General features: G+C 45.3%; 1 protein-coding gene across 4 annotated transcripts; it reads right to left on the bottom strand.

Annotated features, from left to right (window-relative positions):
* Nucleotides 1-28,198: 28,198 nt before the first annotated feature.
* KIF9 (kinesin family member 9) lies at nt 28,199-70,963 on the bottom strand. Of its 4 annotated transcripts, XM_044921746.1 has the most exons (20): nt 70,871-70,963; nt 69,275-69,440; nt 67,208-67,314; nt 64,966-65,190; nt 58,813-58,896; nt 58,610-58,702; nt 57,047-57,194; nt 55,910-55,974; nt 53,456-53,533; nt 47,343-47,411; nt 46,525-46,629; nt 44,673-44,728; nt 43,819-43,909; nt 43,205-43,338; nt 41,744-41,935; nt 39,934-40,148; nt 36,749-36,925; nt 36,339-36,454; nt 35,829-35,933; nt 28,199-28,675 (listed from the first exon to the last, which is right to left on the bottom strand). In XM_044921746.1, exons 1-20 carry the CDS (start codon nt 70,961-70,963, stop codon nt 28,625-28,627), a joined length of 2,370 nt encoding a protein of 789 aa, XP_044777681.1. In that variant the 3' UTR covers nt 28,199-28,624. The 4 variants fall into 4 exon arrangements, with proteins under 4 accessions (XP_044777681.1, XP_044777685.1, XP_044777687.1 ...); XM_044921750.1 differs by lacking the exon at nt 41,744-41,935; XM_044921752.1 differs by lacking the exon at nt 64,966-65,190.
* Nucleotides 70,964-71,799: the final 836 nt, after the last annotated feature.

Here is a 71,799-nt window from a genome sequence, read left to right as displayed (position 1 = left end):
ACTCTTTTTAAAAAGTGATTCTGGGGGCACCGGGGTGGCTCAGTCGTTAAGCGTCTGCCTTCGGCTCGGGTCATGATCCCAGGGTGCTGGGATCGAGCCCCGCATCGGGCTCCCTGCTCCACGAGAAGCCTGCTTCTCCCTCTCCCTCTCCCCCTGCTTGTGTTCTCTCTCTCGCTATGTCTCTCTCTGTCAAATAAATAAATTTTAAAAATCTTAAAAAAAAAAGTGATTCTGGTTTGAACATATTAAGTTAGAGAATGCTGCTAAACATTCAAATGGAGATATGAAGTGACCAGTTCAAAATACCAGAGAGGAATTTAGAGGAATGCTGTAGATATAGAGACATAGGTTTTGGAGTCACCAGGATACAAGTCTGCATGAGATCTCCTAGGGAGAAAATACAGCTAGAGAAAAGGGCAGATAAAAGGACAGGGCCCAGGATTAAGCATTTGGGAACATTAATATTTACAGGTCATAAAGAATGATAAGCCAGCAAAGAGACAAAGGTGAAGTTGAAAACAAACAGGACAGTGTGGTCTCGTGGAAGCCATGAGAAGAAAGCTTTTAAATGAATGGACAGAAATTCAGAAGCAGTATGCTTCCCACTCTCAACTACTTTTTGGATTTATCTTTATATCAGTTATCAATTGCTGCATAACAAAACAGTGATTTAAAACAAAAATAGTGGGGGCGCCTGGGTGGCTCAGTCAATTAAGGGGCTCCCTTTGGCTCAGGTCATGATCCCAGGGTCCTGTGTTTGAGCCCTGCATCAGGCTCCTTGCTCAGTGGGGAGTCTGCTTCTGCCTCTCCCTCTGCCCTTCCCCCACCCCTGCTCATGCTCACTGTCTCTCCTCTCAAATAAATAATATCTTAAAAAAAATAAAAACAAAACAAAAATAGTCATTGATTGTGCTCACAAATTTTCAATCTGATCAGGACTCAGGCAGGGAGGGTTCGTCTCTGTTTCACATGGGATCAGCTGGGACAGCTCTACTGAGAGCTAGCAGATCAGTTTCCAAGGTGGCTCACGTATGTTGCTGGCAAGTCGGTACAGACTGTTGGCTGGCAGCTCAGCCAGGGCTGAGGACTAAGGTCCTTAGTTCTTCCTGTTAGACCTCTTCGTGTGGCCTTAGCTTTTTCATTAGCATAGTGGCTGTTTCTAACAGTGAGCCTCCTAAGAAGAGCCAAGTGAAAACTGCCTTGCCTTTTATGACCTAGCCTTAGAAGTCACATAGCATTTACTTCCACTGTACTCTATTAGTTGAAGCAATCACAAGGCCCACCCAAGTTCAAGGGGAAGGAACATAACTCCACCTCTTAATGGGGGAGTGGCAAGGTTTTGGAAGAGCACTTTGGATGGGAAATACTGTTGTTACCATTTGGGCAAAATATCTACCCAAACCGCGTCAGACATGATAGCTAAAAAGCAAAGCCTAGAGATATCTGCACAGATGGGTACCAAATTTATTTACAGAGTATGTTAGAAAGAAATACTGCAACCAAGTGTCTAAGAATCACATTTAATGCAGTACCTCAAAGAGTTCTGTGCAATATATATTTCATAATCAAAGAGGGAAAACCTGAGTGTAAGAGGAGGCATAGATAAAGCAGATACTTGTTTAATGTTAAGTGACAATGACCACAACATTATTAATATTAACAATTATTATTTAAATTTAGTATGTCCATATAAAAGAATCTTTTTTGAAAAATCATGCTTAGTATTACCAGTTCTTGGTTATTTCATTTAAAAAAATTTTTAACGAAATAAAAAGTAGACAATGGATGATATTCTTGGAAAAATGAAAATTCCCAAACTTGAATCAAGAAAAATCAGAAAGCAAGAATAACCACAGAAGAAGTAAAGGGCTGGGGCAGTTGGGTGGCTCAGTCAGTTTAGCATCCGACTCTTGATTTCAGCTCAGGTCATGATCTCAAGGTTGTGAGATCAAGCCCCACACTGGGCTCCATACTGAGCTAGGAGTATGCTTGAGATTCTCTCTCTCCCTCTCCTTCTGCCCCTCCCCCTGCTCTCTCACACACACACAACACACACAAACACTCTTTCTCTCTCTCTCTCAAATATATAAATAAATCTTAAAAAAAAAAAAAAAAAGAAGAAGAAAAAATTATATGATTATCTCAATAAATGAAAAAATATTAATGAAGTTTAACATTCATTACTGATAAGTACTCTCAGTCAACTAGAAGGAGAAGAAAATTTAATATTAAAATGTTTACTGGAAAAGTATAAAAACATCATAGTTAATGTAGAACATTGAGAACTTTCCCATTAAAACTAGAAACATAGAGCACCTGGGTGGCTCAGTTGGTTGAGTGACTGCCTTCGGCTCGGGTCATGATCACGGAGTCCCGGGATGGAGTCCCGCGTCGGGCTCCCGGCTCGGCGGGGGGTCTGCTTCTCCCTCTGACCTTCTCCCCTTTCATGCTCTCTTTCACTGTTTCTCTTTCAAATAAATAAAATCTTAAAAAAAAAAAAAAAGAAACATAATGGATGCCTCAGTTGGTTAAGCATCCACCTCTTGATTTCAGCTCAGGTCATGATCTCAGGGTTGTGAGATCGAGCCCTGTGTCAGATTCCCCACTCAGCAGGGAGTCTGCTTGAGGTTCTCTCTCTCTCCCTCTCCCTCTGCCCCTCCCCGCCCAAATAAATATTTTTTAAAAAACTAGAAACAGGGCGCCTGGGTGGCTCAGTTGGTTAAGCGACTGCCTTCGGCTCAGATCATGATCCTGGAGTCCCGGGATCGAGTCCCGCATCGGGCTCCCTGCTCAGCAGGGAGTCTGCTTCTCCCTCTCCCACTCCCCCCTCTTGTGCTCTTTCTCTCTCTCACTCTCTCTCTCAAATAAATAAATAAAATCTTGAAAAAAAACAAAACAAAACTAGAAACATAAGGGGCTAGATGGCTCAGTCGGTTAAGCATCTACCTTTGGCTCAGGTCATGTTCCCGGGGTCCTGGAATCAGGCCCCGTGTCAGGTGCTCTGCTCAGTGTGAAGCCTGCTTCTCCCTCTCCCTCTGACCCTACCCCCTGCTCGTGCTCTTACTCGCTCTATCTCTCTCAAATGAATAAATTTAAAATCTTAAAAAAAAAAGACTAGAAACATAAGTATACTGATAGACTCATATAGAGGGCCTAACATTAATTAAAGCCTATAAATAAAGAGGAAGAGAAAAATATTACACATTTTCTGCAGACAATGTGATCTAGAACACTTAAGAAAATCAACTGGTAAACTAGTAGCTCTCATAAAAATTTACTATCAATGTGGTTGGATATGAAATTAGCCTAATTTTTTAAGGTTTAGGAGTCCCATGATCATTCTCAAGTTAGGTGGTTTACTAAGATGATTCACAAGACTTACTAGCAGGTTTGGGGCGCCTGGGTGGCTCAGTCGTTAAGCGTCTGCCTTCAGCTCAGGTCATGATCCCAGGGTCCCGGGATCGAGCCCCACATCAGTCTCCCTGCTCCTCGGGAAACCTGCTTCTCCCACTCCCCCTGCTTCTCCCACTCCCCCTGCTTGTGTTCCCTCTCTCACTGTGTCTCTCTCTGTCAAATAAATAAATCTATAAAAAAATAAAATAAAATAAAAGACTTACTAGCCATTTATACTCACAGCCAAGGCTTATTACAGCAAAAGATACAGAGTAAGAGCAACAGAACAAAAATATACATTGGGTGAAGTCCAGAGAGATCACACATAGGCTTCCAAGTCATTCCCCTCCTGGGACCACACAAGATACACTCTTTCTAGCAGCAAACTGGAAGGACAATGTTAAATGTCTGCCAAAAGAAGTTCACTCTGGTCCAAGGGTTTGAAGCTTTTATCAAAGGTTGGGGGCATGTAGGCAACTGTTCTGGCTACATGACCATCCATGGTAACTGAAACTCAGGACCCAAACAGCGAAATGAAGCACATCATCAATTGTGATGCTTGTGCAAAACAATCCTAATAAACTGGTACAGCATCATCCATTGCCCTGGGCATACAGAATGTCATCAGAAACATAAAGAGCATTCTGAAGGCCATATTCTCAGGCGTTGGCCAAGGGCTAACAGGGTTCTAGGGTTCCCAAAGACAGGCAACCATTAACTCTTGTCTTCACAAGAGTATTAACTGTATTAACTCTTTTCTTCACAAAAATTAACAGTATTAGCCAATTTTAAGATGTAAGAAAGAAAAAGAGAATCCCATCCATAATGGCAACAGAAGTTATAAACAATGAGAAATAAGTGCACCCTATATTAAGAAAACTTGAAAAGTAAAGTTTTAAGAAACAGGGAAATATATGTTGTACCTAGACAGAAAGACAACATTGACTTCTGATTCTGGATAAAGAGGGACTAAACACACATCCTATTCCTCTACAAACAGTAGCTAAAAAAAATAAATAAACAAAAAAACCCTGCACATTATACATAAACCAAAATGACTCTGGAATCTTACTGGCTTGGGACCTTGGGATCACAAAATGACACAGTGATGAGATACCTGGGTTTTCTCTTTTTGTCTCCTATACCCAGACTGGGTGCTAGAGTAGCTGGCAACTGAGAAAGGCCAACAGGAATACATAAAAATGCTCCCCAAGCTGTCTCTAGCTAATGGCCCAAGAAATGTGCAACCTACCAAGAGAGAAATAGACAATACTTCCCTACCCTACCAAACATGGAACAAAGCCATGGTCTCTCTTTACTCCTGTCAGCAATACCTTGGGAATGGGGAGCCTAGAGTTCTGCTCTGTCCCAGCTGTAATGTGGGTGGTATCAGAGAAGACTGAGTGGGAACTTGGGATTTTTCATCCCTGCTTGGTAGTATTGAGGCCCCTTTATATTATCAATGGAGGCTACATGGGGATTCTGGACTTCTCCCCACCAACTGTTTAAAGGTACCCTTCCCTTTACCCTTCAGTATCAGAGGAGGCTGAGTGTGAAGATGGAACTTTCACCAACACCCAGCAATAATGAGGCCTCCCCTATTACAATATTGCAGGACCTAACAAGTCACCCCCACCTTCCCAACCAAGATGGTGTCAGGCATAGTGGGAGGCAAGATATCCAATTTCCATACAAAGGAACAAGGCACCAAGGTATCACTTCCCTCTGAGATGCCAAGAAGGTCAAATGGGAAGTCCAGAATTTCACCCTCATCTGGCAGAAAGGAGGTGGGTAACCCATTCCTCTCTAGGATGGTGTCAGAAAGAACCTGCTAAAATAGATTTATATAAGATCCAGAGTCTCATGTCTCTAAATGTCCAGGATACAATTTATTTTTTTAAGGATTTTATTTATTTGAGAGAGAGAGCACGAAAGCAAGCAGGGGGAGGAAGAAGGACAAGCAGACTCTGCACTGAGCATGGAGCCTGATGCGGCACTTTGATCTCAGGACCCCGAGATCATGACCTGAGCTGAAATCAAGAGTCAGACACTTAACTGACTCGGCCACCCAGGCGCCCCTGTCCAGGATACAATTAAAAAAAAAAAAAAGTCACTCATCATACCAAGAACCGGAAAATTTCAACTTGAATGACAAAATATAATTTTAAAAATACTGACACCAAAATGAATCAGATGTCTGCATTATCTGACAAGGATTTTAAAACAACCATCATAAAACTGCTTCATCAAACATTTATGAACCCATTTGAAACAAATACATTTGAAAAGTCTCAGCAAAGAGGGGCACCTGGGTGGCTCAGTTAGTTGAGCGGCTGCCTTCGCCTCAAGTCATGATCCCAGAGTCCTGGGATTGAGCCCCATATCGGGCTCCCTGCTCGGCAGGAAGCCTGCATCTCCCTCTCCCTCTGCTACTGCCCCTGCTTTGTGATCTCTCTCTCTCAAATAAGTAAGTAAAATCTTAAAAAAAGTCTCAGGGGCACCTGGGTGACTCGGTTGGTAAGGCTCAGTCTGCCTTCAGCTCAGATCATGATCACAGGGTCCTGGGATCAAGCCCTGCACCAGGCTCCCTACTCCACGGGAAGCCTGCTTCTCCCTCTCCCACTCCCCCTGCTTGTGTTCCCTCTCTTGCTGTGTCTCTCTCTGTCAAATAAACAAAATCTTAAAAAAAAAAAAAAAAAGTCTCAGCAAAGAAATAGAATATAAAGTAGAACTAAATGGAAATGTTCAGTTCAGTGGGTGAGCTCAACATCTGAATGGAGAAGACAGAGGAAAGGAACTTGAAGATAAGACAAAGCTACCCAATCTAAACCACAAAGAGAAAATAAACTGAAAAAAAAAAAAAAATGAACTGGTCCTCAGGAACCAGTGGAACTATAACAAAAGATAAACATTTGTGAAATCAGAGTCCCAAAAGAAGAAAAAGAGGGTGGGGCAGAAAAAGTATTCAAAGAAATGATGACTGAAATTTTCCAAATTTGTCAAAATACATAAACCTATAGCTTCAAGAAGCTGGACAAATCATCAACAGGTCAGATCCAAAGATATCACCCCAAGGTACATCATACTTAAACTTCTTAAATCTGAGGTGCCTGGGTGGCTCAGTCAGTTAAGCATCTGCCTTCGGCTCAGGTTGTGATCCTGGGGTCCTGGGATTGAGCCCCAAATCAGGTTCCCTGCTCAGCGGGGAGTCTGTTTCTCCCTCTCCCTTTGCCCCTCCCCCCCACTCATGCTCACTCGCGCTCTCTCTCCCCCAGATAAATAAATAAAATCTTTTTAAAAATAAACTTCTTAAAACTAAAGACAAAATATCTTGAAAGCATTGACAGAGAAATAACACTTATATAGGGGAACTTTTTTTTTTTGAATGACATCAGATTTCTCATGAGAAACCATGGAGGTCAAAAGAAAGTGGCCTATTTTCCAAGTACTCAAGGAAAAGAACTGTCAACCCCAAATTCTACATCTAGTGAAATCATCCTTCAAGAATGAAGGGAAGCTACAGAAAACTTAGAAGAATTAAGAATTTGTCACCACAATGGGGCGCCTGGGTGGCTCAGATGGTTAGGCGTCTGCCTTCGGCTCAGGTCATGATCCCAGCGTCCTGGGATCGAGCCCCGCATCAGGCTCCCTGCTCAGCGGGGAGCCTGCTTCTCCCTCTCCCTCTGCCTCTCTCCCTCCTCATGCTCTCTCTCTCTCTGTATCCCTGTGTCTCAAATGAATAAATAAAATCTTTAAAAAAAAAAAAAAAAGAATTTGTCACCACTAAACCTACTCTAAAAATTGCTAAAGAATGTTCTTAAAATATAAGGAAGATGATAAAAGATGAAAACAGAATATCAAGAAGAATTAAAGCACAATTGCAATCGTGGAAATGTTGGCAAATACCTTCCTTCTCTCAAGTTTTTAAAATTATGTTTGACAGTTGAAGCAAAAAATATAACATTGTCTGATGTGGTTCTCAGTGTATGTGGGAGAAACATTTAAGACAATTATAAATAGGGGAGGGTAAAATGACTTAAAGGGAGGTAAGGTTTTTATACTTCATTTGAACTAGTAAAATATTAAAACCAGTAGACTGTGATAAATAATGTATGTATAATGCAATATCTAGAGCAACTACCAAAAAAATCTACACGAAGAGACACCAAAAACACTATAGTTAAATCAAAATGGAATTCTTTTTTATTTATTTATTTTTTAATGCAGGGCTTGAACTCACAACCCTGAGATCAAGACCTGAGCTGAGATCAAGAGTCGAATGCTTTTTAAAAAAAATTTTTTAAGATTGTATTTATTTCTTTGTCAGAGAGACAGAAAGAGCACAAGTAGGCAGAGCGGCAGGCAGAGGCAGAGGGAGAAGCAGGCTCCCCGCTGAGCAAGGAGCCCAATGCCTGAGCTGAAGACAGACCTCAACCAACTGAGCCACCCAGGTGCCCCACCAAAATGGAATTCTTAAAAAAAATCAATTAACTCACAGAAAGGCAAGAAAAAGAAAAAGAGAAATGGAAAAGAGAAGGAATAAGCAAAAAAGAAAATGGCAGATTTAAGCTCCAGCATTTCAGTGATTACATTAAATATAAATTCTCTAAATATAGTAATTAAAAGACAGATTAGGAGAGTAAATTAATAATAAGAAGAAAAAGATCAGTAACCCAGTTTTTAAAAATGTGCAAAGAAGTTGTATGGTGACAGATGGTAGCTACATTTGTGGTGAGCATAACATAACATACAGAGTTGTCAAATCGCTGTGTTGCATACCTGAAACTCATGTAACATTGTGTGTCGCTTATACATCAATAAAAAAATTGCTAAGAGAATAATAAAATTTATATGCAGAATTAAAAAGCACAGGAAGAACCATGGTTTTAACTTTGTAACTGTAATGTATCAAATATTAATTTTAGAAACTAAATAAACTTTTTTTAAAGATTTTATTTTTAAGTAATCACCACACCCAACATGGGACTTGAACTCACAACGACAAGATCAAGAGTGATATGCTCCACTGACTGAGCCAGCCAGGCGCCCCTGGAAACTAAATAAACTTCCGAGTAATCTCTTCTGTGCAAAAATTAATTAATTAATTAATTAATTATTAAAAATAAAATGGGCAAAGGATCTGAGTAGACATTTCCCCAAAGAAGATATACAAATCCCTAATAGGCATATGAAGAAAATGCTCAACATCATTAGTCATTAGGGAAATGCAATAATGAAATAACTGATTTACATCTGCTAGGATGGCTAGAATTAAAAAGGCAGACTACAATAAGTGTTGACAAGGATGTGGAGAAATTGGAACTCTTATACATTGCCAGGAGGACTGTAAAATTGTGAAGCCACTTTGGAAAATAGTCTGGGCAGTTCCTCAAAATATTAAACATAGAGTTAATATATTACCCAGCAATTTCACTCGAGTATTAAAAACATGCATCTACACAAAACTTGCACATGAATATTCATAGAAGCATTACTTATAATAACTAAAGCTAGAAACATCTCAAATAAGTACATTAATTGATGAACGGATAAACAAAATATGTGATATCCATACAATGGGAATAGTATTTGGAATTAAAAAAGAATGAATCTGATAATATGCCACAACATAGATGAGCCTTAAAATCATTGTTTTAGGGGCGCCTGGGTGGCTCAGTCGTTAAGCGTCTGCCTTCGGCTCAGGTCATGATCCCAGGGTCCTGGGATCGAGCCCCGCATCGGGCTCCCTGCTCTGCGGGAGGCCTGCTTCTCCCTCTCCCACTCCCCCTGCTTGTGTTCCCTCTCTCACTGTGTCTCTCTCTGTCAAATAAATAAATAAAATCTTTAAAAAAAAAAAAAAAAAAATCATTGTTTTAAGTGAGGGAATCCCACCGCAAAAGATTACATATTATATGATCATATTCATGTGAAATGTGCAAATAGGCAAATCCTTAGAGACAGAACATAGAGTAGTGGTTGCCTATGGCTGACAGAGGTGGAGTGAAGAAATGGGGAGTGACTGGTAATAGACATGAGGCTTTTGGGGGGTGACAAATAAATGTTCTCAGATTGCGATGGTCTGTGGATATACTAAAGTCCATTGAATTACATTCTTTAAATGGGTGATTTTTGTGTGTGAATTATATTGTAATAAATCTTTTTATAGAAGAAGCCACAGGGAAAAAAGTCAATTGTATTTTTATATACTAGCAATGAACAATTGAATATTGAAATTTAAAACAACAATATCATTAATAATAGGAACTACTTAGGGATAAACTTACAAAGGATATGAAAGATCTGTATACTGAAAACTATAAAATACTGCTGAGAAAAATTAAAACCTTATAAATGGAAAGATGGACCTCCTTTATGGTTAAAAGACTCAATATTGTTAAGGTGTCAATTCTCCCCAAACTTATCTATAGATTCAGTGCAATACCAATCAAAATCCCAGCAAGCTTTTTTGAAAACGTTGACTTACTGATTCTAAAATTCACGTGGAAATTCAAAGAAACAGAACAGCCAAAACAACTCAGAAAAAGAAAAAAACAATGTTGGAAGGCTAATACTATGTAATCATAATAGTTATTATAAAGGTACAGTCATCAAAACAGTTTGGTTTTAACATAAAGCTAGGAACATATATATCAAAGGAATAGAAGAGAGTCCCAAAACAAACCTACACATGTATGGACAACTATTTTTAACGAAGGCATAAAGGCAATTTAGTGGAGAGAGGATACACTTTTCAACAAGTGGTACTTGAACAACTGGGCTTCCATATGCAAAAAAATAAACAAGCTTGGATCCATATCTCACACCACATACAGCAATTAACTCTAAGTGAATCATAGACCTAAATGTGAAACCTTAATTATAAAACTTTTAAAAGAAAATGGAAGAAACCCTTGTGACCTTCACTTAGGCAATAAAAGCACAACCCAGGGACGCCTGGGTGGCTCAGTTGGTTAAGCGTCTGCCTTCAGCTCAGGTCGTGATTTCAGGGTACTGGGATTGAGCCCCACATCAGGCTCCCTGCTCAGCGGGGAGTCTGCTTCTCCCTCTCCCTCTGCTCCTCCCCCTCTCCCCCTCATGCTCTCTCTTTCTCTCTCTCTCAAATAAATCTTTTTTTTTTTTTCAAGATTTTATTTATTTACTTGACAGAGAGAAAGACAGTGAGAGAGGGAACATAAGCAGGGGGAGTGGGAGAGGGAGAAGCAGGCCTCCCGCCGAGCAGGGAGCCCGATGCGGGGCTCGATCCCAGGATCCTGGGATCATGACTTCAGCCGAAGGCAGACGCTTAACGACTGAGCCACCCAGGCGCCCCACAAATAAATAAATCTTTTTTTTTTTTTTTAAAGATTTTTATTTATTTATTTGAGAGAGAGAGAATGAGAGAGAGCACATGAGAGTGGGGAGGGTCAGAGGGAGAAGCAGACTCCCCGCCGAGCAGGGAGCCTGATGCGGGACTCGATCCAGGGACTCCAGGATCATGACCTGAGCCGAAGGCAGTCGCTCAACCAACTGAGCCACCCAGGCGCCCTAAATCTTTAAAAAATAAGGAAATCGGAGTGCCTGGGTGGCTCAGCCAGTTAAGCGTCTGCCTTCGGCTCAGGTCATGATCCCAGGGTCCTGGGATCGAGCCCCGCATCGGGCTCCCTGCTCTGCGGGAAGCCTGCTTCTCCCTCTCCTACTCCCTCTGCTTGTGTTCCCTCTCTTGCTGTGTCTCTCTCTGTCAAATAAATAAATAAAATCTTTAAAAAATAAGGAAATGGAAAGACAAAGCATAAACTAGGAGAAAATCTTTGCAAGGCGTATATATGATAGACTTGAATCCAGAATATGTAAAGAACTCTCAAAAATCAACAGTAAGAAAACAACACAATTTTTTTTTTTAAAGATTTTCACAACTATTTGTGTCTCAGAAAGAAAAATGATATGTATACTCCAAGGAAGTACAGTAATGTCCTACACTTTTTTTTTAATTGAGAAATTGGTCTGTCTGATAAATCGTGCTCAGATCTTACTGAAAAAGTAATTTTTATTGAGTTACACAAATGTTACCTTTTTTGTTTGTTTGTTTTATCTAATCCAAGCTATTTCGCCCCTACCATGAGAAACCCAAGCAAATCAAAATTAATCCCAAGCTTGGAGCAATAAATTAGTAGATTTCTGCTTCTCTCTGTGAACATCTTTTATTTTTATTTTTTGGTTTGCCAGGTATAGTACCTGCCAGTAGAACTTTTCCAAAAAAGTGTTCTCTCACAGCAATCTATTGAATGCTTTCTATCTGCCAACTCCTGTGGGTAGAAATAGACGATATGGAGATAAATGAGATCATCTCTGCCTTTGGGAAGCTCTCAAACTAACCAGGAAACACTTGTAAACAGTTAACATTTCCAGGCAGTGAACATTAGCCCCAGTGAGTTTGTTAATAACTTTAGACCATACTTGAAGCCAAGAGGGTTCTCTCATTTCCTACAGAGAACCAAAGCAGTAGTCAGCTTTATGTGCTAAGTTAGGAGCATCTGAATGTCTTAACATGGACTTTCAACAGTGGGGCAGCAGGTAGCCCAGGCAGGGGCTGAGATGCAGTATTGCCTAAAATCATTCTTAAACACATGCTCATGTGAGAATGTCTGGCTTACCTGGCATGTCTGGCCCCCTAGGGTTTGTACTATGATGTAATATTACAGCCATTGGGAAAGAGCCTCCCACTCCCTTGGAATACGTTTTTCACAGCTTTTTCATTTAATTTTTTACAAATCCATGAAGAATGAGGACTCCATTGGCAATTTAGAGTTGAGCTCCTTGTTGCAGTGAGGGCTGATTTTTTTTTTTCCTCAGAGGACACTTAACAACTCTTGGTCAGTGGGTCATCACAGCTGAATCCTGGCAAAGGATTTCAAAAACCTGAAAACAGCAGGATGCCTGGGTGGCTCAGTCAGTTAAGCAACTGCCTTTGGCTCAGGTCATGATCCCAGGGTCCTGGGATCCAGCCCCGCATCGGTCTCCCTGCTCAGCGGGGAGTCTGCCTCTCCCTCTGCCTGCCACCCCCCCTGCTTGTGCTCTCTCTCTTGCTGTGTCTCTCTCTCTCAAATAAATAAATAAAATATTTAAAATAAAATAAAATAAAATGTTGGGTAAGATGTAAAAATGGTTCGTGTCAAGCAGAGCAATCGAACTGTAACCTTTGGGATTATCTTTTCCACTGGATAATATTTAGCATATAACTTTAGAGTAATTGATAGTAAATAACAAAGGCACATTCGTTTAAGATAGGTAATTGAATAACTCTTGGATGAAACCATCATCCCCCTTAATTCCCTAGTGACATTGAAAGTACATGTCAACTATCTTTTTGCCCTTTTCCCAAGTAATTTTTCTTAACAACATCTTCATATATCTTCAGCCAGGGATCTGAGCCCTCTCTCAGCCACCCATCCATCCCAGCATGCCTTTATAAGTCCATCTTCCCTCTACACCTTTCCCATAGTCACCTACGTCAGAACTACCTCCCACCCTCCTATCAACCAAAGACCCTGTTGTTCATTGTCAGAGGTCAAGGTACCACTCCTCCCTGCCCCCCCTCAGAATCAGTGCGGTAATGAATTGAATCCCCCTTGACACTATTCCAAATTACTTAGTATTGATCTTCCTTGGCTGGTATAAAATAAAGAAAAAAGGTTTCATGGGATTTCACTATTTTATTTGCTTGGAACCTCTCTAGAGACAGCCTGATGAAAAACTAAGTCTTCAACTATTAGGCATTTGGTCCTATTAAATTGGATTTGACAGCTTGGGCACACCTACACAAAAGCTTTCAAATGAAATGTGCGTTTTGTTGCATGAGCCTAATTTAGAACTGACCCAAGGGGATATTTTGTATGATTGGTGGGAAATTTATGATATGTTGAAACTTAGCTTGACTAAATTTAGCTTTAACAATTTTGATGAAAAAAAATCACAAAACCTTGTTAACTAGACCAACAAAAAAAAAGGATATAAACTGTTAACTCTGGCAGTTGATAATGGGACAATCACATATCTACATGCAAAAGAATGAATCTGGTCTACCTCCTCACAAAATCAACTCAAAAGAACAAAAACTGTAAAACTCTTAGAAGAAAACATAGGGGTAAATCTTCATGACTATGGATGTGGCAATGGTTTCTTAGATATGATACCAAAAGCACAAGTAACAAAAGAAAAAGCAGGTGAATTGGACTTCATCAAAATCAAAAACTTTTGTACTTTAAAGGACACCATGAAGAAAGGGAGCCCACATATGGGAGAAAACATTTGCAAATTATATATCTGACAAGGAACATGTATCAGACTGTAAAAAGAACTCTTAAACTCAATAATAAAAAATTAAATTAGCCATTAAAAATGGAAAAGGATGAGATAGATATTTCTCCAAATACATACAAACAGCAATAAGCCCGTGAAAAGATGCTCAACATCATTAGTCATTGAGATGTAAATCAAAACCACAGTGAGATAGCACTTCACACCCACTGGGATGGCTATAATAAAAAAGATAATAACGAGTGTTATTTAACATGTGGAGAAATTGGAACCCTTCAACACTGTTGGAGGAAGATAAAATGGTACAGCCACTTTGAAAAACAGTTTACTCAAAAGTTAAACACAGAGCTACAGTATGACCCAGCAATTCCACTCCTAGGTATATACCTAAAAGAAATGAAAACATATGTCTACACAAAAACTTGTACTTGGTTCATAACAGCACTATTCATAATAGCCCCAAAATGTAAACAACCCAGATATCCATCAGCTAATGAGTGGATTAAACAATTATGGTATGTCCATACAATGTACTATATAATTCAGCTATAAAAAGGAATGAAATGCTGACAAATGCTACAACATAGATTAACCTTGAAGACATAATGCTAAGTGAAAGAAGCCAGTCATATATTGTGTGATTCCATTTATTTGAAATGTCCCAAACAGGCAAATCTGTAGACGGAATACAGATTGGTGGTTGTCTATGGCTGGGAAGGTGGCATGAGGAAATGAAGAGTGACTGCTAATAGGTACAAGGTTTTTTAAGGGGTGACAAAATGTTCTAAAATTAGATTGTGGGGATGATTGCACAACACTGAATATACTAAAAATTGAGTTGATAGTTGTGACAGAGAGTTAAAATCCACAAAGCCTAACATACTTACTGTCTAGCCCTTTACAGAAAAGTTTGCCAATCACTCCCTTATACTAAGTTTTAGATTGGGAAGTGTGGGTCCTCCAGCTTTGTTCTTTTTGCAGATTGTTTTGGCTATCCTGGCTTCTTTGCATTTCCATATAAATTTTAGGATCAGCTTGTCAATTTTTGCAGAAAAACAAAAGCAAAATCCTACTGGATTTTGATAGTAATTGTGTTAAATGTGCAGGTCACATTAGGAGATCATTTTTAAAAATTAATCTCAAATTGTCTCAGATTTAACTAGTGAGAGCCTCTCTGACTGTCTTCTATGTCCTTTTGATAAAAACCATATCATTCTTTCAGCACTTCCTTGTTGTCTGGCATAAATTATTCCAAGCTCATCTCATAACTTTTCTTGTCACAGCCAAGGAATTCTGGTTCTTTTCATGGAGAATGGTATTTAGAAGCCAAGATCTTGGTACTTGGTATTAGATCTGGTACATTGCTGTTGGAGGTGTTACTGCTCCAAGGCCCTCTCTGTGCCCAGAGCTAGGGAATATTTGCATGTGAATACATACATCTATACATACTGTATTAGTCTATATTATGTATATGTATGTATGGTAGGATTGGATTTTCCACCACCTCCATGACTAGCAGAGCCAGCCTGTCTTCTTTCCTCATGTACTAATTGGGAACCCAAGAGGTCAAGGAACACTCCCAAGATCACGCTATTAGTGATGGACACAGGCCGGGCTGAACACAGACCTCTCTACCCTCTGATGGGTTTGCTTGTTTCCTGTGATTCTACAGCAAACACGGGCCTGACTCCCAGTGGGAGGCTATCTTAGCTTGGCTTCCCTTGACAGACTCTGAGCTGCAGAGCATTTGTTCAGCAAACTTGTACAGCCAGTTTGTTAGAGACTGTACTCAGTAGACAAAACTGTAAGAGGATGAGGGAGGCAGAACTGGGCAAAGGGAGAAGCTGACCCCCAGTGAGGTTACAGATGGGGCCTCAGCTAATCCTACAAGCAGATCTGGAGCTGGGGAAGTCCCTCAGAGTTGACTCAAATTGTGAGCTGAGGAGCAGGCTTTTAAATTCTCCACATCTACCAGCCGTTGGCCACGAGCCTGGAAGGGGGAATAGCCTGCACAGGCAGTTCCCTATAGCTGGGGGCAATTACTGGTGAGGACTGTAGCTGTGAACCGTCAGCTAATATTATGTCCAGCAGTGGAGGGGTGTGTGCATCAGCTCTGAAGAGGGAATGGAATAGAGCCCCCCAGAATCCACCCACTAGAGAGAAAGAGGTCCAGCCTGCAGGCAGTGGGTCAGACAAGCGTCCAGCAGTGCACAGCGGATAGAGCTCAAAGAGCAGAATTGGAACAGGCCAGAGCAGCTGACATTCTGGCTCTGGAGACAGACTGGGCACAAAGAGGCCACGTGGTGCAAGGAGGCTCTAAGCTAGAACTTTCACCTCTGGCCTGTGTGTTCAGGGGCTGGATGGTCTAAGTAAAAAAAAAAAAAAAAAAAATCACAGGGTCTCTGAGTTGCTTCCTAGTCCATCAACTTCAAGTGGCAGTTGTGATTTAGTGTTGAGCGTTCCTTCCTCCTTTCACAATTGATGCATTGACCTCATAAAAAAACATAAGAATCATCAGAAAAATTCTGATTCTTACAATGGAGTCTTAGTCTGAGACTGGTTATGACCCTTGGATACTCCTACTAGCCATGTAATGATAGCCTAAAATTGTCCTGATGCTGCCCTGTGGTAGGCTCAGCCCCCAGGGAAAGCCTAGGAGGAGGTACTTTTCTGCTCCACTACAGAGACTTTGGTGTTTGGGCCTGTGGGATTTGTGCCTGTTCTCCCCCTCCTACTGTTAGGCCCTGCCTGCAAAGGCCAGTCACCACCAGGCTTCCAGCATGATTACTGGGTGCTGCTCAGGCTTTCTAAATAGCTGCTCTAGAGAACCCAGGACCAGCTGCCCACTCTGGGATTTCTCACCCAAACCCAGAACTCTTGGGTCCTTAATGCATGTTGTCCTCTCAAGTTCAATCCTGAGAAAAGTGTAGAAGTAGAGTCTTACCTCGGACTTCTTTTCTTCTTTTCCCTCTCTTCCAAAAAATCATAAGAAAGTAAAAGTCACCCATTACCCGACCATACAGAAATAGCTACTGATGATATTTGCATAATATTTTTATTTGTATGTGCATGTGTATTTGAAATGAAACACATTATATGTTTTATAATATTTTCATTCAATAGCATATTTGTTTACCTTATTTTTATTTTTTTAAAGATTTTATTTATTTATTTGACAGAGAGAGAGACAGCAAGAGAGGGAACACAAGCAGGGGGAGTGGAAGAGGGAGAAGCAGGCCTCCCGCCGAGCAGGGAGCCCGATATGGGGCTCAACCCAGGACACTGGGATCATGACCTGAGCCAAAGGCAGACGCCCAACGACTGAGCCACTCAGGCGCCCCTGTTTACCTTATTTTTAATGTGTACTCTTCCAGAGTATAAACGTACAACTCATTTAATCAATTCCCTCTTCATTTTGGGTGCTAACGGTTGTTCACTCTTAAACAATGGTACATATCTTTGCAGATAAATCTCTGTTCATCGCCATGATGTTTTCCTTAGTAAATTCCTAGAATTAGAATTTCTGAGTCAAGGGATAAATGAAAGTGATGCATGCTCATCATAAAAATCTAGACAACACAGTAGTTTATATTGCTAACAGGTGTATATCCTTCCAGGCCTTTTCCTCTGCATGTTCATTCACATTTGTGCACATACGGACACACTTTTATAAAAAGTAAAATGGTTTCATACTATGCCTTTTGTTCCACAGCTTGCTCTTTTAAAAAAACGACAACACATCATGAACATCCTCTTAGTGGGCAACTGTAATTTTACCTCATTTTATGTAAGTTGCAAAGTATTCCAGAATAAAAGTGTACTATTTTTCATGAACCTTTCCCTTATGGACAGACACTTAGTTGTCTAAAGCTTCTCTCTCATGGAAATCATGTGGCAGCAAATATTCTTGTTTGTATAAATTTGCACAGTTGTATGAGTAACCTGGTAGGATAAATTTCTGGAAGTGAATTGCTGGGTCAAAGGGTGTTAGGAATGTACTGAAGTTCAGCCTCAGCCTTGGCATCCTACCAAAATCTGATATTTGAGTTTGGCTTTACCCAAATAGCAAAATGCCTACCTCATAATCACTGCTGACTTCCCTGACCTTGTTGCCAGTGATCACGTAATAGCCCTGGACATCAGCAAGTCCATCTAGTCAGCCGAGCTCCTCCTTCACGTGATAACCATGGTAGGTAGAATAATGCCCCTCTCCCCAAAGATGTCTGCGTCCTAAATCCTAATCCGTGGAACCTGTGTAGATGTTAGATTACATGACAAAGGTGAATTAAGGTTGCAGACAGAACCAAGTTTGCTAATTGGCTGGTTTTATTTATTTTTTTTTTAAAGATTTTATTTATTTATTTGACAGTGAGACAGTGAGAGAGGGAACACAAGCAGGGGGAGTGGGAGAGGGAGAAGCAGGCTTCCTGCTGAGCAGGGAGCCCAATGCAGGGCTTGATCCCAGGACTCCGGGATCATGACCTGAGCAGAAGGCAGACACTTAACGACTGAGCCACCCAGGCACCCCTCGGCTGGTTTTATTTTATTTATTTTTTATTTTTAAGATTTTACTTATTTGTTTGACAGAGAGAGACACAGCGAGAGAGGGAACACAAGTAGGGGGAGAGGGAGAGCAGGCTTCCCGCGGAGCAGGGAGCCCGATGCGGGACTCGATGCTAGCTAGGACCCTGGGTCATGACCTGAGCGGAAGACAGACGTTTAACCAACTGAGCCACCCAGGCGCCCCCCGCCCCCCCCCGCTGGTTTTAAATAAAAAAATTATCCTAGATTATCCAGATGGGGACAATGTAATAACAAGTCCTTAAAAGTGGAAGATGAAAAGGATAGTTAGAGGGAGACATGACAATGGAAGAATTTTCAGAGATGGCTTTGGAGATGGAAGGACGTGGGGGCTGTGAGAATGCATGAAGTGTAAACTTCCTTTAGAATGGAGTCGGGAGGCCAGCAGGGGGAGCTTTCATGCGGAGTCACTCGTCAATTGCAGACCCAACAGGGAGAGATGCACTTTGCAAGTACCTACTACTAGAGTTGCTGCTTTACTACCCCAGCAGGGGAAGAAAGGCTTTCCTCCTCGGCTGGCAACAGCCCAGCCAATGAGAGAGTGGCACAGCCCAGCCAATGAGAGAGTGGCACAGTCCAGCCAATGAGAGAGTGGCACAGCCCAGCCAATGAGAGTGGCACAGCCCAGCCAATGAGAGAGTGGCACAGTCCAGCCAATGAGAAGCCACTTTACTTTGGACTCCTACTTTAGTCCAGTGGGCTTTGTTTCTAACAGCTTTCCGAACTTCCCTCTTTCCTCTATGGAGAAAAGAGGGTTCCCCTCCTTTGTTCTGCAGGACGTGCTTAGGGTTTTGCTGGCAGCCTCCTTGTGCCAGATTGAAATTTTCTGCTCTTCTTAAACTCATTTTTGCTAGTAAAATAACTGGCAGTTTCATTTTTAAGGTTAATAGGGCCATAAGCCAAGGAATGTAGGCACCCTGTAGAATCTGGAAAAGGCAAGGAAATGGATTCTTACCTGTCATCTTGATTTTAGCCCCGTGTCAGGCTCCAAACTGTAAAATAATAAATTTGTATTGTTTCAAGCTACTAAATTTGTGGTAATTTATAACAGCAGCAATAGAAAACGAATACAGTCACAAGAGATTTCTGGGTCTAACAACAGAGTGAATCTGGCTAAGTAAGTATTTTGGGGATGGAAAATCATGGTAAAGACGATGAGTGTTTTTAGAGTTATACAAAGTTTTGTTCACGTCCTTCAGATATTTGTTCAGACAGTCCCTTCAGTGCAGCAGACTGTAACAGAATTACTGGTCAAGGGCAGAGAGTGGGCTGCTTTCACCGTTTTTCTTCAGGCAAAGACATTACCTGACCTGTCACAGATTTGGGAACTGCCTTGTCATGCTTATGGCAAGTTGCTCAAGCAAGATGAAATGGTGGCCATTAGGTGCTAAGTACAAGAAGACTTGTCACTATTTTTTAATAACAATACCAACATAGGACTTACTAGCAACCAGTGGTTGCATACAACAAAAGTAGTTTGCAGGAACCTGATAAAGAGAACTAAAACCAACTTAATTCCCTGTCTCTGGGTTAAAAAATACCAGGCATACTTTCCTGTCCTTATATTAAATAATATTGGGAACAAGCAAAAATAGCTTAGCTATTTGCTCCAAGAAATACTGGATCCCAGAAAACTATAAACTAACAAAAAGAGATTACTTACTGAAACTAGCATTTTACTCATCAAGGCTTGCTTAAAGATTGTTGCCCTACGGGGTGTCATATGGAAGTGCTGAATCACTAAATTCTACACCTAAAACTAATATATTACACTGTATGTTAATTAACTGGAATTTAAATTAAAAAAAAAGATCGTTGCCTCGCTGTGCCTACCAATCGAAATTGTTATAAACTCTGCCTAATCTCAATCAGTTTCCTGCCTTGCAAGACCCTCCTTAAAATCACCCACTTTAGGCCCTAACACCCTATAAATAGCCTCCTCTGAATTTCCCCTTCTGAGAAATTATTATGACTTTCTCACGTTGGCATTCTTAATGCAACAAGTTTAATAAGTTTAGCTCTACTTGATAAGTAGCTTTTCAGGCAATCTTTTGGAGAGTCTACACTCAATAGAAGTAACCTTGAGAGCGCTAGTATGTCTCCTCTGAAACCTGCTGTAGAGATTCTCCAAATGCCCACTCCAAGGAAGATGCTAAAATTGGTGTGTATGCAATGGAAGCTGACCACCACATGGATACTCAAGGACAATTTTGTTGCTTAAAAACAACTTACACAGCTCCACAGCCACAGTTTGAGGTCCAAGGTCAAAGGATGGTATAATGGGCAACTATTAGAAATAAAAAAACGTAAGCGGAAGTAGCAATGTTGCACGTAATATTCAGTATGGGACTTCTCCAAGTAAAGCAGAACTCTGAAGTTTCTGTGTTTGCTTCAAGGACATTGTATCCTCACCCTAACCTCGAGTACAGGAATTATAGAGGAGATAAATCTTTACCCAAATACTATTGGAGAGGAAGGAAACTTTAGTAACTTTGTGACATCACTGTCAACTGAACGCTTTACTGCACAACCTATGGAAATAAATCTGGCTCCTCCACTCACCTTTGCTGAAAGCTGTGAAAAAAACAAAATTCGGGGGCGCCTGGGTGGCTCAGTCGTTAAGCATCTCTTTGGCTCCGGTCATGGTCCCAGGGTCCTGGGATCAAGTCCCACACCGGGCTCTCTGCTCAGCGGGAAGCCTGCTTCTCCCTCTCCCACTCCCCCTGCTTGTGTTCCCTCTCTCACTGTGTCTCTCTCTGTCAAATAAATAAATAAAATCTTTAAAAAAAAATTCTGCTGAGTAAATTTGAATATCTCATTGGCTTTATTCATTGATTCATGAATCAGGCAGCAGCGCATTCAGCTAGTAGAAAGGAACTCCAAGGAGCTATGCAAAATGGAAGGCTTTTGTTGACAGAGGGGCTGGAAAGGAAGTTTATAACAAAGAGTGGATTGTCTCAGACAAGGTTTCTTTGGCGGGGTTGGTCCTCTCATGCAGATGGCCTCACTGGTGCTGACCAGGTAATCCCAGATGGACTGGTTAAAGGTCACATTCTGGGAGTGGCTGAAACTGCAATTCGGTCTTGGTTTGCTGTTGGGGGCAAGTGACTCCGTCTGTGTCTTTTGTTCCTTTTTGAACAACGTGCATGTCTTTTTAGTATCTCGGAAGTACACATAGCAGTTGAGCAGCCAAAGGTGCTTGGAAATTATGGTGCCCATAAGTATGAAAATGTTAAATTTTTAAAACGTGGCTACTAAAATAAAATAGTTATCATTATTATATATTATAATTAAAATAATTATACAATTAATTAAATTATATAATATATAATTACATGTTATGTATTATAATTATATCTTATATAATATGCATTATAATATACAATTGTATATTATATAATATGTAATTATAATGATAAATTATATAATTATTTTAAAATAAAATAACATTTGCATTTGAGAAAAATGTGTTTGTGGTATAACTCTGGTAGACACAATTAAGTTTTAGGGTATTGCCAAATTTTTATACAAAATGTAGGTACTAATGTATACAGGCAATATGTACCAATATGTATATTTTAAGGCTCTGGAGATACACTGCCTAATAGTCCTCCAGAAAACATGAGCCAGTTGATTCTCTCTCCAACCCTGAAGAAGAATGCCCATTTATCTGTTGTTAGAGGAGAATTTTTCAAAGAAGTTATAATCATCATTATCATACAGATATAAAATGAACATGTGCCAAAGATTTTTTTAATTCATTAATGAGGACACCACTAACATGATACAGCTAGTTCAAAGGAGAATATAATCCATCCTCCTATCCAACCATCTATCCACCCATCCATCCATTCACCTACCCATCCATTAATCTACTCCAGTGTTTCTTAACCCAGGGTGATTCTGTCCCCAGAGAACATTTGGAAATGTCTGGAGACATTTTTGGCTGTATAACTGGGGGGTGTCTATGATCATAGACATTATCTTCTGCAATCCTTTTAGCATCCCTGCGGCGGGAGAGGGCAGTCGTATCTGCTGTGTCCATTTTACAGATGCAGAGATTGAGACTCAGAGAAGGAAGAGCACCCAAGGTCCTGGATTCTGGGAGTTCCCAGATCCTGTGTTCCTTTCTCATATACCTGACCACATATGTGGTTGTGTTCTCCACCCTCTCAGCCTCTCTGGGAGCCTTCCAGGTCCCTCCTTCAGCCTTTGCACCTTCTGCAGAAGGCCAGGGCACAGCCCCATAACACATCATCCCCAAGTTTAAGAATAGCAGTTGTCTACTCCACACACGCAAAACCCCAGGCTCATAATGCTTTTTACAACTCTTCTGGACAGAGCAGATTCTTCTTCAAGGGACTTGTAACAGAAAAATCCCACCTGCGTTCAGAAATCCATTTCTTTCTTTTTTTTCTTTATTGTTTAGAAGTCCATTTCTTAACAAGCCACTTAGTCATCAAATCACACAATCATGGCCAGCCTCGAGGTAAACCCCTTCCCTACATGTAAGACCCCCGTTTTCCTTCCAGGGTTTGTGGATACATTTCTGCAAATGGAGTGCCTCTCCCTTTATTGTTGTAAAGCTGAGCTGCTCATTAGAAAGACTGTTTTTCTTATTAAAATATTTTCTAAATTTGGTATTTTTGTTAATAAAAACAATTAATATTCAATAAATTAAAAATTCCAGAGGGGAAAAAAATCCTCATTTCATCCAGAAACCACCATTGACCTTTTGACATTTTAGTCTTTATTCAAATATAAATGTGCCTACGTATATGATGTGATTTTCAATTGATACATTAAATAACTCCATAGCAGCTTTTATAGAATCACAGAATTTAGCCTTAGAAGGAACCTAGAGGCCTCCAAGTCCTCACTTCCTGGTTTGAGGATTTCTTTCACATGGACCTTAACTGGGGCTGCCAGGACAATGGGGCCCAATTTGCACCAAGACCATCCATTCCAGGTTTGGAAAACTTGTCCTGTTTTTTCCTCCTGAAATGACAGAAAATCCGGCCCTTGGCCTTCACTTCTCAGATTAAATGTCTCTAATTTCCGGGACTATTCCTTGCTTGACAGTTTTCTCAGAACCTCTCATGATGCTGGTCACCCTCCCCTGGGGAGTCTGTCCAGCGAAAACGCTGCCTCCAGCCCCCAACATGAAGTTCCAATGCAGCCTGGCAGCTGGGGTATACAGTGGAACTACGACTTCCCTGACCAAGACACTTGACCTCCAGTAACACCGCCCAGGATGACACTGGGTATATTTTTAGCAGCTACTTCTCTGTACTTCAGCTTGTGGGCTTTAAAAGCCATCACAGTCAGGGTTAATTAGAGAAAGATAATGCCAGTATGAATGCCGCCTTTTCAAATTCAAAATCCATTTTGGGGAGTGGAAAGGGAGCCTAACACTGGGGTGTGTGTGTGTGTTTACCATCTATAAGACATAATGCTGGGCACTTTATTATTGTTATTGTTAATGTCCTGGCTGTTTCAGTTGGTTGAGGCCCTGCTGTGCACTAGACATACACGGCCCCAGGGTCATTAATCATTGGTTTTACACATGAACAAAGGCTGGGAAATTGGACAACTTGCCCAAGGTCCCACGCCAGTAAGATATGGAGTCCCAATTTAAACTCATAGGTCTTGGCCCAAAGCCTGTGCTCTACCACTATATTGTATTGCCTCAGAAAAATGCAGCCCACTATCAAGGGTTAAGTCCAAAGTGAGACTCCCCGGGGTCAGCTGGTAGGGGGGTAAGTGGATTGGAATCTCCATTCGATGCCAGAGGAAACAGTAATAGAGGTGTCTGAGCCCTCCAGATTAAAGATCATGGAGGACAGGGAGGACTACCCTGAGTTCTTTGTCCTATCTTGAATCTCCAAACTTCAGAAAGAAACCTTGGGTGCTATATTGGTCCAATCTTATCCTTTTCATTATACTGTTATATATCATTAAAAATTATATCATTAACTACTTCAAATATTTTGTGATATTATTTCACAGATAATTCCACTAAATATAGCAACCATCTTTTTTTCATTTGGTTCATCTGTGTGTGAATTTGTACTTCTATTGGGAAGTCCCAGGAAGTAGTGAACATGCCTAAGAGATGCCCCATCCAAGGGAGAGGTTAGGATACTCATCCAACTCATTGGTTGAGGGTTGCTCCTCAATGTGTTAACTCCCTGGCATTTGGGCCCCCTTTGCAGCAAGTAAGTCCCTACGGTTGAGAGAGCCTTTATGTAGAAAGTCGCAGATGCTTTCAGTAGGAAAACCCACTAGCAGGGATGGCAAGGGCAATGGTCTATGATCAAGGCCTGACGGTATCTGCTACAGAAGGTGACATTTAAGCAGACTTGAAGGAAGTCAGAGTGAGCCATGAGGACATCTGGGAGATTTCAGGCAGAAGAAACAGCCGGTATGAAGGTCCTGAGGCAGGAGCTGCCTGGCATGTCTAAGGAACAGGGGGGGAGGCCCACATGGCTGGAGCAGAGTGAGCAAGGGGGCAGAAAAGAGAAGAGAGTCAAGTCACAAGAGGCAAGATCACGTAGGGCCTTCGAGCTGTTTTAAGGAATTGGGTTTCACTCTGAGAGAACAGGAACCATTTGAAGAATGCAAAGACGTGTGATGTGGTCGAACTTCTATTACAAAAAGATCAACCAAGCAGCTGTTCTGGAAATGGACTATAGAAAAGCAGGGGAAGAATCGAGGACACAGGAAGTTGCTGCAATATCCAGACAAGACAGAACAGTGGCTTGGATCAGAGTCGGGGCAATAGAAGTGGGGAGGAGCGGTCAGATTTTTAATGCAGTAGTAAGGTGAAGTCCATTGAATTGGACAGATCTGATGTGGGGTGTGAGAAGAAAAGAGTTTAGTATTAAACTAAGGATTTAGCCTGAGCAATTGGGCTGAGATAAGGGAGACTGTGGGAGGGGCATATTTAAACATGCTGATTTGTAGATGTCTTTTTTTTTTTTAAAGATTTTGAGACACACAGAGAGAGAGAGAGAGAGAATGAGAGCGAGCACAAGCAGGGAGGAGGGTCAGAGGGAGCAGCAGACTCCCAGATGAGCAAGGAGCCCAACATGGGGCTCCATCCCAGGACCCTGAGATCATGACCAGAGCCGAAGGCAGAGACTTAACTGAGCCACCCAGGTGCCCCTGATTTGTAGATGTCTTAATAGACATTCAAATGGAGATGCCAAGTTAGCTGTGGCTATTACAGGTTTGGAGTTCAGGAGAGCAGTCTAGGCTAGATGTGTAAGATTGAGAATTGGCATATGAATAGACGCTTAAAGCCAGGAGACTGGATGAGCGCACAAGATCTCCCTGGGACTGCCTCTGGATCTGTGATTACACGTATACTGGCGCTTCTCATTCTGTCCACCATGTCTCTTAGCCACACTTTCAGTTTTCTGTCTTGCCATCTGTCTATGCTCTATTCCAGGCAGCTTCTTCAGATCCAACATCCAGGTCATCGATTCTCTCTTTTGCTGTTTCTAGTCTGTCATTTTAGCTTTCAGAACATTTTTTCATTCCTAGAAGTTCTGCTTTTTTAAAAAATCTGTGATCGGGGCGCCTGAGTGGCTCAGTCGGTTAAGCGTCTGCCTTCTGCTCAGGTCATGATCTCAGGTCCTGGGATCAAGCCCTGTGTCCGGCTCTCTGCTCAGCAGGGAGTCTGCTTCTCCCTCTCCCTATGTGAGCTCTCTCATTCTTGCTCTCTCTCTCAAATAAAATCTTTAAAAAAAAATTAAAAATCTGTGATCTATTTGAATGGCCTTTATCATATTCCTACGTTTGTCCTTATTTAAAACACACATATGTTGTATAATCTTTATTCAATAATTTATCTGATCATGCTCTCATTGTGCCTCCATTACGATAGCTTGTTTCCACATGGGCACGCATGTGTGTTTAATCTTTGGAGCTCCTGTTTACTAGGGTTTTGTGGGAATGCTGTATGGCTCGGTAAAGGGCAGGTGCAGATTTTTTTTTGATCCTACTAGGTGTTTCAGCCTCGGGCTAATTTTTAGGCTAATTCCTCAGCCTAGTGGTTCCTGGACCACACCATGTAAATCTGAATCCCAAACCTGTGCGTGGTTGCAAATTCTCACAGGACCTGTTCCCCTCATCCCTGGGAACTTTTCCCCCAAAAGTGGGGAAACTTTTTCTAGCTTCCCTCTTCAAGGATGAAGCCTTCAAAGTGCCAGCTTTATGCAGAGGGTCCCACTTCCAACTTCCAATGGGGCATGGGTCGAGGTCTTATTTCTCACACTTATGTGGACATTAACACTCTCGGGCAGCAACACGCTCACACACCTTCCTATCCCCTGCAGCCACAGCCAGGTCAAATGCTGACCACTCTGGGTTTTCAATTCTCCAGCGCCTGGCAGTTCCCTTTCTTTCCTGCAAATTTAGCTTTGCATTTAAAAGAATTTCTAGAGGTGCCTGAGTGGCTCAGTCGCTTAAGCATCCACCTTCGGCTCAGGTCACAATCCCAGTGTCCTGGGACCATGACCTGAGTCGAAGACAGACGCTTAACCGACTGAGCCACGCAGGCACCCAATAAATAAAATCTTTAAAAAATAATAAAAAATAAAAATTTCTACTTGAGCCAGCATTTCTGTTTGTAGCAAGAGTTGTCAGGTTATCTTATCTGTCACACGATGGAATTGGAAGTCCCCTCAGGGGTGATTTTGGAACTAGTTTCTAGAACAACAGGCCCATCTGAGTGGACATGATGCCCCCTAGCTCCCTGTCACGTTGGGAGCATCTGCTCCTGTGAGGAGTTTGTGTGGAGGGTGATCTACCGAGCACCATCCTGGCTTATTCCTGTGGCTCTGCCTACGCCGGCCACTGCCTGTTTCACGTTGTGCCAAAGAGGCCTGTGTAGTAATGAATGAGCTAAAGACGAATGTGCCCAACTGCCGTGACAGAGGCCCAGCTCGCCCTGGCCAGCAGGCCCGAGACCGGCCATCTAGGAATCCTAGGGAGCGATGTCCGCAGGGCCATGCCATTCCGGCCTGTGGCCCTGCTGGAATGAAGGAAAGGCGGTTGGTGAAGCCACAGACAGTTGCTTCCTGTGGCCCCAACAAGATGATGTAACCTGTTTGCTATGTCCTCTTTCCTGAGATGCCCCAAAGACCTGGGAACCCCCAATAAGTCCTGGTAAGAGCAGGGGCAGCCAAGAAAGGAAAGAATCCGAACTCTCTGCCTAAGGCCTCCACTAGCTGGGAGGGTAGGCAGAACCTGGGCAGACTTGTCTATTTGGCCACAATCAAAGGAAACATGAGGACTGACCAACATGGCTGTGTGCACACCATTAGTGCTGGTCAGGGACAGTCCCCGTGTGTGTCACCCAGGGGGATGAAGCTGGGGGCACTTCAAAGCTGCTCTGCGAAGCCTTGGCGTAGTAGAAGTCTCTGAAAGCTCTTTTAGGATCATTGTGTATCAGTCAGTGAAAGAGAAAGGGGCTGAACAGGAAGAGGGCAGAGACCCTAAGGATGCCTTTCTACTTTCTGTCTTCCACAAACCCCCATCCATCTGTTCACTGACGGGCTGAAGTCAGAATCACGGGGTCTCTGGACCAATGCCATCCAGTTCAACTTCTATCCGGTGCATGTTCTGTAACCTCCTTGGCAGAGAGCCTCCTACTGTGGGGCTCTTCCTGCTAACTTCATGGTAACACTGCTCTCATTTTAAGCCTCTTCTTATTGTGAGATAAAAAAATCTGCCCTTCAGCCGTTTCCACCTAAACCCATTCGTCTTCTGGTAGCTGAGGAAGGAGGGCCTCCTGCCTTCACTGGCTCAGGAGCACAGGAAGGATGCCTGATGAACCTATGACCTGAAGGAGCTGTGAGAAGTGGGGCTCCTCAGACCCAGCTCACCCCCAGGATGTCCATCCAGAGAAGGAAAGGGGCTGGCCAGTGGGACAAAGCCGGGCCAGGAGGAGGGTGGCTAAGCTACTTTTTCACCTTCTTACTGGAGACTCAGCTCTGACCCCACCTGTACACAGGGAAGACATCCTCCTGGACAGGAAATAAAAGCAAGTTCTTGAGTGAGCATCAAAAGTCCAGACTGGAAAATTAGTTTATCCTGTCCCTGCATATAAAACAGTGAACTGAAACCAAAAGTGTTCTATGAAGATGAGCAAGGGTGTCCTGTGAAGGATGTTTGCATTGGGAGGCAGGCAGGCCCTCGTGAGTTCTCTGTGCTGGGCCCCAGCCTCGGAGCAGAGCATTTGGAGCTCTGGGCAGGTGGTTTAGCAGCCCATATAGAGCAGGCGGGGGTTCCTGGGAGTCTTGTCCTTTAAGGTATTGGCGATTAGTCCCTATTTCCTGTGTCCCTGCTGGAGGCCCATCATGGTTTTCAAGTAATTGCGCTGGACACAGAAAAGAGGAGAAAACAGGAATTGATTAGGAGGTATAGACTTAAGGCTCAGAAGCCATGCCATTTACATCCACCCCATCATTCTTCCTGCAAACATCAGTTTGGGAACAAGGATGCCCTCTGACCAGTCCCAATTCTGTGAGAAATATGTTCCATTCATCCCCTTTCATTCTTTTGTCCTAAAGAAAGTGTGTAAAACTGGGGCGCCTGGGTGGCTCAGTCATTAAGTGTCTGCCTTCGGCTCAGGTCATGATCCCAGGGTCCTGGGATCAAGTCCCGAGTCAGGCTCCCTGCTCCGCGGGAAGTCTGCTTCTCCCTCTCCCACTCCCCCTGCTTGTGTTCCCTCTCTCACTGTGTCTCCCTGTCAAAAAAAAAAAAAAAAAAAAAAACTTTAAAAAAAAAAGTGTGTAAAACTGTTTTAAAATGGTGTGGCAGGCATATTTTTTTAAAAAGATATTATTTGAGAGAGAGAGAAGAGAAAGAATGAGCGGGGCTGGGGGAGGGGTAGAGGGAGAGGGGGAAGCAAACTCTCCGCTGAGCAGGGAGCCCGATGCGGGACCCGATCCCAGGACCCTGGGATCATGACCTGAACCAAAGGCAGATGCTTAACCGACTGAGCCATCCAGGCACCCCCAAAAATGGGTGTGGCAGGCAGGTTTAAAAGGAAACATGTATGTTTCAAGGGCCCACTTGAAAGTTTCTGGCAAGAATTAGGTTCAAAAAGAAAAGAAGAGGTTTCTATCTGCAGAGGCGTGGGCACACACGTACTCTGGAGGGCCCTCCCTCCCCAAACCAACTAAATGTTCACAAATTCTTCCCCATTAATGCACTGCTGGGCTCTCAGAAAGCAGGCGGGAAAACTGTGTGGAAATAGAAACACTGGGCAGTAAGCAAGCAAATGGGAAACCCAACTGGAAATGTGGGTATGAATCCAGACCCCCCAAAGCGTGGGGGACTAGAACTGAAGCTCCTACATTAAACTGGAATTCTTTTGGGCGCCCCCCCCCAGTGTTTTTATTGTGGTAAAATACACACTACATAAAACTTACCATCGTAGCCATTTTAAGTGTACAGCTCAGTGGTATTAAATACATTCCTAATGTGCAACCATCACCAGCATCCATCCTCCTGACTCTTCATCTTGCAATGCTGAAACTCCATAACCGTTAAGCACTAACTCCCCATTCCTTCCCTCCCCCAGCCCCTGGAACCGCCATTCTCTTTTCTGTCTCTGATTTTGGCGACTCCCAAGTACCTCACATGAGTGGAATTCTATAGTGTTTGCCTTGTGGTGACTGGCGTGTTTCACTTAATGGCTGTACCATTTTACATTCCCACCCATAGCACACACACTAGGGCTCCAATGTCTCCATGTCCTCACCAACACTTGTTATTCTATCTGGCTTTCAATTAGTTGCCATCCTAATGGGTATGAGGTGGTTATCTTGTAGTTTCGATTTGCCTTTCCCTAATGATTTGTGACCTTGAGCATCTTTTGTGTGTGTACTGTCCATCTATATGTTTTCTTTTGAGAAATGTCTACTCTTTGCCCATTTTTGAGTTTTAAAAGTTCTCTATATATTCTGGATATTAATCCCTTCTCAAGTTGTAATATTTTTTTTTAAGTAAACTCTACACCACACATGGGGCTCAAACTCATGACCCCAAGATCAAGAGTTTCGTGCTCTACCGACTGAGCCAGCCAGGTGCCCCTCACATTGGAATTTTTGGAGGAGGTTAAAATGGTCCCGCGTTGGCAATGCCCCATGGCTAACTGCAAAAGCAGTGCAAACACTGTCAGGGGGGAGAGAATGCACTTATGCACTCGGGAGTCCGACAGCTGCAGGTCAATCAAATATGAACTTACGATTTAAACACACACATGAATAAAAGCTACCATGAGAGAAATTCAGCAAAATGGAAAACGTTTTGACCTTGAAAAATCTGATCCTGTCTATTTTGTGTGTAAAAATATATGTGAAAAGGTTTAAATAAATGTAAGATGGAATGGCTCAAGTGCAACATCTGTGTATAAAGCATGTGCAAGGGCATGTCTTAAACAGAAGAATTGTCCAATACAGAGAGTTCTCCTAGAGACTCGGGGAGGGTGGGAGAATGTAACACTGACTACAGAAATGCAGGATTCCTCTGTTGAATGATTTAGAATTTAAATGTTTATCTGAGACTTTGAAAGTAATGAAAGAAAACGCAAGGTTTGTCGGGAATATCAAGAGAGAAATTCATGGTGCCAACCATGCAAATCACTTTGCATGTTGTGAACAATTTACAACAAGGAATAAAATGTTATAAATAAAATAAAAGACCTGTGGTCCTCTTATTCAACATACACGGTGACTTTAACCAACTGATCAAAATTAACCTCACCAATAATAGGACAAAGCAACATCTTGTGCCCCCTGTTACAGACTGTTTCTATTCCCTCAAAACACATTTGTTGAAGCCTTAATCCCCACTGTAATGGTATTAAGAGGTGGGAAACTTTGGGAGGTAATTAGATTTAGATGAAGCCATGAGGGTGGAGCTCCTCATGATGGTTTAGTGTCCTTATAAAGAAAGGAAGAGAGAGAGAGAGACAGCTCTCTCTCTCTCTCCACAAACACATGCCTAGGAAAGCCATGTGAGCACACAGCAAGAAGATGGTTGTTTACAAGCCAGGAAGAAGGCCTTCACCAAGAAGCAAATCTGCCAGCACCTTGATCTTGGACTTCTCAGCCTCTAGAACCATGAGAAAGAAATGTCTATTGTTTAAGATCCAAGCCTATGGTATTTTGTTATAGCATCCCAAACTGACTAAGGCACCTCCTGATATGATGTACCATGAAGTATGTAACATCATTTCTGTGGTATTCCTGCCCAAAATGCATAACTAGAATTTAAATCACGAGAAAATATCACACAAACCTAAACTGAGGGACATTCAACCAAAAAAACTGGCCTGGACTCTTCAAAAATATAAAAATCATACACAAGGAAAGACTGAGGAATTGTTCTAGATTAAAGGAGACATGGCAACTAAATGTAATGCATGATTCTAGACCGGATCCTGGACAGGGTGGGAAGGGAGAATAATCATAAAGGACATCATTAGGACAACTGCAAAAGCTGAATATGGACTTCGGATTAAATAATATAGTTGCATCATTGTTAATTTTCCTGATTTCAACTACTATATCATGATTATGTAAGAGAATGTACTTGTTCTTAAAAAATAAACACTGAATACTTAGAAGTAAAAAAACAAAGAATAAAATGTTCTAAAATTCACTGTGGTTATGGTTGCATTTAACTGTGGGTATATGAAAAACCACTGAATTGTACACTTTAAATGGGTGAATTGTATGGTATATAAATTACATCTCAAAGTTATTTTTTTTTAAGATTTTATTTATTTATTTGACAGAGAGAGACACAGTGAGAGAGAGAGGGAGAAACAGACTTCCCGCCGAGCAGGGAGCCCGATATGGGTTCAATCCCAGGACCCTGGGATCATGACCTAAGCTGAAGGCAGACGCTTAATGACTGAGCCACCTAGGCACCCCTATCTCAAAGTTATTTTTTTAAAAAAGCATGAAATAAGAGTTTATAAAAAATGACCAAGTAGGGCGCCTGGGTGGCTCAGTTGGTTAAGCGACTGCCTTCGGCTCAGGTCATGATCCTGGAGTCCCAAGATCGAGTCCCGCATCGGGCTTCCTGCTCGGCAGGGAGTCTGCTTCTCCCTCTGACCCTCCCCCCTCTCATGCTCTCTCTCTCTCTCAAATAAATAAATAAAATCTTTAAAAAAAAAAATGACCAAGTAAATTTGAAGAAGAACCAAATAGAATTTTTAGACATGGCTGATTAGACATAGCTGAAGAGGGCGTTAATAAACTAAAACAGGAATGTAAAGAAATTACCCAAATTACAGTATAGAGATGAGGAGCTGGAAGAAATGACTGATTTTAAGAAATACAGAGGACATAATGAGAAAGTCTAATATGCATCTAATCAGAATCCTAGAAGAGAGAATAAAAATAAAAAGACAGTATTCAAAAAGATAAGGCTCCAATATCCCTTCCTGATAAAAATACTCAATGAACTAGGTACAGAAGAGAACTTTTTCACCCTGATAAAAGAAAGGTTCTAAGAAGGAACTTCATTTTTTAAAAGTTTTTTATTTATTTAAGTAATCTCTACACCCCATGCAGGGCTCAAACTCACAACCCCGAGATCAAGAGTTGCATGCTCTTCTGAGCCAGCCAGGTGCCCCCTAATAATGAACTTCAAAGCGTGTTGCTCAGAGGGTGTTCCCTGGACTAGCCACACAGGCATCATCTAGGAGCTTATCAGAAAAGCAGAATCTCAGGCTCCGCCCCAGGGCTGCTGTGTCAGACTCTGTATTCTAAGAGCCTGGTGATTCCTGTGCACGGCAGAGTGAGAAGTGCTGCTCTACGACTCTTCTTTTCTAGGAAAACCCCACAGCTAACATCATACTTAAGAGTGAAAGAATGAATACCTTCCCCCTAAGGTCAGAAACCAGACAAAGATGGCAACTGTCACCTCTTATTTCAACTTTGTACCAGAGGTTCTAGCCAGGAAAATTAGGCAAGAAAAAGATATAAAAGGCATCAGATTGGAAAGGAAGAAGTAAAACTATTTGTATTTGTAGATGACATGATCTTATATGCATAAAGTCCTAAGGAATCCACTAAAAAACTATTAGAATTAATAAATGAGTTCAACAAAAAATAAATAAATAAATAAATGAGTTTAGCAAGGTGACGGAATACCAAATCATTATACAAAAACCAACTGTATTTCTATACAAATAAAATGAACAATCCAAAAATGAAATTTAAAATACAATTCCATTCATAATAGCATCAAAAAGAATAAAATACTTGGGAATAAATTTTTTTTAAAGTACAAAACTTAAACTCTGAGAAGTACAAAACTCCACTGAAAGAAATTGAAGACTTAAGCAAATAGAAAGATAGCCTATGTTCATGGATTTGAAGACTTAATATTGTTAGGATGGCAATATTCCCCAAAGTAATCTATAAATTCAACACAACCCTGGTCCCAGCTGGCTTCTTTGCATAAACTGACAAGCTGGTCTGAAAATTTGTATGGAAATACAAGGAACCCTGAATAGTCAAAACAATCTTGAAAAAAAAGAACAAAGATGGAGAATTCATTCTTTGCAATTTCAAAACTAACTACAAATCTACAGTAACCAAGACATTATAGTACTGGTATAAAGACAGACATATAGCCCTGCGTCGGGCTCCCTGCTCAGCAAGGAGTCTGCTTCTCCCTCTCCCTCTGCCCCTCCCCCCCACTCATGCATGCTCTCTCTTTCTCTCAAATAAATAAATAAAATCTTAAAAAAAACCCAACAGAATAACTACAACAAACCAGAGTTAAACACAAAAGAGAAATGACAAACGGGAAAATATTTGCAGCTCATATTATAAGAGCCAATCTTCCCAGTATATCAAGACTTCCTACAAATTAATAAGAATAAAGACCAAAAAACGATAGAAAAATAGGCAAAAATACAGATAGGCAATTTACAGGAAAAGAAATTAAAATGGCACTTAAACATATGAAAAGCTCAACTTCATTTATAATAACAGAAATATAAATTAAACCTCCCCTGAGAGGCCATTTTCTCCTTTCAAATTGGAAAAAAACAAAAAGCAGGATAATATATCTTGTGGTGAAGCTGTGGAGGTACAGATGGGTCCAGCTCTAAGCAGGTGATCTGGCACCATCCATTAAAAGTACACATGTCCGGGGCGCCTGGGTGGCTCAGTCGTTAAGTGTCTGCCTTCGGCTCAGGTCATGATCCCGGGGTCCTGGGATCGAGCCCCGCATCAGGCTCCCTGCTCCACGGGAAGCCTGCTTCTCCCTCTCCCTCCCCCTGCTTATGTTCCCTCTCTCGCTGTGTCTCTCTCTGTCAAATAAATAAATAAAATCTTTAAAAAAAAATAAGTACACATGTCCTTGTGACCAAAAAATTCACTTCTACAAAACTTAACTTTCACGTATATTCACTCATGTGAATTCGCACTTGCACAAGGTTATCACAATATTGGTACTGTAAACAAACGGAACTGCCCAAATGTTCAATATGAGATGGGTTAAGTACATTTTGATACATCCTCACAATGGAGTACTAGTATACAGCTTTAAGAAAAAAAAGAAATGGAATGATCTTCAGGATACACTATTTAGTGGGAAAGGCAAGATACAGCACAATGCGCAATGGGAACACAAGAAACAAGTGACAGGGGTTCCCTGTCAGAGAGGATGGGGGACTGGGTATTTGTATTTATATTTTTTAAAGGATGTGCTCCCTTCGGCAATCTCCATCTGCACCTGCTACCTGCTGTATAAGAACGGCCTGTGGGGGCCGCCTGGGTGGCTCAGTCGGTTAAGCATCTGCCTTAGGCTCAGGTCATGATCTCAGAGTCCTGGGAGAGAGCCCTACTGGGCTCCCTGCTCAGTGGGGAGTCTGCTTCTCCCTCTCTCTCTGCCCCTCCCCCTCTACCCCCGCTCATGCTCTTTCTCTCAAATAAATAAAATCTTAAAAAAAATAAAAAGAACAGCCTATGGGCACACCATGGGCCCTCTGTGTTCTGGCTCCAGACTGAGCCTCAGAACAAGCCCCTCTGCTCGGGCCCAACCTGCTTAGGGAGGAGAGTGCAGGCCCAGCCTGTGGCCAACACCCAGTCTAGCTTTGCCTCAGCTGCATGTGGTTCTCTGTCCCCTGCCTCCTATTTGTGGTGGCCCCCACTGGAGAGGCGGTCCCCAACAGGCAGTGGTCCCAGGAGATTCCCAGTGGTCTCAGGAGATTCCCAGACCCTACCCTGGGCTGTGAACCACACATGGGCCAGCTTAGCTCCCAATAACCATCTCTGGGTCTGTAGGGCCCCTGCTGGATTTAACCCAATCTAGGACTCTGTAGAGTTGGCAGAAGATACCCACTGACTCTGGGTGACTCTGTATTTCCCTTGGCTGGCATATTCCTTCTTTGCCTCTCCAAAGTGGGAAGTGTGATCTTGGGTGTCCTAATAATGTGATCTCTGAGGCCCCACCTTCCTGGAGACATGACCCCCCCCCCCCCCCCCCTGCCCAGTTACCTTCTGTTCTGTCTTGACTTTGGCATTGTAGAAGGAGATGGAGTCAGGGCCCTCTGGCAGCATCATCTGCTGCAGCTGGCTGAACTTGTCCTGGTCATCTTCTCCCTAGGGGAGGCTCAACTCAGCATAGTCCCTTCAGCCTGCCATTGTTAGGAACTTCCCTGACAGGGCCTGGCGGGGGGGGGCATCAGGGCAGCCCCTTGCAGGGTTTGTAAACCCCCATGCAGGGTAGCTCACAGCCCCTGGTCCCATATTTGCCAGACATCCTGTAGCTGCCACCTGGGCAGGATGAGCCACTCTGGAAAGGTGGCAATAGCAAGTGATGTTTTCTGTGTCCCCATCCTCCATAACTGGGGAGACCTGGACCTGTCCATCTGCCTGGGCCAGCCGTGGGAGAAGCTGGGAGCAGCCTAAACACGGCCATGTTTGCGGAGAAAACAGAGGACAAAGGGTACTGCCCACCAACCTGTGCTCATCCACTGTCCCCACGCCGGCCCCTGTGCCACTCACCAGAGCCACGAGCCTGCTGATAGGCACCATGCCTGGCCGGATGCCACTAGCTGGCTTCAGTGACACTTGCATGTCCTCGGGGATGAAGAAGGACTCGTTGTACCAGATATCAAATTCTGCAAGGAGGCAGGAAGACAGCACTGTGAGGTGTTGGGGAGGCCCTGAGGAAGCAGGTAAAGCCTGTGTGTGTGCCTGTCACAGGCTCACCCTCTTCTTCGCTTCCTGCTCTAGGGTCTCACCCTTTCCTGTCTCCCTCTCCAGCTCTCAGAGTCCTGGAAACACTTCAAAGCCCCTGTCCAGCCCCAGCTGTCAGAGAGAAGCTCTGAAGCCACTTCGAGAACCCAGGTGATGGCCTTGCCCTCTGCCTCCCGGGACATCAGGTGGCCGGCCGACCTTCCCAAATGGCACACCCGTGAGCAGGCGGTGGCGACACTGATCCACCAAGTGCTGGCAGTACTGGATCTCAGCCCTGAGGTCACGCAGGTCCTGATACTCAGCCCGGTACTGCTTCTTGAGGTCTTTCAGCTTCAGGATCATCAGGAATTCCTCCTCGTCGATGATCATCAGCCCCTTGTTCTCGTACTCGCCTACAGGGACAGAGGAGGTCAGAGAACGAGGTGTTCACTTGGGGCGCGGGGAGGGAGGAATTCTGGAAAGAGGGAACCAAATGCTGGCAAAACACGAAGACCAGACACCAGAGGAAGGGCTGGGCTGTGGGGCCGGGGTGGGCAAAGCACGAGGAGGCCAGGCCACCAGGCCACGTCTCACCGGAAGAGGGAGTTCAGCTCAGAGGGGGCCACAAGGGCAACTTTAAGAACAGGAGGGGTGCGCAGGGGAGAGGGTAGAGATGGAGCATGCTTCACACTTATTTTGGTCTTAAACCTTACTGGCCAAACATAGTTCAGGAGTCACCTCAATTAAGTGGATGTCTACCTTTTTTGTGAGTCGTATACATGAACTGCCACCACAGGCTAGTACCACAAGGCACCTGGGCAAGGTTATTAAGAACAGAGCGCGTAAATCTGTATTATGTCAAGAGGCTGTAAGAGGCTCCAGGAGGAGAGGGGTCAGTTGTGCTGTCATCTCATGGTCTCGGCATGAGCTTTTAAGGTCTGTCAGATGAGGGTTGCTGAGTTAAGACAAAATAACATGGTCTGTGGAGCCATTCACTCAGCCGGCCACTGCCCACGGGACCTAGAAAGCTCACCACAGGCATCATGTCAATCGCACCAGGGCTGTGGGGCTTCCACCCTAGGGAAACCCGGAGAGTGAGGAGGGGAGGCGCATAAGGCAGTCTCCAGGTGTCCTTCCACTGATACTCAGTGGGGAAAAATTAAGGTACACTGTCACACCATTTATGGACAGGCAGTTAGAATCTTGAATTTGTCCCAATTCAGGAAGTCTAGAGAGGGAGGGTACAGAGTGGCCCCCCCCCCACGTCCCTCCCCTTCAGTGCAGAGCGGCCTGGTCTGTGTGCTGTGGGCAGTCCCCAGTGTGGTCACTGTGATAGACACAAGTCCTTTACAGAGTAAAGTCTTTACAGTATTCTGATGACACGGGGAGGGACCGTGAACACCTTGTGTCCCACCGGGGGGTTCTTGGATTATTGCCAAGGAAAAAACTTCAAAGAGTTGAACCTAAAATGATTTTTCATTTTTCTTTCACAAAACACTAATTAACATGCCAAATTTCCTGACCTGGCTGGGCCAATAAGTGGCTATCAATCAAAATGAATCAAAAAACAAATTTACCTGATCTATTCCCTCAAGATAAAAGTATTTTATTTAGTATTTTAACAACCAATGGGAAAACAACTCACATTGGAGGGAAAGAGCAAAAATGTGTGTTTTTGGGCACCTGGGTGGCTCAGTCAGTTAAGCGTCTGCCTTCCGCTCAGGTCATGATCCCAGGGTCCTGGGACTGAGCCCCACACATCAGGCTCCCTGCTCAGCAGGGAGCCTGCTTCTCCCTCTCCCTCTGCCCCCCACTTGTGCTCGCTCTCTCTCTCTCAAATAAAATCTTTAAAAAAATGTTTTTATACTGATAGATAAAATTTTAAATATTTTATTTCATTTTAAGTTTTTATTTATTTGAGTAATCTCTACACCCAACATGGGGCTCGAACTCAAGACCCTGAGATCAAGTCATATGCTCTTCCGACTGAGCCGGCCAGGCACCCCCAAATTTTAACTATTTTAAAATATTGTTTGTTTAATCTTCATCTCATTCCTTAAAAATATCTGTTTTCAGGAATATTTAGGCATAAATGATATGTCAGCATAGCATGAATATGTATTATTTAAGATATGTAAATAGGTAATAAGAAGTTGCATAGACTAAGAAGGTGTGGGCAGAAGGGACAAAGAAGTCCTTGGTCCCGTAAGATCTTCACCCTGGAGGTTCTGGGTTGGGGCCTATCTGGAGCTACCATGACCAGCCCTCCCCCATGCCCACACCCATGGAGGCTTAGCCCTCTGGAATAGTGCGTCACAGTTGGTCTGTAGAGTATGAGCAAAGTGGCCTCACGAATTTGGAGTTGCCCTCTGAGACGTAAATGAGTAAAGTGCACATCTCACTGTGAGATGAGCCACCTGGCCTGCAGAAATAAAACAAATGACATCTGCAGATGCCCCGACGGATCACCGCCTAGGAAGCCCGCCTGGAATAGGGCTGTGATTTAGCCAGGGAAAGCCCAGTAACCTCCAATGTGCCCTGTCGGGAGGACAATGGAACCAGCAATGTGAACAAGAATGTGGCTTCTGAACCTCTGGCCCCAGAGTCAGGATGGTTACTCATTAAAATGCAGGTTCTGGGCCTTGCTCCAGATCGCCTGAGTTAGAACCAGTAGTCAGGGCCTAGGAGTCTGTGTTTGATCAGCCCTCTCCGAGAAGTCCTCCGCACACTCAAGGTGTGAGGGCACCTCAGGGCAGCGCTGAGCGCTGTCCGCCACTGGGACAAGGGCACCAGGGTCAGGGTAACCAGTGAGCACCCTCCCCACACTGAGGTCCCTGCTCTCTGAGCCTGAGGACCCCCCCCCACACACACACATACCACCTGCCTTAGGAGACTAGACTTTGCCAGGCCAGCATGGGTGTTGAGGATTTGGCATGAGGAATGATCTCAGTGACAATGACTCCCTAGGCCCTCTGGTACCCATATTCTCTTTCCCTCCTCAGTTTCTTGTGTCTTAACCAGCACCCCCATACCAATCAGACTACCCTGGGCAGTGAGGAGACCACACGAGGACCTAGGGCCCTTGTGGGGGTCACCAGCTGCCCATCTCCCTGGGGAGGCCTCTATAAAACCAAAGGCCTGCTTCTCCACTGGGAGCAGCACATATCAGGGAGAAGGCCCAGCACTTAGGTCTGAGATAACAAAATAATGGGAGGCCCACAGGCGAAGGCTGACTGACAGGGAAGGAGCCTAAGCCTCCCCGGGGCTGACTAGAGCCACATGATGACCCAGGCGTGAAGACCACACTTCCACATGCCCTGCTGGCCCCCACCCACCTCAGTCTCCTGTGCCCAAGACGGCCCTGTTTAGAGCAGGATGACTCAGCTCCCACAGCCCCTGGCCACCTTCCTACCACATTCACCTTGCTTCTCCCGGAGTGACTTCTGAAAATTTAGTGCCTCCTTGGTCATGTCCATCTCCCGCTTGATGGCATTGATGCGCTGTGTGGTCTCACTGGCCCTTTTCCTCCGCTCGTTCAAGATGGACTTGTTCTCTTTGAAGATGCGGTTGATCTCACTGCCCCGCTCATTCTTAAAGTCCTCAAAGGCCACAGGTTTGGGGGGTGGGGTACTGGGCCTGAAGACAGAAGGGGAAGGGAAGGGGAGCCAGAGCCCAGCACCTCGCCTCTCTTCCCGGGGGGAGGAGCAGGGGGCTTCTGTGGGCCGGAGGCCAGAACTCCCAGGCACCCTGTGCAGGAACCACTCCCCGGTCTCCGTCTCTCCCCGCACGCAAGGACACGTGACCACAGCAGAAAGTGAGGACAGCAAGGAAAAGCGTAGGAAACAGAAAACAAAGCAAAAAACCATGCACTACCTACTGGCAACTACACCTTGGTGTATCTCCTTCAGGGATTTCTTTGATACAATGTTTGAGGTCATGCAGTAGATATAATTTTACATCTTACATTTTTCACAGAGGCATTCCTTCATGCTCTAAGGCACTCTGAGAACTCTACTCTGGTTAATGAGATATAAGGTGAAGTGTTGGGGACCAGGGGGTGTGGACTGTCTGCAACTTCCTTTGAAATGCATCAAGAGGCGCCTGGGGGGCTCAGTCAGTTGAATGGCTGGCTCTTGGTTTTAGTTCAGGTCGTGATCTTGGGGTTCTGGGATCAAGCCCCGCGTCGGGCTCCCTGCACAGCAGGGAGTCTGCTTCAGGATTCTCTCTCTCTGTCCCTCCCCCTGCTCACTCACACTCTCTCTCAAATCAATGAATCTTAAAAAAAAAAAAAGTTAGGGGCACCTTGGCTCAGTCAGTTAAGCATCACCTTCAGCTCAGGTCATGATCCCTGGGTCCTGGGATCGAGTCCCGCATCGGGCTCCTTGCTCAGCAGGGAGTCTGCTTCTCCCTCTCCCTCTCCCCCTCCCCACTGCTTGTGTGTGTGCTCTCTCTCTCGAGTTCTCTCTCAGATAAATAAATAAAACCTTTAAAATATAATAAAAAAATTTTAAAAAGTTAAAAAAAAAAAAGAAATGCATCCAAAAAATAAGAGGGATGGAGAGAAAGACAGATGCATGATGAAGTAAGTAATGTGTTAAATGTAGAATCAAGTGGGTGTTTGCTGTACAGTACTTTCAACTTCTCTGAGTTCTTGGAAATGTTCACCTGCTGGGGAAAAAATTCTTCATGCACATCCTCGTACATCCCAAGGGCAGAGATGATAATTCACTTAGTACCTTTTCCGTAATGTTAGCTACTGAAGGTGTTTCCCAAAATTGTTTTTGGCTTTTTAAATTAATGATGCAATGAACATCCGTTTGCATAAATCTCTGTCCACATCTCTGTTTCCTCAGGATACATTACTGGACACTCAATTGCTGGCCCGCCAGGGAGAGGAACTGAGTAGCTATAGAGGAAGGGGTCTCATGCCTTGAGAATTTGGGGCCTTTTGAACGCTTTAGTTATTTTTTTCAATGTAAATGTAATTATTTAAATAACTGCTATTTGAAGGGCCTAAAATGATCCCATGTATAACTGCGTATATTGGAGGACTCCTGAGGTAGGACCATTTCACCTGTGGATAAGCCATCACGTTGCTTCTTTCTGGACTGTGCTCCTAGTCTTTGTCTATTATCCCCTATTTTATTTCTCATCTATCTGCAGGCGCTCTTGACATGCTGAGGATCACACTCTGGTTTTGAATGATCTGGTGAACTTGCATGAGGTGTTACCTGGGTGGGCGTGATTCCTCCTTCGGGGAGTCTGAGGGAAGAGGCTCAATGCTGGAGGTCTCCCGGTCCCGCAGAGGCAGCTCTTTGACATCCCCCTCCTTGGAGGACAGGGTCAGCTGGGTCTTGGAGGTAGAGACCTCCAAATCCTTGCCACTCACAGGGCTGCTGGCACCTTCCTTTTTTGCTGAGGAGCTGGAAGGAGAAGGCAGGGAGGCCCCAGGGCTCAGTCATGGGCAGTAAGGTGTCTCTGGTACTTAGGGGAGTGACATTTCCAAACCCTCAGACATCAGAAGTCCCATCCCAGCCAGGAGACACCTGGGAAAACTAGGCAGGCTCCAGGTCTGAAAGCGGCTGGACCTGTGGGGCAGGCCACAGGCTCCCGAAGCATCCGGGCTGCTGAGGTCTTGATCACACAGGCCTCCCGGGGAACGGGTGGCAGAGCTCCCACCCAGGGTAGGTCTGTCTGCGGACCAAAGGTAAAGCAAGACATGTCTGCCCTGCTGCCCTGACCAGTCCACGACCTGCTCTCCCGCCTCCACGAGTGCCCACACCCACCCCCAGGAAAGTAGCTGCCCTCGCTCTCCAAGTGATGGTGCCCAGGGTCTTCCTCCTCAGAGAGGCACATCTGAGCCGGCCTGAGCCGTCAGGAGGAGGCCAGGGGCCTCGGCAACCCCTGCTACCCGACTCCTGTTCTGCATGGAACAGTTTTCTACAGTCAGCTCTGGCCTGTGTTTCTTTAGCAGATGGAATAACAGCAACACCACATTCGCACTGCCTACTTTCTAGGTACAGGGACTGCCTTCACCCATTTATCTTCCCAATAACCCCCCTGACTTTAAAGTTACTTGTGCCTATTAGGATTCCCAATTTAGGGAGAAGGAAATGGAAGCACAGAGAGGCTGTCATGCCTCCCACGAGGTGACCCCTTCAGTGAGAGGAGCCTCCTAGAGCCTGTGTTCACGTCCACCACTACCAGCATCTTCCAGGGACGGCATCTCATTAAGTGAGCCTTGACACTCCTCTCACCCAGCACACACAAATGATTCTTGTTTGGAAGGTGAACTGGGGTTTTTAGGTGACATGAGTACCAGGGAGCTGGGTCACAAAAGGACTCCGGTTAGGGGTGGTTTCCGCATGTAGTACTGGGGGTAGGGGGGTGCTAGCCCGGCTTCTCTCTTCCACTCTATCACTCCTCAGTGGTGTGACCTTGGGAGTGATTTCGCCTCTCCGAGCTTTGCTATCTACATCAGTAAAATGGAGACATGAACTCCTACCTCCTGGGGTTGCTGTGTGGATAAGAGGTAACCAGCACAGCCTGGGCCCCACAGATGTTGCTAGTATTGGCAGGCAATACGAGCAACTGGGACCACCCAGTAGCAAAGACACTAGCTTGTGTCCTCTCTTTCACCAGCCAAGGAGGGCCAGATGCTCAGCAGGTAAAGCAACAGGAAGGTTCCTCACCTGAGCTGTTCTTTGAACATCTTCTTGGACTTGGATTTCTTCCCAGGTTTGGTAGAGTAAGGGATGACCCCGAGTCCGAAGCCTTGTCCATCAGACTCACCCACTAGGTGGCCATCAACGTCCACAAGCCCTGCCTGGAGAGAGGCCAGCCACAGGGCCGAGGGTTAGATTAAGGGTTTTGGCCTGTGGAGGACCCAAGTATACATGTACCCAGGTGGGCATGTTCACCCCACACGCCAAGATAGCAGGCCTAGGCTGCTAGCTTCAGGCTATCTCCAACAGCACTATCTCTGATCACCCTACCAACGTCCATGTTCCACATCAAATCCACTCGATGGTCTGGTGTCTCCTTGAGGATCTTAAGGCCCATCTCCAACCTAACTCCAGGAATTGGTCTTGTTTATGGTCATGTTTATGGTCATGTCTCCAACATTGTAGATCATTTTGAATTCATGTATGGTTTACTCTTGCATGGGTCCCACTCAACCTGGTGTTACCATTATCTGTTGCAACCCCAGATCTGCTCTAATGCGGAACACCTGCTATTTCTGGAAAGGTCTGGAGATGGAAAAAGTCTGACATGAATGCTGTCAACAAGAAGTAACCATGCATACCTTCTGGACTGCAGAGATGGCGGCAAAGTCATTCTTGTCTATGAGGGTGTATTTCCTGCGCAAAGTGGACTCCACTTCCTGCTCCTGTTGGCTTGAAAGAGAGAATGAGAGAACACCTCGCACTTTGGCGCTAGGCTGAACCTTCCAGAGCAAGAACCAAGTATGGGAATTAGAAGTCATTTGGGTGTGGCCCCTTGGGATGGAACCATACCCTCATCATGAACCAGACTAGACCAAACAAGCCCATTCCACACCCCGATTCCTCAGGGCACACACCCACTGTCCAGCCCTAAAATCCGCAGTGGCCACCCTTATGTGCCAGGCACTTCTGCTCCAAAACTTTAACAAGGACTGTAAGCCTGCCTCAGGACCATGCTTTCCCACCCAGGTTCTATCTTTACAAGGCCCTTGGGAATCATGTGACCCATGTCTGTGCTACTACCCAGCATGAGCTGCTCAGTCTACAGGTGTGTCTGCACCCAAATAAACTGCAAATGACTCCTGAAGTGGGGGTTGGGCACAGGGAGTATTCACGATGCCCTGCTCTGGCCACACTCAGGGCTGGTACTCCAGAAGGACCTCCCGTCTAATTAATGAACTCAGGAAACACCCACCGGGGACCACTTCCTCTCTGAGCTGTCCTTGATTAGAGGGCTCTCCTCCCCACTTCCCCCAGGGGAAAGGGAGGGCTGGAGGATCTGAGAGCTCAGGGGCCTGGGCACACCCCAAGGACTCTGAGTTGGCTTCTCACCCATGAGAAACAGGGCAGTGTGCTTAGAGGCCACACCTTGACCATGGGAAATGAAAATGGCAGCCTGATGTAGAAGTCAGGTGGGTGGGTGGGGGTCCCTTACCTCAGCACTACCCGGAACTGGCTGAACACCTCCTGGATCTGTCTGAGGTTGATGATCTGGAGGGAAGACAGCAAGGCAGAGAGGTTGGGCTTCAGGCAGCACAGGACTGAGGGTGTGTCTATGGTTAGCAGAGAAACCAGGACTCTTCGGCTAACCCTTGATCATCTACCTTAAGAATGGAACATCTGAAATCTCCTCAAGAACAGAGAAACGGGTGCCTGGGTGGCTCAGTAATTGGGCATCTGCCTTCAGCTCAGGTCATGATTTCCAGGTCCTGGGATTGAGCCCTGCGTCGCGCTCCCAGCTCAGTGGGGAGCCTGCTTCTCCCTCTCCCTCTGCTTCTCCCCCTGCTTGGCTCTGTCTCTCTCTCTCAAATGAATAAATAAAATCTTAAAAAAAAAAAAAAAAGAACAGAGAAACAATTGATTCATAGTTTTCAAACTAAGTATTTACTGAGGTTAGGGCGCCTGGGTGGCTCAGTTGGTTAAGCGACTGCCTTCGGCTCAGGTCATGATCCTGGAGTCCCGGGATCGAGTCCCGCATCGGGCTCCCTGCTCAGCAGGGAGTCTGCTTCTCCCTCTGACCCTCCCCCCTCTCATGTGCTCTTTCTCATTCTCTCTCTCTCAAATAAACAAATAAAATCTTAAAAAAAAAAAAAAAGATTCTCTAAAAAAAAAAAAAAAAAGTACTTACTGAGGTTATAAAAATGACCTTCCCTGGAGCTCCTGAGTGGTGCAATCAGTTAAACAGCTGACTCTTGGTTTCGGCTCAGGCTGTGATCTCAGGGTCATGAGATGCAGCCCCGTATCAGGCTCCATGCTCAGCGGGGAGTCTGCTTGAGATTCTCTCTCCCTCTCCCTTTGCCACGCTTGCATGCTCACGCGCTCTCTCTCAAATAAATGAATCTTTAAAAATTACCTTTTCTAAGTGAAGGTCTCTATAAAATTAAAATGACTCTAGTTCTCGAAAATACTAAGAAAAAATTTTAATAAAATTTATGGTCTTCAGCTCTCTCCTGTTTCTACAAGGTTCCATTATGAACTTTCTGTGTGGCACATACACATCTGTGGCTAGAGGAAGGCCAATGGCTTCCCTCTTGGCCCTACAGACCACAAGCATTACCCTTGCCGGAGGGTCATTCTGGGACTAAGCCTCCTCCAAGGCCAGAAGAGCCCACCCCTGTTGTCCCAGGCCTGCCAGTTATAGCTGCCACAGTAACAGGCCTGGGGTGGGGGTGGGGGGGTGATTTGCCATGTAGCTCCCTGATGAGGGGTTTGTTGGCCTGCACTGTAAAAACAGAATGCATCCTTCTCTCTGAGGACCCTTCCCTGTGTGGCTGCGGTCTCTTCCTCCTTGGCCTACTCCAACACAGGCCCTGCATGTCTGCCCTGTGAGCCCACAAGACCATCATCCTTGAATGACCTCACTCCGCCCAGCACAGCTGAGCACCTGAGCTGCAGCAGCTCAGTTAATTCCACTTTGGTTTCCCTCCTCACTCCAAGTACAGGAGGTTGAGCGTTTTGCTGAAGTCACTCAGCAAGGAGACAACTGAGCTCGGATGTGATCCGGGCAGCCTGGCTCCAGGGACCACACCTGTGCCCGGGGTGATGGACCACCCCTGTGTGGTCAAGTGTGTTCAAGGCTGCTGGCCACTCTGAGGGGCACACCCATCCTTGTAACCCTAAACACGGATGCTGAGTCCTCGGTAGGCTGTAGGGCCCGAGGCCAGGGGTCCAGCACCACCCACCCCATACCCACCGCACCCACTCGGTGTGAGGTTCCAAGGCCAGCACAGCACAAGGGGGGGATGCCCAGGAAAGGGAAGGCATGGTCCCAAGGAAAGGCTCCTTACGTCAATCTCATCCAGCGTCCCCTCCAGGTACCTCCGCACCTGGGAGTTGATCTCAGCAATCTGGATTTCATCCATGGGATCATAGTTCACAAGGGTACGGTTGGCCTTGGAGGAGGATGAAGAACATGTCAACAAGCTCCAAACACCTGAGCCCAAGAGGGGCAGCAGGGGTCATTCTGAGAACCGTTCAGGGGAGGTTGGACACAGGGCAGGACCACTGGGTCCTGGCCAGGTGCTCGGGTCACAGAGGGACAAATGGGTCTCGAGAGCCGCCTGACATGGGCTTGCCACTCCAAGCAAGGGGGACTCTGCTGGCTGAGTCTCAGCACACTCTGTAGCATGAGGGCCATGGGAGGAGGGTGGCTGCCTCTGCCTCAAGAGCCCCCCTGGACCGTGAGCAGGCCCAGGCAAGCCACCAGAGGTCTCCCATTCCCACTCTCTGCCCTCAGGGCCCTCTGCTGCCGCCCCCTCCCTCACTGCCCAATCTGCCCCACCTCCCCTGACCTTGACCATCATGCTATCTGCCCCTGCCCTAGCTGCCTGGCACCTGGCCCCCTGCCCCTCGTTCTCCTGTCAACTGTCTGCCTCCGCTCCCTGATATCTGACACCCCTGCCCACATCCTCCTGCTCTTCTAGGATCCCTGCCCTCCAGGCATTCCTGTTCCCCAGGCCCCCTGGCCAAGTCTCCCTGCCTACTTGGCCCTCCCACCCATCTGGCTCCTGTCCACCCAGTCCCTCTGCCCACCTGGTACCCTGACCCGAGCCCCTCTAGCAGCCCAGCCAGCCCCCACTCCAGACCCCTGCCTCAAGCCCCTTACCAGGCTGTCATGGATGGCCAGCTCCTGCTTGAGCAGCACCAGCTCCTTCTCCAGGTTCTTGACCATTCGCTGCCAGAAAACAGTTTGGGGAGGGGCAGGGAGGCCAGTCACAGAGGCCACCCTGCCTCTTCCATATCAAGCCCACAATTCCCTAACCTATGCCTAGACATCCCGGCCCCTCCTGGAAACCCATGGGGTGTGATGTCAGCATCTGGACAATTCCCTCCCCGCTGGTGACTTTTCCCCAACTGGGGTGAGTTTAGGGTCTGCGGGGGCCTCAGCAGTGCCCTGGCCTCTGCCTCTTACAGCAGCGGAGACAGAAGAGAGTGAGCACAGGAACCCACAGGGCAACCTCACACCACAACTCCCGGGAGCTTCAGATTTCTAGTCTACCAGGGTGATGGCCCTCTCAGTGCAGCCCACTGCCACCATGATGCTTTCCAACACAGCCGTACCTTCTACCCTCATCCTTCCCAACCACTGCACAGACATGTCACTGTTCCCTGCTGATAATCAGGTACGTCACCTCTAATATTTTTGCTGCTACAAACAACACTGCACAGCATTTTTGTCCTTCTATCTTTGTGTTTTTGTAGGGTCACACAGGCTCTTTGTGACCTGCCCCCATTACTTCTTCCCTACTGTTCCCCTCCCCCAGCTCATTCCAGTCCTACCAAATTGGCACACTCCCGCCTCTGCCTTGCCTATCCCCTCTGCCCAGGACACTCTTCCCCCAAGTATTGCCCTGGCTCACCCCCACACCTCCCTCAAGTCTTTGTTCAAAAGCTTCTAAATCAGGCACACTTCAATCACCCCACAGAAAACTGCAATCCCCTCCCCACCCCCACACCACTCTTTTTTGCAAATCTTGCTCTAATTTTTTTCATAGCACCTATCACCAACATACCCTAGAGCAGTGCTGTTTAATAGAACTTTCTGTAATGATGGAAATGGTCTCTATCTGTGCCGTGAGCTACATGTAGCTACTGAACACTTGAATGTCACTAGGGTGACCCAGGAAGTGAACTTTTAATTTGATTTAACTAATTTAAATAGCCCCAAGCAAGTAGCAGCTACTGTACTGGATGGTGGAGCTCTAGAACTTAGCTATCTCTTTTTTTTTTTTTTTTAACATTTAAAGAAATCTTTAAAGAGAATCGTATGCAGGCGTACCTGATTTCATTGCACCTTGCTTTACTGAACTTCCCAGATACTGCATTTTTTTACAAATTGAAGGTTTGTGGCAACCCCAGCTCAGGCAAGTCTATTTTTCCAACAGCATTTGCTCACCTCATGTCTCTGTATCACATTTTGGTGATTCTCATATTTCAAACCTTTTCATTTTTACTATATTTGTTATGTGATCTGTGTTCAGTGATTACGACTCGCTGAAAGCTCAGATGATGATTAGCATTTTTTTTGCGATAAAGTATTTTAACAGTTATTTACTTATTATTATTATTATTATTAATTTTTTTTTTTTGCGTAGGCTCCCCGCCCAGCATGGAGCCCGACAGGGGGTTTGAACTCACGCTCCTGAGATCAAGACCGGAGCTGAGATCAAGAGTTGGATGCTCAACCGACTGAGCCACCCAAGTGCCCCATCGAAAAAGCATTCTTAAATTAAGGTATGTACATTTTTTTTAGACACAATGCGACTGCACACTTAATAGACTACAGTATAATGTAAACATAACTTTTATAGGCACTGGGAAACCACAAAATTCATTTAACTCACTTTATTGTGATAGTATATTATAGTTGTCTGGAACTGAACCCACGATATCTCTGGAGGTATGAATATTTAAGGTGTACAACATGATATACATATACATAGTGAAATGATTACTACAGTCAAGTTAATTAACATATCTATCTCCTCACCTAGTGACCATTTTTCTGTGTGTGGTAAGAGCTTCTGAGGTCTCCTCTCTTAGCAAATTTCCAGTATACAATACAATATTATTAACTATGGTCACCATGTTATACATTAGATTCCCAGAACTTATTATCCATTCCATAAATGAGAATTTGTGCCCTTTGACCAACATCTCCCCTTTCCTCGGCCCCTGCCCCTACTCTTCGTAACCACTGCTCTATTCCCTGCTTCTATTAATCTGACCTTTTAGGTTTACATATAAGTGAGATCATGCAATATTTTTCTTTCTGTATCTGGTTTATTTCACTTGGTGTAATGTCCTCCAGGTCCATCTGTGTTGTTGCAAATAGCAAGATCTAGACTCACTTCCTTTTTTTTTTTATATAGTTTATTTAAGTAATCTCTATATCCAACGTGGGGCTCAAACTCACAACCTGAAGATCAAAAGTCACATGCTCTCCCAACTGAGCCAGTCAGGCACCCCTAGACTCCCTTATTTCTTTTATTTATTACCTCTCTCTCTCTCCCACCCTCAGCAGACCATCAGCTCTTTGAGGACAGAGATGTGTGTTTATTTGTATACTAACACTCCAAGTGCTTCAAAAAGTGTCCGGCACATGGTAAGTGCTCTGTAGATTTCAAGTGAATGGATTAATGATATTTCTAGAAACAGGACTGCTGAGTCATTTTACAGTTGATAGATACTGCCCTAGAGTCTTTCAGATGAGAGGTACAAGGGATTTTATGCTGAGAATCTTCACTGTGAAGAGGGCTTCCTTCAGTTGTCAAAAAATGGCCACTGGGGGCGCCTGGGTGGCTCAGTTGGTTAAGTGACTGCCTTCGGCGCAGGTCATGATAGTGGAGTCCCTGGATCGAGTCCCGCATCGGGCTTCCTGCTCGGCAGGGAGTCTGCTTCTCCCTCTGACCCTCCCCCCTCTCATGTGCTCACTCTCTCTCATTCTCTCTCTCTCAAATAAATAAATAAAATCTTAAAAAAAAAAAAAATGGCCACTGGAGGGAGCTCCTGACAACTGGATCCTGGGACTGGTGACCAAAGCTGTGACCAGTCTGCAGCAAGGGGTGACAGAACCCTGGCATCCTGGTGGCTCTGTGGCAATTCAGGGCACAAAGCCTGGGACTCAAAGCACATGACCAGGGTCCAAATCCTGGCTCTGCCCCTCTGGGAAGCCCCAAGATGGTCTCTTTCAGGTAGACTTCCTATGAGGCAACGGGAGAGGCTTGGTGGCCAGCCCCTCCTCTCAGCTGAGGGATCTCCACTCTGGAAGAGACATCATGCCCAGCTAGGGAAAGTCTGCTTGCACTGTTGAGGGTCCCCAGCGGGATGACAGTCCAGTGTGGCATGGGGAGCCGGGCTTAGATCTCTGGGCCAGTCAGGTGATGTGGGAAATGGGCCATCGGCTCCCAGGGTAACCAGCCTCCACGTCGCATCTTGAGAGCATAGGAGCTGCTTCTCCTAATGCCCAGCAGACTTAGTGGCCTCCACCTGGCCCCCCTGTACTGATTGGAGAAGCTGCTCAGAAACACAGGGCTAGAGCAGCAGACCCCACAGAACAGGACCTGGCAGCACCTCCTGGCTGACTGACTCCCTTTTTTTTTTTTGGTACCCTAGGTAGAACACAACACCTGACCAACTCCTTTAAAGGTCAGGGACATTTTCTGGATGGAATCAGCACAGACTCACATGAGTTTCCTGATGGTCAGGGGTTTTCAGCATAAACGTAATAAGGATAATTCAGAAAGTTCTGTTTAAGTAGCACACCAAGCTAGGAGTGGCTCTCTGCCCAGGAAGCTTCCCTCGTTGACCTCCCGCTCCCTGCGGCCTGCAGGCCCTCTCTTCTCTCAGCAGAGCAGAATACCAAGTGTCTCTCTGTTGCTTGTTTATGCCCGAGGCTCGCCAACTTTTACACCCCCTCACAGAATCACAGACTCCCAGAGCGGGAGGGTCACTGGAGTTCATCAGTCCAACCCCTCGTTCAAGGGTGAAAACTCCGAGGCTCAGAGACAACTGGTGGCAGAGGCAGATGAGGAATCCAGTCTCCCACCTTACAACCAGCCCCACCGCCAAGGAAATTCTGTGGAAGCTCCCCCACCACCTTGAAAACAGGCATCGATGCTGAGAATGGTGCTAGAAATAACATAGGCAGGCTGGCTGTAGTCCAGGGAAGGGGGCCACCAAAGTAATTTCTCAGGTCTCTCTCAAGAGCTCATGCTCATAAATGCTGATCATAAAGATTATAAACATGGTCACGTTGGATGTCATGGAGACTTGGTTGGCCAGGACCAATAATGCCCATTTCAGAACAAAAATTACATGGAAGGGCACAGAAGTTCCTGCACAACGCCTACTACCCAGCCAGGTTTGCACGCGGCGATGCGGGGGTCCCGAGCTCAGAGAACACCAGACGAAAATAAATAAAACCTCCAAGCTACAGAAAAGCATAGTAAATAATGCCATGAAACCTGGGAAGACCACCCCAAAACCTGACTTGAACAGCATGCTGCCCTATTGGCTTCAGTTTTTTTGTTTTTCATTTTAAGAGCTAAAACATGGCAGATAAAAATGAAGCCCCTATGAACCTCACTCTAAGTCCATCCCCCCTGACATCCCAGAGGGAACCCCCAGCCTCGGTTTGGTCTTTCCACCCCCATGCTTTTTTCTTTCACTGCACTCGCATCTATCCATCAATGATATTCAGCTTTGCTTTGCACATTTTTAGATTCGGTGGAAATGACAGAGGCTACCGTTTGGCCCACTGCAATCCCACTTGAGATTATCTATGCTTGCAGCTCGAGCCCTGGCTCCCTCCCTCCGTGACTCACTTAGCTACTCTCCTGTTAATTAAAGGCTACTGATCATGGCCCCAACTTCTCACTACACAATGAGCAGCACGAGCTCCGAGCTCCGTTCTGCTCCAAGGCTGTTCACATACATATGCAAAGAGTGCTTCTAGATTGTCCACCCAGAAAGGGACACTGCTGACGTGTACGAGTGAGTGAGTAGAGGACTAGCTAAAATATTTATTGAGCATTTACGCCATGACAGCACTGTGTTAAGGGGTTTCTCCCCGTTATCTTATTCTTCACAACATCTCTTTGAGAGTGGATTCCGCTACTTCTCCAATTTATAATCAAAGACCCCGAGGCTTAGAACGGATAAGCCTCTTGCCGAGGTTAGGCAGCTCATGGAAGGAAAGAGCAGGTGGCCGCACCAGCACAGCCCGATGTGGGGGCCACAGCTCTTGACTGCTATGCCAATGGTTCTCAAGTGTGGCCCCAGAACAGCAGTGGGGGACTTACTAGAAATGTGAATCCTTAAGCCTCACCCCTCCACCAATGGAATCAGAACTCCGAGAATGGGTCCAGTGAGCTGCTATTCCAGAAGCCCGCCTGCGCGTGTTTGAGAGCCCACGGCTCTAAGCCACTCCCCTGCTCAGCCTCCAAGCCACGGGTTAGCTCCACAGAGCCACAGGGACCGTTATTTTCCGTCAGGATTTAGAATCTGGAAGGTTTAATTAACTGCTTTGTCATGAGCTTAGGGCATGCATATGCTCCGGTCTCCGGTAACCATGATTCTACAAGCATCCCAAAGGAAAGCCAAATTATTGGTAAATGAGTTTTGATTTTGCTAGATGTTGCCAAAATGCTCTCCAAAGCAGCTATATGGATGACACTGGCCAGAAACAGACACGCGCTCCTGTCTCTGCACATCCTCACCGTCATTCTCCATGATCGGAACAATTCTAGTTTTGGCTAGTGTGAGGGTGAAATTCCACTAAGCTTCCAACCTGCATTTCCCTGGTTAATGGTGATGCTGAGCATGCCTTCTGGTTGGTCAGCTGTGCTTGCTTAGAGGGATCATACAGGCTGGGGGGAAAGAGGTTTTGTAGTGACATAACCAGATGAGTCTAAGAGTTGGTCCACACTTATTTAACTCTGAAACAGTTAGCTCAAAGGAAGCCCCGGGTAGTCAGAGGCCCTGAAGCCTCACATATGAACTGGGTGGTAACCTGACCCTTTCACCTGTGTGCTGCCCCCTAGGGTGTCTCCAGTGACTCTGAAGACTCTGGCCTGTCCCAGCGTGTAAAAGGACTGACCCAAGATTGCATGGGTATCTTTAGTTGAGGCAGGAAGGGAAGTCAGGCTTGTGTGATCCAGGCGGCACACCCACACACCTTCTCCACAGTGACACACCTGCCCACAAGCCCCTTAGTACCTCAGCATCATACTTTTCGTTGATGGCAGGCTCTGTGGTGACCAGCTTCATCCTGCTGGCAAACCGCAGGGAAGAAAGCTGAAAAACAGATCAGACAGCCCTCTATGTCTCTGGCCAATTGCTTGTGAGTGGAGATATTTGCAAAGCAGGTCAAAGGAGTCCACCAGGAAAGATGAATCTCTGCACATAGACATATTCCAAAGTGAAGTATGGGGTCTCCTTCTTGGGGGTTCCACCCGAGTCCCTCCGCAGGGGCAGCCAGGCAGGGGTAATTATGGCTGGAGGCCATGAGGCAGCCACATAAGCAGGCCCTTGAGAAACCGCTCCGACGCCGTGCCCCACTGCACTGCTATTGCGTGCGAGGTGGAGGGCTGCTCCCTGGCAGGGGGGAACAGCCAGTGATAGCACAAGGCGGGCCCTGAGATCCCAACCTCACACCATGCCGGCTGACTCAGGGCCCCGAAACAGAGAGGCTTGGGCTGGGGGGGTAGTGGTTACCCAGGAGTGACCCAGAAGAAGGCCTGAAAGGGCTCTTCCTTCAAGCAGGCTGGTCTAGTGGTTAAGAACTCTGCCGCTGACCAACCGCGCAACCTCAGACAGGTTGTGGAACTTCTCTATAAAGTTGGAGCCTGGAAGGCTTAGTGAAGAGGTATGTAACGTGTTCTCTACAGAACTGGCCCACAGCGACCTCAGGAGGAGGCCCCTGTCACCGCAGCTGGAGCGGCCTTTGTGTGGGCCGGAATCAGGCTCTCCTGCTCCGAGCACAGCAGCAAGTTCGGCCAGGACTCCCTCGCTGCATCTACTCCCACACATATCACAAGCAGTGTCACTGAATAAAGCAACATGATCCTTGACAGGAACTGTGTGAAAGTTTTAAAGCATTTGAAAAAGAGAATCATTAGCTTCCACATCCCAACAGGCCTTTGTCCCAAACCCTTGAGGCCCCTCCAACAGCAGCTCTGGGCTCTGCGGGCGCCGCCCTGGGTCACAAAGCTCTGGGGATGGCAGGTACCAGGAGAGCTGCTTCCTGCGCAGTGACCATCTCAGGGGTGGGGATAAGGAGAGAGAGGGGCCTTCCGCTGTCCTGGAGGGCACTTCTCAACAAGGCAGTCAGGAGGCCCGATTTTCATATGGTTCCTCTCGGCGTTCACCTGTGCTTTGTCATGCTTTGAGACTGGGAGGATCCTGAAGCCTTCCTCTGGGGATGCTGCCTGCACGTCAGCAGGAGCTCCCTCCCAGCCTCCCGAGTCCCAGGGCACCCTCTCTGGACGCGCAGGGCTGGTTCCTAATGCAAGAAACTGGGAGGCCCTGCAGTGTGCCTAGAAAGGACCTGTTTCGCCTAAGTGGACTCTCCAGATGACTGAAGCCTGCCCTAAACACCCACACTTGACAAAACAAAATGCCTATGGAGAGCTTTCCAAATCTGCCTTATTTATGGTGAGTGGCCTTTCAGAGGAAGAAGGGAGCCCCCGCCAGGGGGCCCAGCTGCGTGAGCTCACCTACGTCACCGCCTCAGCCATTAGGGCCCATATGACTGCTTCTGATTCTCATAAGCTTGTCCCCTCCCAGGTCACCTGGGCCCTGCAGGCTGGTTAATCTCCCTGCGTCACAACTCTGGCCACAGCCCTCCCCTACTCAAACCCCATGACATCCCAGCAACCGGTGGAACAGCCATGGCGTCAGCCTGGCCACCTGCACCCACGAGGCTGCTACTGTTTGTTCTCGCCCTCCCCTTCCCAGGCCCCCCCCCCTGCAGTGGCCAGATGTTCCTCGCAAGGCCCACACCTTCCGGCCCACAGTCCCCTCTGCCAGGAGCATCTCTGCTTTCTGTACCACCCATCCTTTAACCCCAGCCGGCTCGGTGCCCACCCTCCTCACCGCAGTTTGAGGAAAAGTCCCGCTTCCCCTGACGGGCTCCTTCATCTGGGCCTCTCACGTTCCTGAGGGCCATGGCAAGGAACTCTGAGGCCTCGGGCCACAGATAACTCACCTCTACCAAGCTGCTCTTCCCAGTACCCCCCACCACCCTGCACACAGCACATGCTTGTCACGTGTCAGCTCACACAGGCCTTATAACCACATGGTGCTTCTAAGATTTTCAAGTGTGTAATTACGAAGAACAAGAAATCCACTGTCCTAGATCCCAATTCACAGGAGCAGCACCCCAGGCAGCATGGTCCTTGCCCCCTGCGAAACTCTCACACAGTCCCCCATACTGCGCCTGTTTCTTGCCTTGTCTCCTCCTCAACACAGCCTCTGCCCCTTGGTACTTGGTATGTGGATCCTGCCTGGGCCTCCCGCAGCAATTTTGGCTGATTCATCCCCTGCATCCCTTCCCTCTTGACAATGTCTATGGCTAAGTATGCCAGCTTAGCCAGCCCAGAGCCACCCTTACCCAGCCCTGGAACCCGTGAGAAGGATTCCAACTAGGCCACATGGGCTGTCTTTACGTACCGTCTCTTCCAACTGGGCAGCTTCTCCATAGATGTTCGTCAAGAGGACCATATTACAATTTCCCCCTGCAGAAAGCAGGACACAGAAGAGCCACGAACCATGTGGGTTTTCTGCCAAGAGAGTCCTTTAAGGCTGGTGGGCGTCTGTTTTGGATTGAGTGTTTGTGTCCTGTCAAACTCCTATGTTGAAGTCCTATCCCCCAATGTGATCCCACCTGGAGAGGGGGTTTGTGGGAGGTAATCAGGTTTAGATGAGGTGCTGAGGGCGGAGCCCCCATAATGGGATTAGTGCCCCTATAAGAGAGAGAGACCAGAACTCTGTCTCCCTTTCTGGTCCCTCTCTCGTTTCTTTCTTTCTCTTGACCATGTGAAGGCGGCAAGAAAGCAGGCGTCTACAAGCCAGAAAGAGAGTCCTCACCAGAAACCATCCATGCTGAACCTTGATCTGGGACTTGCAGCCTCCAGAGCTGTAAAAGATAAATGTCTGTTGTGTAAGCCCCCCAGGTCTGTGGTGTTTTGTTATGGCCACCCGAGCTGACACAGGCAGGGTTACAAGGGACACATCCAAGCATGTACGAGGCTAGAAGAGGGAAGGGAAGGGGAGAGGCCACTGGATGTACCTAAAAGGGGGGGGGGGAACAGCAGAGGAGAGATGGCAATGGGGCAGGGAGGGGCAGGGCAGAGGGCTGTGGGCCAGGGCTTTGCTGCCGGCGGCACTCCATGAACAATAAGACACCCGTGACTGTGCCATCAGGCCCAACACGAAAGCCTGGAGACACAAGGATGAAAAGACAGAGGCCCTAGGCCTCTGTCAGGGAGACTGTAGGGGAAGAGAAGGCTGCATGCGAGAGGCTCACCACCCGGTCTTGAAGGCCATGGAAGGATTCTGCCAGGTTTAGGGAGGGGAAAGGAGAAGGTATTCCCAACAGAGGCAAAAGCTCCAGCCAAGGTTCTGAGGGAACAGCACTGCACGCCGTGGGTGACAAAAGAGGGTACCACGCATGCTGTTGTCTGTGTCTGGGGTCACCGAGAAAAGGCTACAGGGAAGTGCAGGCCAGCGGAAGGGAGCAAGTCCATGATCACCAGCAGCAGGTAGGCCAGGCCTGTCCCTCCTCCCCGATACCAACCGCACACACACCTAACGAGTCCTTCAGGGCGTGGGTGAGCTTGCATTGCCGGAAGGGGATGTGGTCCCGCTTCTGGTCCCCGAGGGCAATGATGGCCTGCTCCAGGAATGATAGCGACTTGTTGATGTAGGTGGCTTCCTTCAGCACGCGGCCCTCCGACTACAAAGCAAAGGTCAGGTCCACTTCACACCAAATAGGGAGGCTGCCCCATGGAGAACGCTGCGGGTGGGTGGCCAGACCAGAGCCTCCTTCCCTGAGCCAGCTCTCCTCTTAATGTCCTGGGATTGTATCCCATCTCGGGCTAATACTAACATTCCCAGGAATGCTCATGCAAACATTCATGGCAGCGTTCACGTGAATATGAATACTTACATGAATATTCATATGAATACTCACTTAAGAGTCACACCAGCATGAATACGCACAGGAATATTTGTGTAGATACTTGAGGAAATCATCCTGAGGCTATCATACACATAAAAACACTTACACAAATGCACATAGGAGGGGCGCCTGGGTGGCTCAGTCAGTTAAGTGTCTGACTCTTGATTTGGGCTCCGGTCATGATCTCAGTGTTGTGGGACTGAGCATGGGGTTGGGCTCTGCTCAGCGTGGAGTCTGCTTGTCCTTCTCCCTCTGCTCCTCCCCTCCCCGCGCACATGCTCTCTCTCTCTCTCTCCTTCTTTCTCTACCTCTAAAATAAATAAAATGTGGGGCGCCTGGGTGGCTCAGTCGGTCAAGCGACTGCCTTCGGCTCAGGTCATGATCCTGGAGTCCCGGGATCGAGCCCCGCATCGGGCTCCCTGCTCGGCGGGGAGTCTGCTTCTCCCTCTGACCCTCCTCCCTCTCATGCTCTCTGTCTCTCATTGTCTCTCTCGCAAATAAATAAAATATTAAAAAAAAAAAAAATTAAAAAAAAAATAATAAAATAAAATCTTTTAAAAAAATGCACATAGAAATGCTCACTGCATACTCCTGTGAATACTTATGCTACTCTTCACATTCATATGAATATCGGAGATGAAAGACTCATGTGAACACTCACCTTCATACACAGAAATGCTAACACTAGCATAGAGCATTTACTGAGCACTTACTGAGGGCCGGACACCTTGCTAAGAATTTAGGGGCCATGATCTCATTCAACGTTTACAAAAATCCCATTAGGTGGGAACCGCAACTATGTTGCTGCTGATGTGTAATTCTGTCCCCCAGCAACACAGGGTCAAGCCCACGTGCTCTAGTGTGCCTAGCTGAGAACTGGGCTCACAAATGCCCCCTGAGGGGGGCGCCTGGGTGGCTCAGTCGGTTAAGCGTCTGCCTTCGGCTCAGGTCATGATCCCAGGGTCCTGGGATCGAGTCCCGCATCGGGCTCCCTGCTCTGTGGGGAGCCTGCTTCTCCCTCTCCTCCCCACTTGTGCTCTCTATCTCACTATCTCTGTCTCTCTCAAAAAAAAAAAAAAAAAAAATTTAAAAAAAACAAATGCCCCCTGAGGGACAGCCCATGTGCACAGCCGCTCTGCCGGAAACAGGGTTGTGGTTTGTTGGGAAGGAACCTCCCGCTACCCACTTACCCCAGACTTCCCCAGCCTTTCTGAGCCCGCTAGATCCACCAAGTTAATTTTGGAAGTGATGTACTTTTCGTCTGATAAAGTCCGTGAATGGGCCTATGAAACATCCAAACAGAGGTGAGACATCACAGGAAGAAGCTTCTGACAGAGCCGGCCCCGTGAGACTCGGCCGCCCCTCCTGGGCTATTCAAGGAGCTCGCACTCACCTCCACGTAGATGGTGAAAATGCAGTGTGACCGGGATGAGTTTTTGTTCATTGTGTGGGAGGCGATAATCCTGTTGGTCTCTCCCTAACGAGGAGGGGGAACATAGACAACATTTTGAAAAATTAAAATAATAAGGCATTCAGGTCATTTTTCAACTATACCAACAGCACAAGTGACTTCATGTTACCTGCCATCAGACCTTCCAGAGAAATCTCATTTATAAACTAGGAGAATGGGAGACCAATTGGGAGTCCAGACCTAGACCTTCACCCTTTGCTAGGGATGTGTCAATCTGTAGAGCTTTCTGAAAGGCAAAGTAGTAATAAGAATTAAGAGTCTTAGAGGGCACCTGGTTGGCTCAGTTGGTTAAGCGTCTGCCTTTGGCTCGGGTCATGATCCCAGGGCCCACATTGGGCTCCCTGCTCAGCAGGGAGTCTGCTTCTGCTTCTCCCTCTCCCTCTGTCCCTCCCCACTGCTCATGCGCTCTCTCTCGCTCTCTCCAATAAATAAAATCTTTTAAAAAAAGAATTAGAGTCTTAGAAATGTTCATGAATACTGACTCACAATCAATGTACGTATTCAGTGATTAGGGAATGGTCTGTCTGTATAATGGAATGTCATCCAGCCAGAAAAATGTTGACAAGTATTTTTTAATCATAGAGAAACGCAGAATACAAAATCATAGCAAACTAACTCCGATGGCACATTAAAAGGATCATATACCAGGACGATGTAGGACTAACCCCTGGGATGCAAAGATGGTTCACCACATGCAAATCCATCAGTGTGGTGCACCACATTAACCGAATGCAGGGTAAATCATATGACGGGACAATCTAAGGAATGCAAAAGAAACGCATACAAGAAAGAATACACAGTTGCTTCCAATAAGATACTCAGAATGGTCACTTCTAGGCTGGGGTTTAGAGATCATTTCTTTATTTTATTTTTTTCATTTTTAAAAAAGATTTTATTTTTAAGTAATCTTCTCACTCAACATGGGGCTTGATCTCACAACCCCAAGATCAAGAGCTGCATGCTCCACCAACTGAGCCTACCAGGTGCCCGTTTGTTCTTTTTCTATAGGTTTGCGTTTTCATATTTTTACAGTGAACATGTTATTACTTTTTTTTAAAGATTTTATTTATTTATTTGAGAGAGAGAGAGAGAGAGCGCATGTGCGCACATGCACATAGAGGTTGGGGGGGTAGTGCAGAGGGAGAGGGAGAAACAGACTCCCCACTGAGCAGGAAGCCCGACGTGGGACTCGATCCCAAGACCCTGGGATTATGACCTGAGCTGAAGGCAGACACTTAACCAACTGAGCCACCCAGGCGCCCTAGTGAACGTGTTATTACTTTTAAAAATTATGAAAAATGAATTAATTTGTATTTTTAAAGGGACAGCAAGCCCTTGCTTCTAATTCACAAGATTGGGCCCAATGACCAGAATACACTTAAAGATGTGGTGGAAATGGCTGTTCTTAGGAGAAAAAGGTCCTTGTGGGAGGGACTCCATAGTACCCTTAAAGGCCCCAGAGAAATGCTCTGAACAAGTCCCAAAGCAGTGATGACAGGGGAGAGGAAGGGAAGCCCTGAGCTGTGGAGCAGACCTGGCTGACCCCCTGGCTGACGCCCGTGGCCACATCTCCACAGCTTCTCACTGTCGCCTGTCCTACAAATTCAGTGACATTCACCAAGAGCGTAAGGGGTCACGTCACCTTCATCCTTCAGTCCCCTCTTTGTGAAGTGCCCTCTGCCCTTGTCTTTCTGGCTTCCACTAGGCAATCTCTGATGGCCTGAGAAGTGCACTTCCCTCCTGAAGAGTCCTTTGCTAACTGCTCCCGAGCCTTCCTTACGCGGCATGGAAGTCTAGGAAACTCCACCCGACCTTCCCTCCCTTCACCTGAGGTAGGACTTGCACCTTCCCTCCCTTCACCTGAGGTAGGACTTGCATCGTGACCTGACAGCTGTCCAGCCTTACCCAGCTCCCTTCCTGCTTCCTTGACACGGGAACTTCCTCTCATAAAACCTTTGCACATTTAATCCCATCTTGGCATCTGCTTCTCAGAGAGCCCAGACTAACATACTTTGAAAAGACTGTTGAATAGACTGACAGTTGACTTCTCACTAACGATGGAAACCATAACTTTGCAATGATGTCTTTAGTATGGTAGAAGTGAAAAAAATGCCAAAATAGAATTTTAGACCCAGCAAAAATATCTTTCGAGATTGAGGATAAATAAGGACATTTCAAAAAACAAGAAACTCTTTGTCACCAGCATGCTCACTATAAAGGATGTATAATAGAAAGAAGGAAAACATTCTCCAGGGGAAGGTTATGGAGAAAAGAAAGGAAAAGCAACGGAAGTGGTAAATACGAGGGTAAATGTAAAAGAATGCAGACTATATAAAACATTAATAATGATGCCCCTGCAGAGTCAAAAAACAAAAACGTAAAAGACAAGGCAACGATCCTAAGGTTCTTACAGAATCCAGGAGGAGGGAGAGGTTTTTATGAACTTTAGATTTTGAAAGGTTTGATTTTAAAAATAATTATAACACGATTAAAATGGTAATGTTATAGTAAAACATAACATTATGATAAAATGACATTTTATTTTGATCCACAGGAAGTTTCAAAGAAATGTACAGGCAAGTCCTCTGTACCCCTCACTCAGCCTCTCCCTGTGATAATAGCTTGCAAAACTATAGCACAGTATCAAAGCCAAGAAGCTGACACTGGTATAATCCACAGACCTTATTCAGATTTTACTAGGTAGATATGCTCATTTGGGTGTGTATGTATGTGTATTAACTAAATGTGCAAGTTGTTATTTCTAGGATAAACTGAGAGAGTGAGAGAATATAAATATGAATGAACATATAACCTCTAAATTAGTAAAGGGGGCAACAGGACAATAAAAAATTAAATATTCAATTAAAAAGAGGGCAGGGGTGCCTGGGTGGCTCAGTCGGTTAGGCATCTGGTCATGATCCCGGGGTCCTGGGATCGAGCCCCACGTGGGGCTCCCTGCTCAGCAGGGAGTCTGCTTCTCCCTCTCCTTCTGCCCCTTCCCCTCCGCTCGTGCTCGCTCTCTCTCTCTCTGTCTCAAATAAATAAAATCTTTAAATAAATAAAAGAGGGCAAAACAGGTAAGAAAAATAAATGTAGAACAAATGGAACAAAGAGAAAACACACAGTAACATGACAGATGTAAACCAGCTATATGCGTAATTTACATTAAGTGCAAGTGGAATGAAATGCTTCAGTTAAAAGACAAAGACTGTCACACCACCAAGACTGAGTTATGATGAAATAGAAAATATGAATAGACCGATTACTATTAGGGAGATTGATTCAGTAATCAAAAACCTCCCAACAAATAAAAGTCCAGGATCAGATGACTTCACTGGTGAATTCTACCCCTGGATTTTTTTTGTTTTTAAGATTTTATTTATTTGGGGTGCCTGGGTGGCTCTCTGGCAAATAAACAAATACAATCTTTAAAAAAAAAGATTTTATTTATTTGAGAGAGAGAGAGTAAAGAAAGAAAGAGAGTGCACAAGTGTGGGGGAGGAGCAGAGGAAGAGGGAGAAGCAGACTCCCCACTGAGCAGGGAGCCCCATGCGGGGCTCAATCCCAGGACCCTGGGATCATGACCTGAGCCGAAGGCAGACGCTTAGCCAACTGAGTCACCCAGATGCCCCTCTACCCCTGGATATTTTTAAAAGAAAATCCTTTTATATGCTCTTTTTTTTTTCCTTTTATATGCTCTTTACAAGAAAAGCCAAAACAAAAAATTCACACACAATTCAATTAACCTAAAATCAGGAATTTTTGTTCATTAAATAACACATAAAGAGAGAGAGAAAGAAAAAAAGAAGCCACAGGAAATATAAGATATTTGCAATATGTATAATGGAAAAAGAATTAGTTTTCCAGTATATAAAGAATTCATGCAGATAAGTAAGAGAAAGAAAAAAGGACATCTGTAAAAACAAACAAACAAAAAACAAAAAACCAAAAGACAGGAAAAGGGAAATCCACATGGTCAATAAACACATGAAAAGGTCCTTAATTTCATTAGTAATGAAAGATAAAAAGAGAAGACCACAGTGGGAAACACCACACACCAGCAAAATTTTAAGGTCAGAATACTCAGGATTCTGATAACCTGCTGTGGAAGTGTACCATTAGGGAAAAGAGTTGGCATTGCCTAAGAAAACTTAAGACACACATACTCAATGACCCATATTTGCAGCCCTAGAAAAATTCATGCTACGTGCACTAACAGATATACAAGAATGCTCCCAGTGGCATTGTCTGAAATATCCCCCGAATTAAGAAAACCCGAATGTCCATTAGTAGAAGAGTGGATAACTAACTTGTAGTATATTCACCCAATGTAATACAATGATGATGACAATGAAAAATATACAGCAAGAACGCAGATGCACTTCACATAAAAAGTAGATAAAAGGGAAAAGTAATCAGACAGAATTCATCCTGCATGATTCCTTTCATATAAAAATTTCAAAAAAATTAAACTACGCTCGCTGTTGGAGGAAACATGGGTGGTAATGCTACAAAGAAGACCGACGAAATGATCACAGGTCAGGAGAGTGGTTATTACTAAGGGTATGAATAAATACTTATTCATGATTAAAAAAACTCTTCCCAAACTTGGACCTTCTTTAACCTGAAGCCACCAAAAACCTCCAGCAAACATCATTAGTCACGGTGAAATGTTAGGAGCAACAAGAAGACAAGAATGCCCTACAGCTGCCTCCAGGGACGCTCTCTTCCCTGTAGATGCAAGGGCTCCAGGTGTAAAGCACCCCTGAGGACACCTAGGTGACTTAAAAAAAAAAAAGTTTTATTGACATAATTTAAATAGCATAAAATTCTCTGTTTTAAGCATACGATTCAGTGATTGTTTTTTAGCAAATTTACAGGGTTGTGCAACCATCACCACAATCCTGTTTTAGAAATGTTGTGTAACTCCAAAAAGTTCCCTGGGCCCATCTGCAACCATTTCCCACTCTTTCCTCTGGGCAACCGATAATCTGCTTTCTATCTCTAAAGATGGTGTCTACTGGGACATTTCAAATGAGTGGAATCATACAGTATGGATCTTTTGTGTTTCTTTTACTGAGCATTTTTTTGAGACTTGTCCATCTTGTAGCATATATCAGTAGTCCTTTTCTTTTTATTGCTGAATAGTTCTCCAACATATGGATGTACATTTTGTTGATCCATTCACCAGGTGATGGATATTCTGGTTATTTCCAGTCTTTGGCTATTACGAATAATGCTGCTATAACATTTGCCTACAAGTCTTTGTGTGAATACATGCTTTCATTTCTCTTGGGAAGATACCTAGGAATAGAATTGCTAGATCTTATGATAAAATTAGTGTTTAACTTTTTAGGAAACTGCCAAAATGGCTGCACCATTTTACATTTCAGCAACAACGTTTAAGAGTTCCAACGTAGGGGCACCAGGGTGGCTCATTTGGTTAAGCATCTGCCTTTGGCTCAAGTCATGATCATAGGGTCCTGGGATCGAGCCCCGCATCCAGCTCCCTGCTCAGCGGAGAGCCTGCTTCTCCCTCTCCCTCTGCCCCTCCTCTCCTTCATGCTCGCTATCTCTCAAATAAATAAATAAATAAAATCTTTAAAAAAAAAAAGTTCCAACCTATATGACTTTTAAAAGAATAGCATACGCTGGGGGAATTTACAGATTTGTAAGAGCTCTTATATACTAAGGATGTTAATCCTTATTTTTTTCTATACTACAAATGCCCATGATTTCATGTTCACTGGAAAAAAAAGGACAATTTCAACTATGTTAAGAAAAAATTGCATGGGAAAAAAAGACTGGAAATTAGCCAAAACATACATTATTGTTGCTGTATGTAGGAAACAGACGAGTGAATTCTTTTTTTGTTCCTGTATTTTTTCTTTACTATCTGAACTTGCTAATGAGCATATATAAATATTCATTCTGATTATCAAAGTAAGTAAAAAAACTAAGGAGGGAGGGAGGAAAAGAAAAAAGGGAAGAAAGGAAGGGAAGGAAGGAAGGAGGGAGGGAGGGTAGAAGGAGAGAAGGAAGGAAGGAAAGGTCCCTTAGGCTTGGTCATCTCACCTCAAAAAGGAGGCTGAAGGCATCCTCCTCCTGACCTGTAAGGTGGACTGACAAGCCCTTAACGAAGACCCCTTGAGGGTTTTCCACAATGGTCAATGGTGTGACTGATGGTCCGACATAGGGCAGAGTGGACAGGAGATCAAAGAGACTCTCGTTGTAGATTTCCAGGTAGGAAACACGCACAGTGATGGCATGTGTGGGGCGTTCTTCGATCATCCTAAAAACCTAGATGAGGGATTGGACGTAGTCACGAAGAGAAAACTCCAATGACCAGCCAGTGTTAGGAGGGTTCTGACCTCAGCAGGGAATATCAAGAAGTACAATAAAAAAATATTTGTCCTGGGGCGCCTGGGTGGCTCAGATGGTTAAGCGTCTGCCTTCAGCTCAGGCCATGATCCCAGAGTCCTGGGATCAAGCCCCACATCGGGCTCCTGGCTCAGCGGGGAGCCTGCTTCTCCCTCTCCCTCTGCTTCTCCCCCTGCTCATGCTCTCTCCCTCTCTCTCTGTATCTCTGTGTCTCAAATGAATAAACAAAATCTTTAAGAAAAAATATTTGTCCTAAAAGAATTTACAGTCTAGCTGGCATGATGGTCATCATCATCAACAATCACTATTATTAGTCCACTGAGTGATAATTATTATCATGTAGTTTTTTGAGGCCTGACTTAACAGACTGAACAGCCCCATGACATGATGAATGGAAAAGACTCTGGAGTGAAGATCCCTTATTTTATGGGGTCTCACGATATAGATGCCTCTTTCACATCAATTATTTAATTCCATTCTCACAACTCCCCTGTGATTGAAGCAAGGCAGGGGTAATGCCCACCTGTGGAAAGCTCCATGCAATGAAAAGTATTTGTCTATGATCACTCAGTTACAGAGAGAAGCCAAGCCCAAACTCAGCCTTCCCAGCTCCTAATACCCTCCCTGGTACTTATGAGCAGGTGACTTTGGACTGGTCTTTTCCCCTCTCTTGACCTTAACTTTCTTAATTGTCAAATGGGCTGTGGGGATTGGGCTGGATGATCCCTGAGGTCCCCACCCTGCTCTAACAGTCTAGGTGGGTGCTGTCCAACATGGGGGACACTAGCCAAAGTAGGCTGCTGAGCACTTGAAATGTGGCTGACGCAAATATGAGGGGCAGAACTTAAAAAAAATTTTTTAATTGTAATTAATTTGAATTTAAATTTCAAAGCAGTCCTAAGTTCAGTTACTGGTAAACTTTTCAGTATGTTTGGAACAACTTGGGTTTATAAATCTACTTTTTCAACCGTAAATTTTATGAAATCTCAATACAGATCAAGTATTCCTGATGAGTATTTAGTGTCTAAATTTTGAAATGGCCCGTAAGTGTAAAATACACACTGCAAAGACTTGGTGTGAGAAAAATAATGTAGAATATCTCAAGAATTTTCATACTGACTACATGTGGACATTACATTTTGCAAATACTGACATAAAATATATCATTAAAATCAACTTCGCCTGTTTTACTTTTCAACCTGTGGTTACTAGAAAACTCAAAATTGCATGTGTGGCTTCCATTTTATTTCTACTGGGCAGCGCTGGACTCCACTACCTAAGTCGAAGATGCTGAGATCCTGAAGCTTTGACAGTGGGGCGTGAAGGAGATTGCTTCACCAGTTAGAGCATGGGTGGTTTATACACTAGAGGGTCCTCTCCATTCCTTATAGGACAGGGCTATAAAACCTCAAGATGCTTTTGGGGTAAAGCCCTTTACCTCCTACCTCCCAACAGAGGGTCCTCACAGAACTCCGAAGGAAGGCCCCCCTGTCCTATCTTCAGTCAGAGTTCCCAGACCCGCCCAGGGCTGACTCAGTCCTGAACGCTCATGTTGTGCCTGCTTTTTCCCTTTGCTCTTTCTGGGGCTGTGGTGGTGGAAGAAGCCAGAGCAGGCCAGTGAGGAAGCTCTCTGAGAGTCCATATCCCCCTCATTAAAGCAAGGAAGGAACATAATGATTAGGACCTCCAAATCCTCAATTACAGGATCACAGACCAGCACAGCAGCAAGAAGCCAGTTGGCACGTCCTCACAAATGAAACTGGCTCTGCACGGGCTTGGGTCAGACTCTGAAACCCGAACTCCCGGTTTCCTGAGGCCTCTGCACCCCCACCCCCTCAACATATATCCTGTGTCCGGTAGCAGGCCTGGGGTCGGCAGCAGCTGTGGTAAGGGGGGGGTACCCGTGAGACACCCCGCCTGTGGGCCCACTCTCTACCTGCTGTAGGGCACGAGGAAGGATCCCCCGGTGCTTGTAATTCTCAGTTGCCCCTGTCATGGTGTATGTCTTGCCGGCTCCTGTCTGCCCGTAACACATGATGGTACCTGCAAATATTTGGAAACACGTCTTGGTGATGTCCAGGAAAAGAGCTCGGAGGATAGCTCTCTTATCCCCCAGCATGCCTGGTGCCAATCTGGATCCTGGTGTGGAGGTGGCCATCAGGAGCAGCCGTGGACATGAGGAATTCCTGCCACGGGGGGGGGGGGGGAATGGGCGGGCAGGGAAACAGGGACATAAATGGTCTAAACACAGACCTCTGCTCTAAATCTGGCCCATGTAGTGCTCTAGTGATCCCTGTGCCAAGAGAAGATCTCACCCTCGGGCTTCTGAGCAGAGCAGGGAATATCAGGGAACAGAGAAACTGGGAATTTTCCTAGACAGGTGAGGAGGGAGACAGGAACACTGAACTCCAGCCCTTCTTTTTTTAAAGATTTTGTTTTATTTGTCAGAGAGAGAGCAGGAACACAAGCAGGGGGGAGGGGCAGAGGGAGAAGCAGACTCCCTGCTGAGCAAGGAGCCCATCCCAGGACCCTGGGATCATGACCTGAGCTGAAGGCAGATGCTTAACCGAATGAGCCACCCAGGTGCCCCTGAAATGAAAAATTAAGACATTCAGAATCCAGCACCACTGGCTGAACAGTCCTTTAGCAAAGCCATGAACTGCCAGAGTCTCAGGCGTAGGCCTCCCTGGAACTGGCCAGGCAGGAGGCAAGAAGAGCTTTCAAAATCCCCAGGAAGAAATGGGCGTGGAAAGGGCATTTCCTGTTAATGGTGAGAATTCTCTGTAGACTGCAAGTTCCCACAGGATCAAACAGGGCTGCTGGTTGGTCCCATGCCACTTTTAGAAACACCATGACAGGTCCTGATCTGGTCCCACCGCCCTCTCCAGGACGACTTCGTTTGCACCTGTCACGTCTATGAGGTTCACCATCACCACCAGGCTCTTGAGCTCCGGATCCCATCTGCCCTTCCTCCTGGCTGGGCCAGCCTGAGCCATACCCATCCCAAACGCTGCTTCAGGGCAACGCTGGGCCGTGAAAATCAGTGTTTGCCTTCACCACACCAATGCTCTAGTTCCTGGGATTGGTAGGTTTTACACACGGGGCTCTAACTCAGCATGTGAGCCGAGGTCAGAAACAGTATCTACTAACACAAGTGTGCAGGAAGGAGTCACAGCGGCTGGCCCTCAGGGCCCATTTGTGATTCCACAGCACCCAGGGCCCAAGACTCTTAACCTCCCAGGCCTTCTTAGTTCCTCGTCTTCTACCTCTTCAAGGCCACAACCCCTCAGGGTCAATGAGGACCACGCCTATGTATCACAAGCAGGAGACATTACAATGTGTGGGCATCAATACTAAACAGACTTTTAAACAGAAGACCTAAAACTTGCAGACAGGGAACATTCTAGTCACATGGGCGAAGTTTACAAAAACGGTGATAGATTCTTTCTATAGATTTTCAAATCTTCTTAAGATTTTCAAGCAATCTTAGACTGAACTAGTTTGTAAAACTTTCCCAGTAAAGCTGCTTTTAATTTGTTAAGACAATCAAACCCCACTCCATTTTTTCAAGCTCTATGTAAATAACCCTATACTACAATAGGAAGGGTAGAATGATTTTGCTGGTAGAATGAACGGAAGTAGCTCCTAGCAGGTGGCCAAGACAAAAGTATTTGGACTCAGTCAAATTCATAATGACATTATCTTCCAAGCTAGTATCTGAGAGATGTGAAACAGGTTAATAGTTCATCCCCAGGACCTAGAGCCACAGCCATTGAATCTTCCTATGAAGGTAGGATCCGAGAACTTTGGATCAAGTCATGCCCACAATATCACCAAGCAAATAATCGGTTTTCCACCATAAGAATATGGAGATAGACAAATCAGCAAACAGAAGTTTGCAGGAGAGGTTATCTTTTCTTTCATTCACCATAAATTGCAACTCTTCCTCCAGGAAGGGTTCTGTGGGTTCTTATGTAAAACAACTGACAATTAACTAAATTACCATTGTATCCATCGAGGGCTTGAGCAACCACATCCTTTGCAACTGTCTCATAAACTAAGTCCTGGGAGGCATTGTGGAGAACTCCATCCAGCTTGAACGACCAGTCTGTCTGCTTGTTATTGACAACTCCTCTCTGAAGATCTTTTTTTAAGTGAATATCAATGCTCTAGGAAGAGAGAGAGTTAGTGTTTAGGAAACTGGTATGAAAAACTCACTGCTAGCTGAGGCCTGACCTGGAGAAAATAGAGGAAGTGAACTTTAGGAAGAACAGGGACTCCCACCAATGGGCCAATATTCCAATGAATTCTTTGGGATGGGAGAAGGAAGCTCCTGCAGGGAGGCCACACAACCCTTCAGGTGGAAGGATCAGGAGACTGGAGCACTTACTAGTTTCAGGACTTAGCACCCTAGGTTACAGGGTGCTGTTTGTCTTGGTTCCCCCATCTATGATATGGGGTCAAGCACATTTATCATGTTTCTATTAAACAAGCTTTAGACACATTCACTAAGCACAGGAAGGCCTTGGATTAGGCCAGAGAGAGAGAACAGTGGGCTTCGTGACAGAGGCCTGGGCTTGAGCCACATCTCTTACATGCTATGGGCCATTCTGAGTAATGATGAAGAGCCACAGAGAAGGCTCTTCTTGACTTCTCATAGTTCCTCACTGGTATTACAGCAAATCAAGGGTGCCTACCCACTTGTAATCAGCATATTTTTAGATGCACAGATTTCTAAAAAAAAAAAAAGTTAGATTTTTAGATCCCTCCACAGCAAAACACTATGGCAGCAGCTGGGTTAGGAACCCGTTGCATTAGGTCAATGGTAGATTCCAATCTTCATTATGGGGACTTCTGATGTAAAGAGCCTCTTCCTGGAATTTTATCCTGGCTGCCCTGATCCAGGAACCAAGACACAGCCACATGCAGAAGAAGTAAGATCAAGAGAGGCTTGGTGCATTCACACATTAAACGCACTGCGCTTCTATGTTCATTGAAACCATGCCCAGTGTGAGCTTTTTTCTGACTGCCAAGACTTGCAAAGCTTGGGGAGTTTGCTCTTGAATTCTTCCCTTAAAGAACGTCTCAGTGCTGCCCACAGTGGATTCACAGTTGTTTGCTGACTGAAAACACAGGACTCTCTCAACCTGTCCCAAGCCTGTCATGGGCTTCAGAAAGACTGTGGTAAAGGCATGGGGATGGATAAACCTTTTCAGTTCTCTCGATAAGAGTTTTTCCCATTGGTTTGGTAAGTTTAACAGTTATCAACTTAAGACATTCTACCTGGACCCCTGGGGAGATTATGTAACAGATGTGATCACCAGAAAGTTTTATGAGTGTAGACAAACGTCAGCTTTTCTATATCAGATACAAGGATGAAGGTTAAATGTATTAACCAAAAATTAAAAATGGGAGTTTTGAGAGTTTCCTCATCGAAAGCGATTCAGGGGGAGGGGTTTGGACTTGTTGGACTCTGGAGTCCATCTGAACTTTCGTCAATTCTATTTTGGTCCTTAAAGGCTATTTAGAAACAGGGTCACGCTGTAGCGAGTGGGGACAGAGAGGACCGGGCCAGTGAGGGCAAGCACGTTGCACTTACTTTATTGTCATCTCCGTATTTGATCATTTCGTGAGCAAAGTCATCGGTGGGTTTGACACGGACAAATGCATGAACTTTTTTCCTAGTGCCCATTCTAGCTAAAAAGAAGAAAATAGTGCAGCTTTCAGTAGTCATCATCAGATGACAATTAGTGGGGAGGTGTCATTCATGAAGAAGATCAGAACAGCGTGACACAGAGTCTGTGTTTTCCTATTCCACTGAGAGCCAGTCTTCCTTTTTACCCCCTAGCATGTCAGGGCTTTACCCACAGGACACAGCTCAATAAGTCCAGGGGCTGACTCATCGTTTTCCACCAATGGCCCCCTAAGAGACAGATACAAGGCAAAAAGAATGCTCCCTTGAGGGGCCTAATCTTAGATATGTTTCCTAAAAATGTTCTGTAACGGAGTCCACTTATGCTTTGCCTCATTCATTATATTTTCCTCTAAAATAGGAAATGCATTGAAGCTAATTTTCTTTTCTTCACTAACATACATTACTTCAGATAAGGCACCTCCTCCTCTACCTCCATTTGACAGACCAGAAAAATGATTCCCTAGAAGTATATTTAATCTAGCCCATAATCAAATGTTCTTTCTTCTCTGGCAGTCCATTGAGAGAAAAAGTGGACAGTCCTCGATCTCCTCTTCCTCTCTCAAACCTAACTATATTTTCTTTCAGGTAGCCACACTTAAGTTTGTATTTCTTTATATATACTATCATGAATAATTACCATGTGTAACGAAATGTTAAAATAAACGTTTGGGGTAGCTAAAAAAACAACAACAACAACACCAACAAACAAACTCAAGCAAATTCAAGATGCTAGCTAGCAGAGATGCTACCAAAGGGACTGTTGCATTGAGGGGAGAGTTAATTAATCTCTTAGATCCTAACTGAAGTATTTTATAAAAAAATAAATCAAGGGC

The sequence above is a fragment of the Neomonachus schauinslandi genome, chromosome 1, assembly GCF_002201575.2.
Source record: "Neomonachus schauinslandi chromosome 1, ASM220157v2, whole genome shotgun sequence".
NCBI lineage: Eukaryota > Metazoa > Chordata > Mammalia > Carnivora > Phocidae > Neomonachus > Neomonachus schauinslandi.
This window is presented reverse-complemented; position numbering and strand designations above follow the sequence as displayed.

Coding starts and splice junctions, on each gene's coding strand:
- KIF9 (XM_044921746.1), bottom strand. CDS start 70,963: ATGGGCACTAGGAAAAAAGTTCATGCATTTGTCCGTGTCAAACCCACC. Junction 53,534..55,909: donor CTGCCCAGTTGGAAGAGACG/GTACGTAAAGAC, acceptor TCTGTTTTTCAG/CTTTCTTCCCTGCGGTTTGC. Junction 35,934..36,338: donor TCAGCAGGCTCGTGGCTCTG/GTGAGTGGCACA, acceptor AGCCTCCCCTAG/GGAGAAGATGACCAGGACAA.